Source organism: Medicago sativa, chromosome 7 (genome assembly GCF_051527215.1).
Source record: "Medicago sativa cultivar Bolivia chromosome 7, Bolivia_mono, whole genome shotgun sequence".
NCBI classification, from domain to species: domain Eukaryota; kingdom Viridiplantae; phylum Streptophyta; class Magnoliopsida; order Fabales; family Fabaceae; genus Medicago; species Medicago sativa.
The window spans coordinates 23879661-23951749 of record NC_140755.1 but is presented as its reverse complement, the minus strand read 5'-3'; the positions used below and the strand labels follow the sequence as shown (position 1 = coordinate 23951749).

Sequence of the window (72089 nt, the reverse complement as noted above, 5' to 3'; positions counted from 1 at the left end):
ATTTCATATTCACCTTAGTGTGGTCATATTGAACTTAGAGAGAAAAAGAGAAAAGGTAATTAAGAGATGAGATAGATCATTCTTCTATAACTTCACACAAATTTCATAAATAAAACTCATCAATCATCTATCCATAACTTTATATCATTACATTTGAATATTTTATTTTTTAAATGAATGGGACCCACAACGAGTCCTTATTTGAGACACTCTTCTCATTTGAAACCCATCTTTTCTCCACAATGGGAGTACATATCGGGTACTAATGCTTATGGAGTTAGGACACTCCCATTGTGGATGATCTTGAACACATTTGAATTATATGATAAAGATATCCCTGTTAACGTTATCAGGTGTATGTTCAAATCGAGTCCTCAAAATGCAGCAATGTTCAAGGGGTGACTTTTGTCATCCAAATTATTAGTCTATATATTTGGCCAAAGATGATATTCCCTCTATCTCAGTATGTAAATATCTTTGACTTTTTTTTTTCCAGTTTTATTAAGAAAAATTGGTGTAAAGTTAATGTGTCCATTTTTTTTTTGTCAAGTAGCCTAGCGGCTAGAGAAATTCACCTTAAAGGTGAATAAGTGGGGTGTTCGGGGTTCGAACCTCAGCCCCTGCATGCAAATGTATTATCCCTTACCAGATGAGCTAAGCTCATAGGTCCATTTCTTTTTCTTCTCCCGTTATTGTGTCCATTTTAGGTATAAATGTATGGAGTAAATTTTTCTTTTTTATAGTCCAAGACAGTCAGTGCTATTAATTAATTGAGGTTTTATTTGAAAAGGAAGCTATAACCATATGGAATAATTTGAAAACTGGTTTATATTTAGGGATAAACTTTTAATAAAATGAGTGCTTATATTCAAGGCCAGAAGAAGTATCAAATTAAAAAAAAAGTGTAGGACACAATAAAAATGAATGTTTATATTTATTTTATATCTGTTGTTGTTAACTTAATGGAATAATGAATTCTGATTAAGTAAAGTCAAACCAATAATCATTCTATCCATAAATTATTCTCCAAAACAATTTATCTTGATGAACTTATTAATCAATTGAGCTCAATTGTTATTAAAAAAAAAAAGAGCTCAATTGTTCAGTTATTTTATTTTATATTTTTATCTATTTAAAATAATAAATAAAAGAATATTAATCGAGACACATGCATTGTAAAATCAGTTGATACAGATAATGCATAATACATGTTAGGGTTAGTGTTCGAACCCCGAACGCTCAACTTTTCTTATTTTAAAATGCATGAGTTTTAGCCACTAAATTACTTGATTAAGAAAATGTCAGGTTTCCAAACTATGAACATCCTATTTATTTATATTTTGACCAAAATAAAAAATAAAATAAAATAAAAAAGTAAATGTAAGAAAAAAACACGTTTCTAGGTTACTCAAGTGAAAAGAGAATAATATAGGAATAGTGTGAATAAAAATTGAAAAAATCAAATCAAAGCGTTGAATTTTCCATTTTCGACAATCATAAATCTCTCTCTTTTTTCTCTCACTCATTTTCTCACACAAACCGCTTCGCTTCCACGCGATTAGGGTTCGTTCCTTCTTTCTCCCATTTTCTTCCTCTCTGGTTCGTTCTTCAAATCCATCGATTAAATCCCTTAATTTTCATTATTTAATCATTTCCATAATCGATTTCAATTTTTTCAATTTTTTTTAATTTTTTTTCTTCGTATTTTTGCATTTTCATGTTAATAATTGTTTTTACGGTAACTGATTAAATTCTGTTTTGATTATTATAGATGCATTAACAACGTTGAAGCTATAAGATCGTTGAAATTTTGTTAAGATTTTAGTTATGGCATGGTTTAGAGCTGGTGCTAGTATAGCAAAAAATGCTATTAAACGAACCATTTCACAAAACAGATCTTCATCATATCTTGTATCTAGGTCAAGAATTTTACCATCAACACATGGTAGAAAGTTTCATACAACTGTTTTTAAGCAGCAAGCTGCACCGGTTCCGCGGGCGGTTCCGTTATCGCGGTTGACAGACAGTTTTTTAGATGGGACTAGTAGTGTGTATTTGGAGGAGTTGCAGAGGGCATGGGAGGCTGACCCGAATAGTGTTGACGAGTCGTGGGATAATTTCTTTAGGAATTTTGTTGGGCAAGCGAGTACGTCGCCTGGGATATCGGGGCAAACGATTCAAGAGAGTATGAGGTTGTTGTTGATGGTTAGGGCTTATCAGGTTAATGGACATATGAAGGCGAAGTTGGATCCGTTGAATTTGGAAGCGAGGCAGATACCGGATGATTTGGATCCGGCGCTTTATGGGTTTAGTGAGGCAGATCTTGATAGGGAGTTTTTTTTGGGTGTTTGGAGGATGGCGGGTTTTTTGTCTGAGAATAGGCCTGTTCAGACGCTTAGGTCGATTTTGACGAGGCTTGAGCAGGCTTATTGTGGGAGTATTGGGTTTGAGTATATGCATATTTCGGATCGTGAGAAGTGTAATTGGCTTAGGGATAAAATTGAGACACCTACGCCGGTGCAGTTTAACAGGGAGCGTCGTGAGGCTATATTTGATAGGCTTGCTTGGAGTTCGTTGTTTGAGAATTTTTTGGCTACCAAGTGGACATCGGCAAAGAGGTTTGGGCTTGAAGGAGGGGAGACTCTTATTCCTGGTATGAAAGAAATGTTTGATCGAGCATCTGATCTTGGGGTTGAGAGCATAGTTATTGGAATGGCACACAGGGGAAGATTGAATGTTTTGGGTAATGTAGTCCGGAAGCCGTTGCGTCAGATCTTTTGTGAGTTCAGTGGTGGTCTCTCGCCTGAGGATGAAGTTGGGCTTTACACGGGAACTGGTGATGTTAAGTATCACTTGGGAACGTCTTATGATCGCCCTACTAGAGGTGGCAAGAGGATACATTTGTCTTTGGTGGCAAATCCTAGTCACTTGGAAGCTGTCGACCCCGTTGTTGTTGGGAAAACTCGAGCTAAGCAGTATTACTCGAATGACGTGGACAGGACAAAAAACATGGGTATTTTGCTTCATGGAGATGGTAGTTTTGCTGGACAGGGTGTGGTCTATGAAACCCTGCATTTAAGTGCTCTTCCAAATTACACTACGGGTGGAACCATTCACATTGTGTTAAACAATCAAGTTGCTTTTACAACTGATCCAATGTCTGGCAGGTCTTCACAGTATTGCACAGACGTTGCTAAAGCTTTAGATGCTCCCATCTTTCATGTTAACGGTGATGATGTGGAAGCAGTTGTACATGCCTGTGAACTTGCTGCTGAGTGGCGCCAAACGTTCCATTCAGACGTGGTTGTGGACTTGGTGTGTTATCGTCGATTTGGCCACAATGAGATTGACGAACCATCTTTCACACAGCCTAAAATGTACAAGGTTAGCCGTTTTGTTTATTATGCTTATTTTTGTATTCATATTGCTTTTTTGATAAGTCAATTAATTAGATTTGCAACTTTGTTGGATTAATATAGGTCATCAGAAGCCATCCTTCAACTCTTGAAATCTATCAGAAGAAGCTTTTGGAAACAGGGGAGCTGACACAAGCTGACATTGACAAGATCCACAAGAAGGTCACCTCAATTCTAAATGAAGAATTTCAAGCTAGCAAAGATTACATTCCAAAAAGAAGAGATTGGCTATCAGCATACTGGCTTGGGTTCAAGTCACCTGAACAGCTTTCCCGTATCCGAAACACTGGGTATGGTAAATTTAAATATTATTTTTTGCTTGATTCTTCATTATTATTATTATTATTTGTATCGTATGTCTGAAATACTTGGAACTCCCCATTCAGCGTGAAACCAGAGATTTTGAAAACTGTTGGGAAAGCAATCACAACTATCCCTGAAAATTTCACACCCCATAAAGCAGTGAAGAGGATTTATGAACAGCGTGCACAAATGATCGAGACTGGGGAAGATATTGACTGGGGATTTGGAGAGGCACTTGCTTTTGCTACCTTGCTTGTTGAAGGTAACCATGTTCGATTGAGTGGTCAGGATGTTGAAAGAGGAACTTTTAGTCACCGTCACTCAATAGTTCATGATCAGACAACTGGGGAGAAATATTGCCCCCTTGACAATGTTATATTGAATCAAGATGAAGAGATGTTTACTGTTAGCAACAGGTATGCATACATATCTATCTTGTCTATGTCAGGTTTCTAACTATTCTATGATCGGTATCCTGATTTCCTTGGATATAAGCTCTGTATCCTGTCTTTGCTTGTCTTTGGGTTTGACTTGTTCAAGCTACAAACATATAACCAATTTACAGCTATATTGTTTCCCTAAACAGTTATCATGCATTCCTTTATTTTTAATTACTATTTTTCAAAAGAAATTTGTTTTGTAAATATCATTGTTTTGTATTTGCCAATTAAATTTTTATAGTGAAATTTTAATAGTGTAGAAAAATATTGGGTTACATTTCATAATATTAGTTAGGAAATTGGAATAATATCGTAACAGATCTTGGACTGTGTTTGCCGCAAAAGGTTAGGAATTAGATCTTGATCACTTAATAATAATTGGCTAACAACACTGTTTCTCCTCCAAAACTTAATGAATTGCATCGTTAATATGATCTGCATTTGGAACGGGTCATCTTGTTCATCGCACTTAATTGAAAAAGCCATGTCATTTTTCTAAAGAAATCAGTAATGGTACAAATTAATAGCAACTTACTTTTTTTTTGGCATTTTCGTGCTTTCTCTGGTTTTGTTGAACCTTTTTGTATACCATCAACTATTGTTGTTGGGTATATGCATTTCTTTATTAAGATAAGATAATTCCTGTTCTATGCTTCCAGCGTGCACTTTGCCATACATGTTAATGACTGTTCTTTAAGTGTTACAAGGTCTTGGATTATTATGTGCCTTCTTCTGCATGACAAGATTAATCTTAAATATTATAAAAATTGAAGTGTAATACATTTAATACTTGTATTGAACAAATGATGGATTATTTTCAATTTGTATCATCTTCTCTAATAAGTCTTTGAAACTATATGCAGCTCACTTTCAGAGTTTGCTGTTCTTGGATTTGAATTGGGTTACTCAATGGAAAACCCCAATTCATTGATAATTTGGGAAGCACAATTTGGAGATTTTGCCAATGGGGCTCATGTGATATTTGACAATTTCTTGGCTTCTGGTGAGGCCAAGTGGCTCCGTCAGACTGGGCTAGTTGTGTTGCTTCCTCATGGTTATGATGGCCAGGGCCCTGAGCATTCAAGTGCAAGATTGGAACGCTTTCTTCAGGTTCTCTTTTGAATTGATGTCATAATTTCTTGAAATTACTTAAAAGCTTTCCCCCCCCCTCTGGCTGAATCAGTTTGCCGAATTTGGCTATTGTTAGTCGACCTCATTTTTATCTATGTTGAATTTGTTGATTGATGATATTGAGGACAAACAAATTGGTAATCTCTGAATTCTATTTATATCTGGCTACTTTGAAATTGATGTACCAATTTGAACTAAATGGCTCAATCATAGAAGAAAAACCTTAGTGATCAAATATTGTCTGTTTTGTCCTGACTCCTGAGATGTATATATGTTTCATTGTATTACAAGTAAACACTGAATACTGATTTATGCGTAATTGCAATAGCTTGGGATACTATGAGTAATAATGTCAATGGAACAACACTGAACCTGAAACCAGACTTCTCTGAAATTTAGATTGGTAGTTTAGAATTTTTACTTGTGCATGCAAGAAAATAATTAACTTAAGCGATGCCATCCTGATACTTACTCTGGAACTGCTTTTTAAGCTTGTTCCACTGCTTTGTCTGTCTTTGAAAATTATTTGTATGGTATTTAAGTAACAGATGTTCAATATTTTTATTATTTTACAATTAGTTTGTGGTCAAATGACTCATTCTCTCTAATTTTATTGCAGATGGCTGATGACAATCCGTATATTATCCCTGAGATGGATCCAACTCTTCGGAAACAGATTCAGGAGTGTAATTTGCAGATTGTGAATGTCACAACTCCTGCCAACTTTTTCCATGTTCTTAGGAGGCAGGTGGGTTCAATTAATGGGTTTGATGTCGGTTTTTTAATTAACGTTCCTTTTTTTTTTTTTTTTTTTTATTTTTAAAAAATCTTATCCTCTTGTTTTTGTTCTTGCAGATACATAGAGAATTCCGAAAACCTCTTATTGTAATGTCCCCTAAGAACCTGCTTCGTAGCAAGGCTTGCAGATCAAACCTATCAGAGTTTGATGATGTCCAAGGGCACCCGGGTTTTGACAAACAGGGAACCAGATTTAAGCGCCTCATAAAAGACCGAAATGACCACAACACTGTTGAGGAGGGTATTAGACGTTTAGTACTCTGCTCTGGAAAGGTGTGTGATGGCCATAAAACCAGCTGTCTTCATATTAAGTATTAACTAGTTTTTATACTAGGGTTTCAATATTTTCTAAGCATGCTGTTTCTGACCATAAAAACCAACTATCTCCTGCAGGTTTACTATGAACTTGATGATCATCGATCTAAGGTTGATGCATCAGATGTTGCAATATGTAGGGTGGAACAGCTTTGTCCTTTCCCGTATGACCTTGTCCAACGAGAGCTTAAACGATATCCAAGTATGTATTTTTAGTTTTAGAAGATATCCATGTATTTTTAGAGCTTTGTCCTTTCTGTTGGGCAGTAAGATTTAAATTTTCTCCCTTTCATGTTGCATCTCTTAACTAAGCATAATAATAGAAGATGGTTCTGCCAATATTTTTTCAATAAATTATTTTAACTTGTAACGATTAAAGATGGTAAGATCTTATTTTAATCTTCAACTTCATGGCTATCTCTTACATTTTTTTTTCCTTTTCCTGTTTTGTTTCTTATAGATGCAGAGGTTGTTTGGTGTCAAGAAGAGCCAATGAACATGGGTGGATACACTTACATTTTACCCCGACTTGTGTCTTCCATGAAAGCTGTAGGTAGGGGTGGTTTTGATGATGTCAAATATGTCGGTCGTGCTCCATCTGCTGCCACAGCCACCGGTTTCCTCAAGGTTCACCAGAAGGAGCAAGCTGAGATTGCCGAGAAAGCCCTTCAACGCGAGCCAGTCAACTTCCCATTCTGAAAAGCTTTACAAATTCATCCCTTTTGAGGATTATAGTTCACTTGATTTGTTTAAATTTACATAAGGAAATAATATAGCTTGAGTTGAGTTTTGACCTTTCTCATGCAAATTTGAAGTGAATACATACACTTGCAGATATAGTTTTGTTTTCGTTGCTAAGAGGTAACACGTAAAGGCGTGTGAACTGAGTCGCTTGATGTTTTCACTTTTGTTTAACTTATACTTTGTAATCTTGAAATGCATTGGTGTTTATCCAATGAATCATTTTTCTCTTAAGATTGAATTATTCTGTTACCACGTTCAATTCTGTACAGATTTTATCACAGGGCAATAGAATTAAGGCTGAATTGCCGTTCCAAAAAATAAAAGAATTAAGGCTTAATTGAGCTTTTGACGTCTCAAGTTTTACAATTGTGCGATTACGGCTCTCCAAGTTCAAAACCCCTCAAGTTAACCCCTTAATTATTTACAACCTCCACTCATATTTTGACCAAGTTGAGGTAATTTATATGTGGCAGCTCTAATTGCACCAAGCTTAGGTGATTTGGAAATTAATTTATGAATATTAATTTAAAAAATCATGTCATGTGATGTCTTCCAACCGATGGAAAACTTATCCCCTACTTCTCAAAGACATGAATTTCTCCATTTTCTTCTTAATTATTCATCAATCATTATTTCATCTTCTCTTTTAATTTTTCACATTTATCTTATTTTCAGCGTTTTAGTTTAGGGCATTGAAAAATAAAGAATTTTATTTGAAAACTGGATTTTTTTTTTCACTCAGAGAAACTGGAATAGAAATAGCGTTGTGGTTTATGACAATGCGAGGATCGAATTAAAAGAGGACCTTAGAATCTCGCTCCATGCCACTAACGAAATGTTGAATAACCGTAGACAACACGGAAAAACAACTATTAATCCGGAGCCAAACGTACAAGGATTTTGAGATACAAACACGATCCGCTAACACACCTAAACACTTCAACACGCCTAAACACTTCAGCCAATTAAAATTAAATTGACAAACATCGAACACCCCAAACAGATCCGCACCAGAAGGACTAAAACACCAATCTGCATCATAATATCGCAAGATTTCTTCGACCAACAAATTTGAGGAGTTATGTACCATTAAAAAATCCAATGATACAACTCTAGCTAACTTCCAAGAAATGCAACGTTAAACACCAAAAACTTACAGCAAGATACCTCCATTTCAGTGAGTCTTGATACCTATATCTCCATTCTTGATGCTGAAGCTATTTCCCCATGCTTTGCCGTTTGCCGAGATTGCAATAGTTAAATATGCGACCGCAGTTTAAAAGAATAATAGTACAATCTCAGCAAACGGATATTTAAAAGGATACTCCCTTCGTCCCATATTGTAGACGTTTTGGGCATCTCACACTTACTAAGAAATATAATTACTGTTGTGTGGAAAAAAGATATATTATAAGTTGTTTAACAAAATTGCCCTTAATAAATGATGTATGAAAGAATTAAAAGAAGAGAGAGTAATAAATATAATTAAGGATATTTGGTATTGTAAAACGATGTATAATTTGAGACAATTTTCTTTTCTAAAGCGACATACAATTTGGGACGGAGGGAGTATTATGGAAAAAAGTCAAATTGGTCCCGAGATTATCTAGTGATCAATCAAATGTGACCTCTTTTTATGTGCCTTGAAAGCCAGTTGTTTTTTTAATTATATTTTGTTGTTGATGTTGCATTATTCTGGATTTAACATTATGCTCACTCCGTATCATTTTGACAGTCGTTTTAAAGTTGTGTCTGGTTCTTAAGAACATGATTAATTTAGTTGATTTTAATAGTAAACTTGGTATAATTTATTAAAACATTTTTATTAATTGTAGTTATAGGAGTAATTAGATGAAATGAAATTCAATAAATAAAAGCATATTAATAAGAAAAACAATAAAGATAATTATTTCAAAATATAAAAAAATATCATATGACATTTATGATGAGTCGGATGGAGTATAAGTTTGCCAATATTAGTTGGGACTAAACTTGACTTGAACTTAGCTCAATATTTGTTTAAGTTCTATGACTGAATTGCATTGATGAGACATACTTGTTTGGGCACAAGCCCAAATAAATATATTTAAGGACACACAAAATCAAAAGAAAAATAAAAGAGAATAAAATTAAATAATGTCAATTGATTTGACTAAATACTTTTTCTTAAATTTTTTCATTTCATGTGACGGTGCCTAAACAATATTTATTTGTGATTGTGTCTATAAAAGATTTTCTCTACATTGACATTTACATTGACAATTACATTGACATTTCTTCAACTCATTTTACTATGCTTTCCATTCAAATCCCTCAGCTACTTCTACTTAAGGCTTAATGATGTGTTTCGCCCTTGCAAATAGGCGGCGTTTAAAAATTGGTCCATGTAATCGCTAATCCTGGCATTTTACCCCTGCAATTGTTAATCATTTAAAATTTGGTCCTTTGACCAACTTAATCACTGCCACGTCACCAGATTGGCAAAAATGGCATGGGAATTGACCAAAATACCCCTGGGCTAATTTTTTTTTTCCTTCAAAATTTTTTTTTTTTCAAAATTTTGAAAATTCTTTTTTAAAATAAAAAAATCTGAAAAAATAATTAAAAGTCAAAAAAAATTTCGGAAAAAAAATTGTTAAAATTAAAACTGAAAAATTTTCGGGAAAAAATCGTAAAAAAAATTCGGGAAAAAACTGAATTTTTTTTTTAAGGAAAAAAAAACAAAAAAAAAATAAGCCAGGGGTAATTTCGTCATTTCCCATGGCATTTTTGCTAATCTGGTGACGTGGCAGTGATTAAGTTGGTCAAAGGACCAAATTTTAAATGATTAACAATTGCAGGGGTAAAATGCCGGGATTAGCGATTACAGAGACCAATTTTTAAACGCCGCCTATTTGCAGGGGCGAAACACACCATTAAGCCTCTACTTAATTATTCATCTTCGATCTTGGACCCTTTCATTGCCTTTTGTTCTTATTTTTTTCTTCCTGTTTTTAAACCCCTACTTTTGTAATTTCAAATTTGAATCTGTAGTGATATTGATATGCAATTGTAACCTTAAGTCTAACGATTGAATCTACAACTTCCCTTATGATTTCATACGTTAAAGCAATGTGGTTTGTGTTTAGCCATTTTTAACAAATCTATTGCAATACAATTGAAAAAAAATATGAAATAATTTGATAAATTATTGTGGGATCATAGAAAACGAGCTTTATGAATGAGACATCATGTGATGTACACAGTAAAAATGAGAAGAGGGTTTAATAAACACTTTTATTCGTTGGAACAAGAAGATGGCAGCAATTTGTTGGAAAAAAAGACAACAAAAATTTATTTTTGGAGGTTTTTTTAACGGAGTTAGAAGAGTGTTAAGTTTAGGGGAGGTCAATGCTTTTAGGAAAATAAGAGGGAGGTAAATGATATTTAAATTTTTCAACGGAGTTGCAAGAGTGTTAAATTCATGGAGGTCAATGCTTCTACAAAAATAGAAGGGAGGTGAATGATATTTTAATTTTTAAATGGAATTACAAGAGTGTTAAATTTAAGGGAGGTTAATGATTTTACGAAAATAGAAGGGAGGTGAATGATATTTTAATATATCTCTAGGGAGGTTAATATGATTTACTCTTAAAATAATCCACGATAGATTATATCTTAAGTCATATTTTTTGGTAGATAGACCAAACAAAATTAATACACATAAAATATACAACAAGTCATATCACTAAATTGATCCCACTATAATTAATTATTTTATATATATATATATATATATATATATATATATTAAATTTCTTTGCGTTCTTATCTCTAAAAAAAAGTCCATATATGATCAATAATAAAGATAAATGTGAGTAATATTATAACTTGCAATTTGGTATATGGACTTTTCATAAATATTAAGCATAACACAAACAACAATTTTGCATGAATTTATTTGGTATATACTATTGGTGTAGAATTATTTTACACATGTATCTAATGATGTATTGTCATATCAATTAATGAATAGAAAAACACACGAGTTATCATATCATTAATGGATATGACAACATATCATTGAATGCCTCTGTAAAATAATTTTACATTGTATTTGTTGGTGTATCATAATTAAACTCATTATAGAAACATCTAATCCAAGCAATGCGGCGAAAATACGCTAGTTTATTTGTAAGACCAGGTTTAAATTCGATAACAAGAAGGATAACATGTTATGTAATCTTATTTTGTGTCTTAAATATTTTTTAGACCTGTCACCGCAATGTTAAATGTTAACATTAACATTTTTTTATATCGTAAACGTAAATAACAATTTGTTAAAAACAAAAATTTAAAAGTTTAATTTATTGCACAAGAAAATTAAAGGACTAACTAAAGTTTTCTTCTTCATGATCTACAAAAGAGGGGTGATTTCAGGTCAATTTTGACCTGAAATCACTCCTCCGGTTTTTTTTCCGTCCTCTTTAGTTAAATATGTGATTTCACATATTTTCAGTTTTCTTTCGTTTGTTTTCGTGATTTGATCATCTAGCTAGCATGACTTTGTTTATTTTGATTTTACGTCTTTGTGCTGTGTTTTTGTTTTCCTGTCTTAGTGCGGTGTTTATTTGATTCAGGTTGAAAGATTAGTTTTGATAGTGCATATTCAATCAATGACTTTTGCGCCTTCAACGTTACCGATCCAAAAACATGAGTATTTCGATGGCTTGAATATAATCATATTTGTTATGCAGTTAACATGTATGTTGTGAGTTTGTTCGCAAATTCATCCGTTTTGTTTTTAACGATTTTGAAATTGTATTGTATCGATGTACTCTATCAATTTGAATTAATAAATATCATTTATTTTTGTAAAAAAAAATTAAAGGATTAATTAATCAAGCAATTGAGTTCAAGTGGTTAATGAGCTTCACCAAGGACGAATCGTTCGGGAGAACCCGAGTCCGATTATTCTGGGATGAAACAATTTTTAACCAAACTATCTTAACTCATGGCCAAACTCCGAATTATCAAGCCCATTTCTCCCAAAAAAACAGAGGGTTAACACAAAATTAAAATAAAATTAAAAGGATTAATTTGTTACATACAACTAAAACGATGATTATGTAAAAGATTACAAAACGAGTCAGTGAGGAAAACCCCGACTCTTACCTTACCAAATACCAATTGAGCTAAGCTTACAAAACGATCACTCTTTTTTTTTTGACGTTAAAACAATCACTCTCTGACTTGACCTAATTATTTCCTAAATTTCTGCTATTTACCAAATTCAAACTCTTTAAAACGATCACTCTTCCACCCTCTCTCTTTCTTTCTCTGATTTTCGTCACACACAGTACAAAAGTTTCATTTGATTACGGATTTTGCTTCTTCATGGACCCTGATGTTGTTGAAATTACTCCTCCAATTCACCAATACCCTCCCAGAGTAAAAAAACACAGGAAACAGGTTTCAAACTTTTTTTTTATTTCTTTCTCAAATTCTTATGAGGCTTTGTTTTCTTTAGGTTTTTTTGTTCCTTTTCCCTTATGGGGTGTCTCGAATCTATTCAAAGTTTTGATTTTTATTAAAATCTTAAACATGGTTTTCACTTTTCAACCATGATCAGTATTTGTCCCAGATTTTTCCATTCTGCTATAAAGCAATACCTTTGCTAATTCATATTGTTACTGCTCTTATGATTGTGATTAACTTCGGTATCCTTTGTTGTTATGAAGCTATTGGTACTTTTCGAAATAAGGGGAAATAAAAGGCAAATATTTGACTACAAGTTCCATTTTTATTTTATCTATGTTTCTAAAAGTGAATCTTTTTCTTTACCCAACAAATAATCATTTTGTTACTTTTGTAGTCCGTTGTCTGTGATGTTATTGACATTGACGACAGCGACGACAACGATGATGATTTAATGGTACTTGGTCAAATATCTCGTAAGCGTAACAAGGGGAACGCACTTTTAGCCATTCATGACGGTCATGGTGATAAACAAGTCATGGTTTGTATAAGATGTTACTTGTTATTCGATATTATATTTTCCAACTTTTAAATGGCTATATCATTTTGTTCGCAATCCTTTTAAGAAATGGTCTGGTTTTACTCTTTGGCAGCCTCACATGGAAAAAGTTGGAAGAGTTAGTGGGATTCAGTCTTTTAATCGTCAAACTTCGGTATCACATAACTTGATCAATGTTGATGGCCAAGGTTCTGATCCATCATTGGACGACGGTGACTACCTTCACATGTTTTCAGCTGCCCCTAGTAAGAAGAAATCAGGTGCATCACAGTTTAGGCGTGGCCAATCACCGATGAACCTGAAAATGACAGTTACTGATAAACACAAAAGTGAAACTCTGAGGAAACTTCGAAGTTTTAAGCAATTTGACACTGTCACTGACATTTCAGACCATTACTATATTCAAAAAGAATCTTCCATGAAGCATGTTAGTTTTTTATTTTTATTTTTTAATTCTTTTAAAGACATACTTTGGTTCAGTTCTGATCTTAATTGTATGGATTTACCTATTACCTATTTCCTGAGCAGAATCCGAAGAGTTGGGCTAAAAAAATCCAGGATGAGTGGAGGATTTTGGAGAAGCATTTGCCGGGTGAGTTTAGTATTCTTGATGCTAAATATCTTATACTATTTTCCATGTCATATCACGCATCACATGTAGTATCCAATTTACTCTTTCAAGCTGATGGACTTTACCATATGGGTTGCATCTAATCCTTATGGATAGATTGCCAAAATTTTCCCGGCCCACTCCATATATTTGTTCTGAAATTGGAATCAAGATCATAGAAATACCATAATGTGAAACCTGCTTCTGGCTTTTTTTCTCAATCTGACCATTTATTTGACTTTTTTCTTAAACGCTCATCAGATACAATATTTGTGAGAGTCTACGAATCAAGGATGGATCTCATGAGGGCTGTGATTATTGGAGCACAAGGAACTCCTTACCATGACGGTCTTTTCTTTTTTGATGTATACTTTCCCCCTGAATATCCCGATGGACCCCCGGTACGTGGTTGAGACTACGTTATCTGAATGACTTTATTTTCTTGTTCACTCTTTCTAATTCAATTATGATAAATGGGGCAATTTTTTTTTTTTTGGGTGGTAGGAAGTCCACTACCACTCTGGTGGTCTTCATATCAATCCAAATTTGTATGAAAATGGCTATGTATGCCTCAGTCTACTTAACACCTGGGGTGGTGACCCCGATGAGATGTGGACTCCAGGTGTTTCGACAATGCTTCAGGTTCTAGTCTCCATACAAGGTCTAATCTTGAATGCAAAACCTTACTTTAATGAACCTGGATTTGAAGACGATATTGGCTTACTAGATGGTGAAAAGGAGGCCCTGCAGTATAATGAGAACACATTCATTCTATCGTTGAGGACAATGACGTATATGATAAGAAGTCCTCCTAAGGTTTGGTTCTACTCCTGGTTCATTTCTTTTGTTGATTTCATTGGTTTTTAGGCTATAATACAAAAAGTTGTACGAACACTTAATTATGTTATAATATTATTTTTTACACTCCGATCGCTAAGTAGTTAAAATATTTTTCCTTTCTTGGGGTTCAAGCAACTGATTTAAGTCATTTTTTGTATTCAGAATTTTAAAGACCTTGTTATGGGGCATTTCTCCAGCAGAGCACATCATATTCTAGGGTCATGTAAAGCATACATGGAAGGTGTTCAAGTTGGTTGTTTTGACGAAGGCGGGGTTCAAAATGTTAACAAGGGTAAAGGAAGGCACTCATCTAAATTGAAGGCTGATTTAGTTGGATATGTGAAAACTCTTGTCCAAGAGTTTGAAAAAATTGGAGTCAAGGACTGTGAGAAATTCATGTCTCCGCCGGCACCAACCTGTTGGAAGTGATTGGCTGACCAAGGAACATTCTTTTTCAAAACCCAATTTCTAGACTATGATATTAAAAGCTTATTACATTAACTGCATGCAAGTTTTTGTCTTTAACATTCAGTTAAAATCTTAACATAGCTGTATATACTAGTTTGGCTGGATTGCGTTAGCGGCGGCCTTAAGCAGCTGGAAAGACCTCAACACTCATTTCCCCCCTGCTCTATGTTTAATATTTTGATTTTAAATGCTTATTATAAGGTCAAAACTTACACATTGTTAATTATGTGCTTGTGGTGCTGTTATCCACTCATGTAACACGTCGACAATTTAATATAGGTCACACTTAACATCGTGTATAGCTCCGTATTTCTGTTACTTGGGAAGACAAAAAACACGATCACCTCCCTCTTGTTACCTCCCTCTTGGTATAAACGAAAAGGATAGCGGAGTGGGACACCAAATCCCAGGGCACGAACACACTTCCACCTTTCGCAATGGTGGTAGCATCTTTTGTGGCTTTTTGATGAAAATCATTGAAATAAGCAGGCACAATAACGACCACAATCTTGACAGATTACAAAATTTATCTGCAATCTTGCGCATCTTTGTAAGGGACTATGAATGAGATTTTCTGCACAAAGACGCTTTTCCAATGATTTTCAACGAAAAGCCACAAAGATGCTACGGCCATTTTTTGTTCTTTAATATTCTTATCTTTTCATCTCTTTGTTTTACTTTTACCCTTTTGTTTTTTGTGTGATGTGTTTGATAAGTGTCAAAATGACCTATTTTCACCTATATAATTTAAGACATTTATTGACTTGTTTGATAAGAAATCACAATTCGCCCAACAAACGTAAAATTCCACTAGCGCATTGTTATTTTCTGAAATCTATAAAAGGGAAACTCAATCTCATTTTGAACCATTCTATCATCATTCAAAGGAGAGAAGACACAGAGGCTTGAGGAACAATGGTTTACACCAGGGTGGGTCATTGGAACTTGAAGATTCATGTGGTTCATGCAACATCCCTTCATTCTCTCTCTTAATTTGATGTAAGTTACAATGAATATGTGTAGTTACATCTCCCATTATGTTGGGATTAGACATATTTAATAATGATTTTATCGTAAATAATTGATCTAGAGATGGTTATATATAAATTTTGTTTCATTATATCGATGTTTCTATATCTGCATTTAACGCTTTTCTGACGTTATACTCCGAATATGATCATTAAAATGCTAGATATAGTCTTTTTATTTAAAGGACAAGGAATATAAGCATTTGTAGATGCTAGTTGCGAGAAATTGAGTTAAGTTTACTATCACACACACTATTGAAATGTAATATTATTTGATTAGTTAACTAAGCGAGACATCAAAAGCTACGGGATAAAATAGATCACTCGCTATGTGCTAGACATCTATATGTATGTTGAACTATGGATGAAAGTATAACTGAAACACTACAAGTATATAATCGATCAAAGGAAAGACATTAATTATAGGATTAACTAATGAAACTTGATTCCAATACAACTTTTTAAATCGTGATATTTCATCATCTGCTACTTCGTTACCTAAACAAACATCTTTTTATAAACCCTAACTTAAACATTGATAATGATCTATAAATACTTTGGTCCTGCAATAAGGATTTGTGTTGCACCCCACACAAAATATCATAGTAGCCTTTGTTGATCTTGTCCAAAGCAGATCCAAAGATGCGCTCAAGCTCTCTTTGAAAGTCAACAAACTCAAATGTTTCCTTGTGCTGGTGGTCATCAATCATATCTTTTCCCTTTGTGATAGCAGAATTGATACTCATATGGTCTAATGGGGAAAGCTTGGAAGTAACACTATCATCCTTCATTACTTTCCTCATGTTGTAAAGGTAATCATCCAAAGCATTCATCGCTTTAACTTTCTTCGTATACTTCATATCTTCCGCCTTGAAAATCTCAGCTTCTTGAATCATTCTTTGAATTTCATCAGTTGATAGCCTTCCCTTTTCATTTGTTATTGTAATATCTTTCCTATTCCCACTGGTATCATCCGTAGCAGACACGTTTAAAATACCATCAACATCTATAGAAAAGCATACTTCGACAGAAATATCGCCTATAGGAGCAGGAGGAATTGAGAGCCTAAACTTACCCAACAAGTTGTTCTCACTGGCTTTTAATCTCTCACCCTCATAAACCCTAATCGACATACCGGAAACGCCATCTTCACTTGTAATATAAACTTTTGTCCTCTTGATAGGAATGGGGGTGTTTCTTGGAATCACCACATCCATTAAATCTCCTCTTACAGACATACCTAGAGACAAAGGTGTAACATCTTGCAGCACTAAGTTTGCAATATTCTTAATGCCTTTGCAAAGCAAAGCAGCCTGAACAGCTGCACAGGGGTGAAAATGGGCTAGGTCGGGCCGGGCTTTGTAAGGCCTAAGCCTGGCCTACTTCAAAAATTATAGGCCTGAGCCTGGCCTATTACCTGTCATAGGCTCATTTTCGAGGCCTAGCCTGACCTTTTTAAAGGCCTGATGAAGCCTGAAAGCCTATTTAAAATCCTATTTTATGCTAAGGCCTGACAACACATGTAAGCCTAATCCTAAATAGGCCAAAACTTATTAAGGCCTAAAGCACACAAATATGTTTGCTACTAAATAATGAATTCTTACGAAGGTATAATCACACCAATATATCAACTACTAAATAACCAATCATATAAAGACTTGTGTTTATGAAGAAAAAAAACTTTAAAAATATCAACAATGGAAGATATATTATATATGAAAAGCTTAATAGGCCGGCCTGATGGGCTTAATAGGCTTTTTCGCAAGCCTTAGCCTGGTCTGTTTAATTAAATAGGCCTTATAAAAAGCTTGAGCCTGACCTTGTTAATAAACGAGCTAGGCCGAGCTAGGCTTTAAATAGGCTAGGCCGTAGGCCCCTGTCGGACGGCCTGGCCTGTTCCCACCCCTATGCACCATAAGCAACAGCTTCATCAGGATTGATGCTCACACAAAGGTCCTTACCCTTGAAAAAGTTTTGCAATTGTTGTTGCACTTTGGGAATCCTAGAAGATCAACCAACAAGTACAACATCATCTACACTACTTTTGTCCATCTTAGCGTCAGTAAGACAACTCTCGACAATCTCTAAACACTTTTCAAAGAGATCCATGTTGAGTTGCTCAAACTTGACTCTAGTGACTAACGACTGGAAGTCAATTCCCTCGTATATAGCATCTATGTCAATTGTAGCCTCAATATCAAACGACAATGTCCTTTTAGCCCTCTCACATGCAGTTCTCAACCTCCTAAGGGCCCTCGGGTTTCCACCAATGTCCACTTTGTTCTTCCTCTTAAACTCCATCGCTAAATGGTTCAACATTCTGTTATCAAAGTCCTCTCCTCCTAGGTGAGTATCTCCGGCAGTGGCCATTACATCAAAGCTATCATTTGTGAGTGTAAGAAGAGACACATCAAAAGTGCCACCGCCAAGATCAAAGATGAACACATTACGCTTTCCAACATTATTTGCTCTCTTTTGTAGGCCATATGCAAGGGCAGCAACAGTTGGTTCATTGATTATCCGTATTACATTCAGTCCAGCAATGGCACCATCATCTTTGGTGGCTTTTCGTTGAGAATCATTGAAATAAGCAGGAACAGTAACTACTGCATTCATGACAGGTGACTCCAAAAACTTCTCTGCAATCTCGCGCATCTTCACGAGTACCATAGATGATATTTCCTCGGCACAAAAACGCTTTTCCTCACCCTTATACTTAACAACGACCTCAGGTTTGTCACCAGTACCAGCAATAACCTTAAATGGCCACAACAGAATATCATTTTGAATAACAGAATCGCTATATTTTCTTCCAATCAATCTCTTTGCATCTGCAACAATATATGTTTGTTTATCATCATGAAAGCTGAGAAGAAAATTAATATATAAATTATTGAGCAAGTTGAAAGATAAATTACCAAAGACAGTGTTGGTTGGGTTAGAAGCAGCTTGATTTTTGGCAGCATCACCAATCAATCTTTGAGAATTAGTAAAAGCAACACAAGAAGGAGTGGTTTTGTTTCCTTGATCATTGTGAATTATTTCAACACGATTAGTTTGTTCGTGCCATACTCCAACACATGAGTAAGTCATGCCAAGGTCAATTCTTATAGCAACTCCTTCGTATTTTGCTTCCATTGTACTTCGTTTGAATGAAACCGTGAATTCAAACTTTGGAAAAGATACCAAACTAGTGAGACTACTAGTGAGACTAGGTTACCTAGGTCAATATAGAGAAATACTAGGGTTTTTTAATAACTACTTTCTATTTGGGTGGATATCTTTTCGTCTTTAAATTTGTATGCACCGGTCAATTATTTCCCAATTTTTTGAAATAGTCTATACGACACTAAATTTTTGAAGAAACGTCAATCAATTTAGTCCATCCGTCAAGTCTCACCGTTATCAATGCTGACATGTCACATTATACGCTGACGTGGAGTTCCAAGTCAGCTTTCACGTGTACATGGACGAATTTGATGGAATTTTTTTCTTGGATTTATTTTTAAACGAAAGTCAGTACACTGTCAAATCGATCGCTGAATTATTATTTATTAAAAATCAAGTTGATCCTTGAATTATGACACTCACTATCAAATCGATCATGAATTATTTAGGAGTGTCTGTCTGTTTATTTACATTTATGATTTGGAGAGATTTTATTCACTCAATATGTTGAGTTGAGATTTCATATTTGGTGATGTAGTATGATTATGTGACATGACTACTTGGAGATGTTTTATTTAGCTGTCAATGTGATGATATTATTATTCCACTGCGATGTTTGAAAAAAATTATTATGCATGTTGAACTTATAGAAGTAGCATCTAAATTCTTGCATGATTTGTGTTGTTTGCGTAATTTATCGCTTTAAGGATTTAGGATGTTACATGTACTATATCGTTTTATGCTATTAACATGGATGTTGCGAGTTTGTTCATATATTAATCCTTTTTGTTTTTAGCTACTTTGAATTTCTATTTTATCAATGTGTTGTATCAATTTAAATTAATGAATATCGTTTATTTTTGTAAAAAAAAGTAAAAATTAAAGGACTAATTAACCAAACAATTAAACTCAAGTGGTTAATGAGTTTCACCAAAGACGAATCGTTTAGGAGAATCCGAGTTAGATTCCTAGGTGGAACAATTATTGATCAAACTATCTTACCTCGTGACCAAACTCCAAATTATCAAGCCCCTTTCCCATAGAAAACTGAGGGTTAACGCAAAAATAAAATAAAAGTAAAGGGACTAATTACTAAATCGATGGTTATGTAAACGATTATTCCTCTCGAAATGGGTCAGTGAGAAAAACTTGACCCTTACCAACCGAGCTAAGCTCACAAAACGATTGCTCTCTACTTTGACCTAATTATTTCCTAAATTCAGCTATTTACCAAACTAGACTGTCGACCCGTGCTAACGCACGGGTCATTTTAAGAAACTAATATTCACTATAAAAATAAAACAATGTAGTTCGCTTGAATGTAAAAATTGTCGTAAATCAAACCATAAGGTCAATTACCATAGACTTTGTTATTGTTCCATAATTCTAGTACGTAGTTCCTGTTACTTTAACATAACATATAATTTTAAAAGGGAAACTGAAGTTCGTTGACATGCAATTAGTTTCAATAAGTAAGAAAATGAATAGTACACAAAAAAGTCCTAGACATTACGGAAAACTTCCCTGTAGACCACATTTGATGCAACATCGGTATCATCGCCGTCCTCATCATTAATCAATATCTTTAAACCACCCCTCGAAGTAACCCGTGATCTTGCGACATTGGCATGTAGGGGCACTTTGTTTGACTTAAGAATTGGCATGTAAATAGGGAGGGGGAGCAGAACAAAAGGATACAGTTGAAGTGGAATAAAATTATAGCCAACATTTTAGGATAAAGATTAATATGAATAAAATGAAATTAATATTTTTGATCTAGGGCATTTTGTTTGACTTAAGAATTGGCTTGTAAATAGGGTGTAGGGGCGCAAGATAAAGGTTAATATGAATAAAATGAAATTAATATTTTTGATAGGGCATTTTGTTTGACTTAAGAATTGGCTTGTAAATAAGGTTTAGGGGCGCAGAACAAATGACTACCATAGTTGACTCTGGTGAAATCTCTTACTTATTTGAATGAGAGAAATTAGGATTTTAGTTTGTTTCCACCCAAAAGTTACTTTAGAGATGTGGATGAAAATTTCTTAGTTACTTGAATGAGAGAAATTAGGATTTTAGTTTGTTTCCACATAAAACATATTTTAGAGATGTGAATGAAATCTCTTACTTATTTGAATGAGAGAAATTAGGATTTTAGTTTGTTTCCACCCAAAAGATACTTTAGATGTCGATGAAAATCTCTTAGTTACTTGAATGAGAGAAATTAGGATTTTAGGATTTTAGTTTGTTTCCACCCAAAACATATTTTAGAGACGTGGATGAATGTCTCTTACTTATTTGAATGACAGAAATTAGGATTTTAGTTTGTTTCCACCCAAAAGATATTTTAGAGATGTGGATGTAATCTCTTTACTACTTGAATGAGAGAAATCAGGCTTCAGTTTATTATTTGCACAAAAAGAAAGGAAGGGCGCATACCCCTAAAAGGAACTAAAAAAAATCTTGCATTGGTGGAAAAGGTTTGCAATACATTTTTAAAGGATTCTAATGTTGACTTAAAATTCCCGTTTTAAGTTTAACATATTCCAAATAAGACAATTTATTATTTGAAAATCTGCTCTTTCATGAATGTTACTAAAAGGCAATAATTGTCACCAAAAGGTAGTAATTGTTACTAATAATGTTACTAAAAGTATCACCAAAAGGTAGTAATTGTTACTAATAATGTTACTAAAAGCCATGTTACTAAAATGCTTCAGTAACACAGCCATGCTACTAAATTGATTCAGCAACCCAAAAACATATACACACTTTTAAGTTTCCCTTGTTAGCAAAATTCATGTTATGTTACTAAATTGTTTGAGCAACACAAACACAAATATATAAATCAAACAGCAAAGTAAGCGAGGCTAAATTATTTGTGAAATTCAAGGGACATTTGCTAAATTCAAAAACAAAAAAATTAGATGCTTCCAAAACTCTAAGAAATTAAAACTTAAAATTCAAACTGGAAAGGTCTTGCACAATTTATCTAAACATGGACTAATTGTAAATAACATCAAGGTAAATGGTATCATGTGTCCCAACCATCGGAGCACCCCCTCTGATCTTCACACCTTCACGGAGCCTGCGAGCTTCAACAAACCTTTTCCAACACCCTCCTATCTTGAAGTGTTCATAAGGAATAGTTGCAAAAGTTAGCTCACACACCCATATGTTAGCGCAATCGTCGATAATATTCACAGTTATTTTGAGTGTACCAAGCATTTGCGGAACATTGCCGGTGTAAAGTAGAATCTGCAAAATTAGAAATCCATGTAACTTATATCAACTAAACGGAAAAGGAACAAAAAAAAGTTAAGGAACAAAAATCGGGTAGGGGATACTCTTGTGAAACCTATCAGTCAAGCGTATATCAAACTATCCGTCACCCACAAAAACCAAGGTAATCCAGGCACCAAGACCGATTCCGTAAAAGTCACGAATTGCTTTCCATCCCTTTGTGAGAAAAAAATGCTCTGTTTACTCTGTCGACCAATACTTCAAACTTGTTGGACTTAGGATCAGTCAAGATTGCATAGCGCCCAATTTGATCTCCGAAATCACCGCCAAACATGTTTGGCAAGCACACTGCACCCTAAAAAAAATAACAAACAAAAACATCACAAACATTGATAAAATAGAAACAGTACAAACATTGATAAAATAGGTTTGTTTTGCTTTTCATAAAAAAATAGGGTAATTAGTTTAGTTTAGGTTTCATAAAAAAATAGGGGATATGGTATAATTAGGAAACGATTTTTGTTTTGTTTTTCAACAAAAATAGGTTAATTAGGTTGGAAAGGATTTTGATTTGTTTTTATTAAAAACAAAAATAGGTTTGTTTTACTTTTCATAAAAAAATAGGGATTAGGAAACGATTTTTGTTTTGTTTTTCAACAAAAATAGGTTAATTAGGTTGGAAAGGATTTTGATTTGTTTTTATTAAAAACAAAAATAGGTTTGTTTTACTTTTCATAAAAAAATAGGGTAATTAGTTTAGTTTAGTTTAGGTTTCATAAAAAAATAGGGGATGATTTTCTTTTGTTTTTAATAAAAAATAGGAGCGAAAGTAGGATTGGATTGGATTTAGGAGTGGTCTGTTGTTTTGTTCAAAGGAATAGGAGTGATTTGTGCTTTTAGAGGTAGTACAGTAATATTAAGCATTAGGTTAGGTTAAAATTAGGGCAAAATTTAGCTTCGGTTAACTTTCATGTAGATAAAATGATTCAAACTCTTTAAAAGGATCACTCTTCTCACCCACTCTTCCACCTTCTCTCTTTCTTTCACTGATTTTCGTCACACACCGTACAAATGTTTCATTTGATTAAGGATTTTGCTTCTTCATGGACGCTGATGTTGTTGAAATTCCTCCTCCAAATCACAAATACCCTCCCAGAGCAAAAAAAAACACAAGAAACAGGTTTCAAACATTTTTTTTTTTATTTCTTTCTCAAATTCTTATGAGGCTTTGTTTTTTTTTTTTGTTCCTTTTATCTCATCTGGTGTCTTGATTTCAAAGTTTTGTTTTTTCATTAAAATCTTAAACATGGCTTTCACTTTTCGACCATGATCATTTTTCGTACCCTGATTTTTCCATTCTATTTTAAAGCAATACCTTTGCTAATTCATACTACTACTGCTCTTATGATTTTGATTAACTTTTTTTTGTTTGTTGCTTCATGTGAGTGTTGTTAGTAGTAAAATGTTTTGATAGCAACCTAGAAAAATCATTTAGGCTCTTACACGAGTGAGTTTGTGAGAAATAAAGGAAATAAAGTAAGGTTTTTGTTGGTTTATCAAGATATAGTTTTAAAGTTTGAGGAGGTTCCTTCCTTTGGTACCCTTTGTTGTTATGAAGCTATTGGTACCTTTAAAATAAAGGGAAATAAAGGGCTATATTTGACTACAAGTTCCATTTTATTTTATCCATGTTTTATAAATGTTTCTAAAAGTCTATCTTTTTCTTTACCAACAAATAATCATTTTTTGTTACTTTTGTAGTCCATTGTCCGTGATGTGATTGACATTGACGACAGTGACGACAACGATGATGATTTAATGGTACTTGGTCAAATATCTCGTAAACGTAACAAGGGGAAGGCACTTCTAGCCATTCATAAGGGTCATGGTGATCAACAAGTCGTGGTTTGTATAAGATGTTATTTGCTATTCTTGCACTATAATATTGATATTATATTTTTCAACTTTTAAATGACTATATCATTTTGTTTGCAATCCTTTTAAGAGATCGTCTGGTTTTACTTTTTCGCAGCCTCACATGGAAAAAGTTGGAAGAGTTAGTGGAATTTAGTCTTTTAATCGTCAAACTTCGGTATCACAAAATTTAATCAATCTTGACGGCGAAGGTTCTGATCCATCATTGGATGATGATGACTACCTTCATATGTTTTCAGCTGCCCCTAATAAGAAGAAATCAAGTGCATCACAGAGGCTTAGGCGTGGCCAATCACCGATGAACCTGAAAATGACAGTTACTGATAAACCCGAAAGTGAAACTCTGAGGAAACTTCGAAGTTTTAAGCAATTTGACACTGTCACTGATATTTCAGACCATTACTATATTAAAAAAAAAATCCTCCATGAAGCATGTTAGTTTTTTATTTTTATATTTTTTTTAAATTCATTTAAAGAACTTTGGTTCAGTTCTGATCTTGATTAAATGGATTTACCTATTACCATGAGCAGAATCCGAAGAGTTGGGCTAAAAAAATCTAGGATGAGTGATTTTGGAGAAGCATTTGCCGGGTGAGTTTAGTATTCTTGATGCTAAATATCTTGTACTATTTTCAATGTCATATCACACATCACATGTAGTATCCAATTTACTTTTTCAAGCTGATGGACTTTACCATATGGTTTGTATCCAATCCTTATGGATAGATTGCCAAAATTTTCCTGGCGGTGTTTTGAAATTGGAATCAAAAACTTAGACATATCATAGAGTGAAACCTGCTTCTGGCATATCATGAGGGCTGTGATTATTGGAGCACAAGGGACTCCTTACCATGACGGTCTTTTCTTTTTTGATGTATACTTTCCCCCTGAATATCCCAATGAACCCCCGGTACGTGGTTGAAAATACGTTATGTGACTCACTTTATTTTCTTGTTCACTCTTTCTAATTCAATTCTGATAAACGGGGTGATTTTTTTTTTTGGGTGGCAGGAAGTCCACTACCACTCTGGTGGTCTTCATATCAATCCAAATTTGTATGAAAATGGCTATGTATGCCTCAGTCTACTTAACACCTGGGATGGCGACCACGATGAGATGTGGACTCCAGGTGTTTCGACAATGCTTCAGGTTCTAGTCTCCATACAAGGTCTAATCTTGAATGCAAAGCCTTACTTTAATGAGCCTGGATTTGAAGACAGTAGTGGCTCACGAGATGGTGAAAAGGAGGCCCTGCGGTATAATGAGGATACATTCATTCTATCGGTGAGGACAATGACATATATGATAAGAAGTCCTCCTAAGGTTTGGTTCTACTCTTGGTTCATTTCTTTTATATCTCTAAAACTAGAAAATTTTGTTGGTTTCATTGGTTTTTATATTTTCTAATATAAAAAGGTTATAATATAAACAGTCATCGCTAAGTAGTTAAAATATTTTTCCTTTCTTGGGGTTCAAGCAACTGATTTAAGTCATTTTCTGTTTTCAGAATTTTAAAGACCTTGTTATGGGGCATTTCTATAGCAGAGCACATCATATTCTAGGGTCATGTAAAGCATACATGGAAGGTGTTCAAGTTGGTTGTTTCGACAAAGGCGGGGTTCAAAATGTTAACAAGGGTAAAGGAAGGCACTCATCTAAATTGAAGGCTGGTTTAGTTGGATATGTGAAAACTCTTGTCCAAGAGTTTGAAAAAATTGGAGTCAAGGACTGTGAGAAATTCAAGTCTCCGCCGGCACCAACCTGCTGGAAGTGATTGGCTGATCAAGGAACATTCTTTTTCAAAACCCAATTTCTAGACTAAGATATTAAAAGCTTATTACATTAACTGCATGCAAGTTTTTGTTTTTAACATTTAGTTAAAATCTTAACATAGTTGTATATACTAGTTTGGTTGGATTGCGTTAGCGGCGACCTTAAGCAGCTCGAAAGACCTCAACGCTTATTTCCGCCTTGCTCTATGTTTAATTTTTTTTTATTTTAAATGCTTATTATATGGTCAAAACTTACAAATTGTTAATTATGTGCTTAACACGTCGACAATTTAATAAACGTCACACTTAACATCGTTTATAGCTCCGTATTTCTGTTACTTGCGAAGACAAAAAACACGATCACTTCCCTCTTGTTACCCCCCTCTTGGTATAAACAAAAAGGATATAGCGGAGTGGGACACCAAATCCCAGGGCACAAACACACTTCCACCTTTCGCAATGACGGTAGCATCTTTTGTGCCTTTTTGATGAAAATCATTGAAATAAGCAGGCACAATAACGACTACAATCTTGACAGATTACAAAATTTCTCTGCAATCTCGTGCTTGGTAGTATCTTTTGTGGCTTTTCGTTGAAAATCATTGGAAAAGTGTCTTTGTGCAGAAAATCTCATTCTGTCCCGTACAAAGAAGCACGAGATTGCAGAGAAAGAGACGAAAAAATAAGAATATTATAGAACGAAAAATGGCTGTTTTACACCCTTTGTTTTTTTGTGTGTGATGTGTTTGATAAGTGTCAAAATTACCTATTTTCACCTATATAATTTAAGACATTTATTGACTTGTTTGATAAAAAAACACAATTCTCCCTACAAGCGTAAAGTTACTCTAGCGCATTGTCATTTACCGAAATCTATAAAAGGGCAACTCAATCTCATTTTGAACCATTCTATCATCATTCAAAAGAGAGAAACATAGAGGCTTGAGGAACAATGGTTTACACCAGGGTGGAACCATTTTATCTCTTAATCTGTTGTATGTTACAATGAATATGTGTAACTAACTCTCTCATTATGTTGGGAATAGACATATTTAATTATGATTTTAATGTGAATACTTGATCTAGATGGTTATATATAAATTTTGTTTCATTATATCGATGTTTCTATATCTGCATTTAACGCTTTTCCAACGTTATACTCCAAATCTGATCATTAAAGTGCTAGATATAGTCTTTTTATTTAAGGGACATGGAATATAAGCATTTGTAGATGCTAGTCACGGGAAATTGAGTTAAGTTTACAATCACACACTATTGAAATGTAATAACATTTGATTAGTTAACTAAGCGAGACATCAAAAGCTACGGGATAAAACAGATCTCTGGCTATGTGCGAGACATCTAGATGTATGTTGAACGATAGATGAAAGTATAACTGAAACACTACAAGTATATAATCGATCAAAGGAAAGACTTTAATTATAGGATTAACTAATGAAACTTGATTCCAATACAACTTTTTAAATCGTGATATTTCATCATCTGCTACTTTGTTACCTAAACAAACATCTTATAAACCCTAACATAAATATCGATAATCTATAAATACTTTGGTACTGCAGTAAGAATTTATCATTGTTGTGTGTTGCACCAAAGAAGCAAAACGAAGAACTCCAATATTATACATTAAGTAGCTGAAATTCATAAAAGAAATGAAATAACTAAAAGATTATTAATATGAATAAGAATCCAAATCACTTTACTCATCAGAGTAACCTTTGTTGATCTTGTCCAAAGCAGAACCAAAGATGCTCTCAAGCTCTTTCTGAAAGTCAACAAACTCAGATGTTTCCTTGTGCTCGTGGTCATCAAGCAAACCTTTTCCTTTTGTGATTGCAGAATTGATATTTATATGGTCTAATGGAGAAAGATTGGAAGTAACACTATCATCCTTCATTACTTTCCTCATATTGTAAAGGTAATCATCCAAAGCATTCATCGCTTTAACTTTCTTCGTATATTTCATATCTTCCGCCTTGAAATTCTCAGCTTCTTGAATCATTCTCTGAATTTCATCAGTTGATAGCCTTCCCTTTTCATTTGTTATTGTAATATCTTTCCTATTCCCACAGGTTTTATCCTTAGCAGACACGTTTAAAATACCATCAACATCTATAGAAAAGCATACTTCGACAGAAATATCGCCTATAGGAGCAGGAGGAATTGAGAGCCTAAACTTTCCCAACAAGTTGTTCTCACTGGCTTTTAATCTCTCACCCTCATAAACCCTAATCGACATACCGGAAACGCCATCTTCACTTGTAATATAAACTTTTGTCCTCTTGACAGGAATGGAGGTGTTTCTTGGAATCACCACATCCATTAAATCTCCTCTTACAGACATACCTAGAGACAAAGGTGTAACATCTTGCAGCACTAAGTTTGGAATATTCTTAATGCTTTTGCAAAGCAAAGCAGCCTGAACAGCTGCACCATAAGCAACAGCTTCATCAGGATTTATGCTCACACAAAGGTCCTTACCCTTGAAAAAGTTTTGCAATTGTTGTTGCACTTTGGGAATCCTAGAAGATCCACCAACAAGTACAACATCATCTACACTACTTTTGTCCATCTTAGCATCAGTAAGACAACTCTCGACAATCTCTAAACACTTTTCAAAGAGATCCATGTTGAGTTGCTCAAACTTGGCTCTAGTGACTAACGAATGGAAGTCAATTCCCTCGTATATAGCGTCTATGTCAATTGTAGCCTCAATATCAAACGACAATGTCCTTTTAGCCCTCTCACATGCAGTTCTCAACCTCCTAAGGGCCCTCGGGTTTCCACCAATGTCCACTTTGTTCTTCCTCTTAAACTCCATCACTAAATGGTTCAGCATTCTGTTATCAAAGTCCTCTCCTCCTAGGTGAGTATCTCCGGCAGTAGCTATTACATCAAAGCTATCATTTGTGAGTGTAAGAAGAGACACATCAAAAGTGCCACCGCCAAGATCAAAGATGAACACATTACGTTTTCCAACATTATTTGCTCTCTTTTGTAGGCCATATGCAAGGGCAGCAGCAGTTGGTTCATTGATTATCCGCATTACATTCAGTGCAGCAATAGCACCAGCATCTTTGGTGGCTTTTCGCTGATAATCATTGAAATAAGCAGGAACAGTAACTACTGCATTCTTGACAGGTGACTCCAAAAACTTCTCTGCAATCTCGCGCATCTTCACGAGTATCATAGATGATATTTGCTCGGCACAAAAACGCTTTTCCTCACCCTTATACTTAACAATGATCTCAGGCTTGTCATCAGAACCAGCAACAACCTTAAATGGCCACAACAGAATATCATTCTGAATAACAGAATCGCTATATTTTCTTCCAATCAATCTCTTTGCATCTGCAACAATATATGTTTATTTTATCATCATGAAAGCTGAGAAGAAAATTAATATATAAATTATTGAGAAAGATAAAAGAAAAAGTACCAAAGACAGTGTTGGTTGGGTTTGAGGCAGCCTGATTTTTGGCAGCATCACCAATCAATCTTTGAGAATTAGTAAAAGCAACACAAGAAGGTGTTGTTTTGTTTCCTTGATCATTGTGAATTATTTCGACACGATTAGTTTGTTCTTGCCATACTCCAACACATGAGTAAGTCGTGCCAAGGTCAATTCCTATAGCAACTCCTTTGTATTTTGTTGCCATTGTGCTTCGACTGAATGAAACCGTGAGTTCTAACTTTGGAAAAGATACCAAACTAGTGAGATTAGGTTAGTCTGACCTAGGTCAAACTCTATTTAATATAGAGAAATACTAGGTTTTTTTACAACGACTTTCTTTTTGAGTGAACTAGTTTAGAGCCCCACGTTGGCCGGATTAGATATTAAATAAGTTTTTGTGCACGAATACACTTGTAAGTATGCTAAATTGAATTTATTTAAATTTACAATTATAATAATATCTTAAAAATAATTATAAATGGTGAGATGAATGTCCAATGCAAGAATAAAAAGTGTAACATATAATCAACAATGAATTAGTCCAAGTAGTAAGAGTTTTGGGTCTCTTTAAACATGTGGTCATGGGTTTGTTTCGTGGCTCATGCGTATGAAAAAATTGATTGAAAGGGAAGAACCCACCATTTGCGCCCCACCGATTCCTGACGGAGATTGGTCATCACTAATGATGGTGGAATTTGTGTACATATATCATGGTTAACCAAAAAAAAAGTATTACGAATAAATAGACAAAAGACATATAAATTAACTCCTTGAAAAAAATTATACGGCTTCACAATGCTTATAGTCTTATAAAATATTATATATTCATAGGAAAGTGGTTTAAATTTATGGTTGTTATTAGAAATTAAGATACTTTTTTATCTCATAACATATTACATCAATCAACGTAGAATGATATTGTTTTTTTTTTTATAATAACAAATATTGATATTTTGTAACATTATCGCTTCACACAGTGCATTGAATTATAATCCCTTAGAATACCACCAACAACAAAATTAAATAAATATTAGTATAGGAAAATAATTAAGTTAATGTGAAATCATGTCAGTAAAAGTTTAACGAAGAAACAAATTTAATGCATGTTCTATCATCCATAAAAATCACATCGATTAAATATATGTGATCTCCTTGGAATTCGGCATTCTCCACATTCTAATGATCCTAATCTTGGGTCTCAATATTTTATATTTAGAGTCATAATAATGTTAATAAAGTTTCTCCAAAAAAAAATCAATAGTATATGAATTTTTTTTTTATAGAAGTGATATTTGTCAAACCTGAAGAATGAGAAAGGTTGATTTCAAATGTGTAATTCTACTTGTGCTAAAATTATGTGAATAGTTGTTTAGCGAAAATCCCTTAATTTATAGTCCTAAAAATATGTGAGTAGTTAAAATTTGAATTGGCATATGATGCTAAAAGATAAAGAAATAACAAATAATTTAAGCAATTTAAAATATAACAAAAACCTTTAAAAGAAAGAAAAAGATACAATATATGTAGTTTGTTGAGACATTTATGTTACATAAAAAATATTAAATAAAATATACTAAAAATTTGAAAAATATTTAAAAAATAATAAATTTATTGAAATAAACTATGATAAAGTAAAATAAAACAACTTTGTAGAAAGTATTATATGAAAAAAATCTTCCAGATACCTTATGCTTCAAATTCACAACTCTTACCAACAGGGCACTGATGCTATTGGTGACATGTGATTGCTTCAATGTTATGTATTCAACGCAAATATTGGGTCCTATTTCTTTCAAACTCACAATCTCTAAATCATATCTCACCATCATGCAATTGCACCTAACAACCATAACATCACCCTTTTTGGCGGGCATAATTAATTTTTATGAAAAAAAAGGTCTGCAAGGAATTGAATCAGGTAGCACATGGAAAATTCATTTTTTTAAGTCACTAACATCATTGTAATTTTTTTTTATAGCAGTTCCTTTTCATAATAATTTTTTCTTTCGATAGATAGATATGGATATGTAGAGATTATTTATATGCTAAGTCGTGTCCCTTGTGGTTCCATGTTAGCTGGATGAGATATGATAGACGTTTGGCAAGTGCACCAAATACTATCGAAGTAGTAAAAATATTGATCCCACGAGGACTGTTTTTAACTTCAATAATTCAATCGCGTTATAAAAATAGGATGTATAAAAGTTTATTTTAGTTTGCCACTAGGCAGTAGATTTGGTTTGATTTTATGAAATAAAATAAAATAATTAGATTTGATTAAGAAAATATGGAGAGAGATGAGATCAGGTCTGTCGAATCCTCTATGTTTCCCCTAATTGGTTACTGCACCTATTGTTACTAATGATTTTCTAGTTTCACGATAGTTAACAAATTAGCCCTAATCAATCCCTTGAGTTAGGACCCTCTTCTTAAACTACAGCCCCTAATTCCTTAGGTGGTCTAATAATCCTTGAAGGTTTTATGAACGTTAACCTGATATCACTAACAAACGATTATCCATTCCTAGACTAACCATGTTTATTAGAACAATTCAATTAGGTCTAAGTCGAAAGCTATGGTCAGTAGTCATTCGATCTCACAAAATCATGTTTATATTTGATCAGGATATAAAAAGCATTAAGAACAATTGAATTGAATAAAGACTAGAAATTCATTAATAAACAATAGAGTTTCACAGCAACATATGATCAATTAGGGTTACATAGATTCATCTCTGACCTAATCTCTAAGAGATTTAGCTACTCATAATTGAGTTTACAAATAGCATAATCAATGAAAGAATTAAAACATACATAAACTGGGTTAGAGATGATGAAATCCTCTCCGCTGCAGCCTTCTGGGTGTTAAAATCGCACTTTAGCTCTCCAAAATCGTCCTCTCTATGTTTGAGAGTAAGTTGGGCTTAAATAGGCAACTTCTGGATCGGCCACAATCGCATTGTGATTTTCAAATCGTACCACGATGGCTTCTTTGAACCCTAATTTCCTTAAAAGCCCTTCTTGAAATCGTATTGCGATTGGCTGGATCGTATTACGATCCAGCACCTTCAAAAACATGCTCTCTGACTTCAAGAAATCGCAATACGATTCCAAAATCGCAGTACGATGGCTTCATTCCAGTTCTTCCAAATTTGATGCTTTTAACTGCTCCTGGACACTTAATGTTGCTTAGAACTCTATCAAAATGTCAAAATAAGTCCTAAAAATTACGTAATGACAGCATGTCATCACAACCCCAAACTTAAACCATTCCTTGTCCTCAAGGAATTTGCTTGCAACAGTGACAAACGACAGTAAAATAACAGTTACCTGACAAAACGATAGTACCCAAAAGTTCATTCTCCTTCTAGCTAAAGATGAGCTAGTTTGACTTGTTCGCATCCACCAATTCACAACTCCTCACATCAAATTAAAATAGGGTTCTACCAGTCGACATGCAGGTCTACATCTTACCATACGCTTGAAAAGTTTCTAAACATCAATCAAAGTCAATATCATTACACACTTTTGAGGTCTTTAGGGTTATAACGGGGCTTAGGTGAAAAGTGGGATATATTTGGATAAGTAGGCTATACAAAATTTGAGTTAGGCATTCCTACGGAAGTTTAAAGCACAAAATTCAATCCTTCATTCATTCACCTTGTGGAATAACAATCAATGCAAAGGAACTAGAGAATATTTTTAACATTTAGGGACAATCGAGTTTGAAGTTACTCGGATTTTCAATGTTTTGTCCCTTTCTTTTCATCATTCATCATCATTTTTTTTTCATACACCATTTTTGTGTATATTTCTCATAACAATTCTTTTTCTTTCATTTTTGCTCTCTTATTCTCTAGTACCCCCACCCCAAACTTAATTGGTTGCAAATTCCAATAGCAACCCCAAACTTAGTCTTTAGCAACATTCTACAATGCCTTAACCCAGAAAATACATTAAGGGACAAATCCTAAAAGTCTCTAGGCTTGTAATGTAGTTTGTCACCGAACAAAAAGTTCTAATCCTACCGGCTCACAATTGGTTAAGAAAGGATAATTATATAACAATTAAAACAGGGTAGGCTTTAAAAAGGCTCACAGGACCAAGCACTTGTGCCTCAGTGTGTAATTAACAAAGACCAATCAATAATAGAGAAACAATGCAAGTTCTAGAAATGTAGTTGCATGGAAAACTAATCTAAATATAAGTAAATTGAAAAACAAGATTTGGCAATGAACCTTATGGCTGAGATTTCTGGGAGTATGTGACTACCTAGCAACGCCGTACACTTCGCCTTTGAATCAAGTCACCCCTCCTTTAGAACTTTTGGAATACCGTTTCATCAAACAACTGTTACTAAACTGTAAAGAGTCAACTAACAAACAAATTCGTCAATAATAAACAAGTGCAGGAGCAATTACAATAGGGAAATGAGTTCAACGGACTTTGACATAAAAAGAAAATGAAGAAAATACTTCAAAAGAAAAATAAGCGGAAATAAAGCAAATTTAGTGGGTTGCCTCCCACCCAGCGCTTCTTTATCGTCACTAGCTTGACTGCTAAGGATCCTTAGAGGTCCTTCAGAATGAGTCCCACCCTTCCTTTTGGTAGGTTGCCACCTAGGTATGGCTTAAATCTTTGTCCATTCACTTTGAAACTTCGATCTCCTTCAGGTGTTACTAGTTCAACAGCTCCATACGGTGACACACTTTTGACCAAGAATGGTCCAGACCATTTTGACTTGAGCTTCCCAGGAAACAACTTCAACCTGGAGTTATACAACAAAACTAGTTGTCCACAGTTAATATCCCTAGACACTAAGTTTTTGTCATGATACCTTTTTGTCCTGGCTTTATAGATGAGCGCATTTTCATACGCTCTAAGCCTCATCTCCTCAAGTTCATTAAGTTTCAAAATTCTTTTCTTACCAGCTGCTACTTGATCAAAATTTAAGGCCTTAATGGCCCAATAAGCTTTATGTTCTAGCTCTACTGGAAGATGACATGCCTTTCCATAGACTAACTGATAGGGTGAGAACCCAAGATGAGTCTTAAAAGCTGTCCTATATGCCCAAAGTGCGTCATCTAATTTCCTAGACCAATCTTTCCTATTTGACGCAACTGTTTTCTCTAGGATTTGTTTCAGCTGTCGGTTTGAAACCTCTACTTGACCACTTGTTTGTGGGTGGTAGGGAGTTGCAATTTTGTGCTTAATGTTATACTTTTTGAGCACATTTTCAAGAAAATTATTGCAAAAAAGCTTCCCCCCATCACTGATCAATACTCTAGGGGTTCCAAACCTAGTGAAAATATTCTTTTGAAGGAAGTTGATAACAGTTTTGGCATCATTAGCGACACATGGTATCGCTTCAACTCACTTTGTGACATAATCAACACAGACTAGAATATGGAGATAAGAGTAAGAGGAAGGAAATGGACCCATGAAATCAATACCCCAACAATCAAACGGTTCAACTTCAATGATCCCTTTTAGAGGCATTTCATTCCTCTTTGATATGTTACCTGTCCTTTGGCATCTGTCACATCTTGTGACAAAGTCGTGGCAATCCTTGAAAAGGGTGGGCCACCAGAATCCACTTTGCAAGACTTTTGCAGCTGTTCTTTGTCCACTATGGTGGCCTCCATAAGCTGAGCTATGGCAATGCCACATAATACTATGTGCTTCCTCACCTGCAACACAACGTCTAATCAAACCGTCAGTACCTATTTTAAACAGATATGGATCATCCCACAAGTAGTGGTTTGCATCTTTGAAGAACTTTTTCCTCTGAGGATAGGTCATATCATCAGGAACTATGTTACCGGCCTTAAAGTTTGCCATGTCAGCAAACCAGGGTCTTTCTCCAATAGCAAACAGCTATTCATCTGGGAACTCGCCCTTGATGGCCTTCTCCTTCTTTGTTACCTCATCATTCTCCAGTCTTGAGAGGTGATCAGCTACCACATTCTCGACTCCCTTCTTGTCACGGATCTCAAGATCAAATTCTTGCAATAATAGGATCCACATTAACAGCCGAGGTTTTGAATCCCCTTTGGTCAAGAGATATTTAAGAGCTGCATGATCTATAAAAACAATAACTTTGGAGCCTATTAGATAAGAACGAAATTTTTCCAATGCAAAGATTACCGCAAGCAATTCCTTTTCAGTTGTGGAATAGTTAACTTGATTTTCATTTAAAACCTTGCTTGCATAGTATATTGCATGGAAAAATTTGTTCTTGCGTTGGCCTAGGACTGCACCAACAGCATAATCACTTGCATCACACATAAGTTCAAAAGGTAAATCCCAATCGGGTGCAATGATTATTGGTGCAGTTACCAACTTTATTTTAATCAAAGAAAAAGCATTTAGACATTCAGAATCAAAATTAAACTCGTTTTCTTTGACCAAGAGGTTACAGAGGGGTTTGGAAATTTTAGAAAAGTCTTTTATGAAACGCCGATAGAAACCGGCATGCCCCAAGAAACTCCTTACTCCTTTAACATTAACAGGTGGAGGAAGTTTCTCTATAACCTCTATTTTGGCTTGGTCCACTTTAATGCCTTTAGCACTTATTTTGTGCCCCAAAACTATACCTTCAGTTACCATAAAATGACATTTTTCCCAATTCAAAACAAGGTTAGTTTCGGTGCATCTTTTAAGTACAACATTTAAATGGAACAAGCATTGATCAAAAGACTTACCAAAAACAGAAAAGTCGTCCATAAATACCTCAATGTTCTTCTCTATCATATCAGAGAAGATGGAGAGCATACACCTTTGAAAGGTTGCCGGCGCATTACATAGCCCAAAGGGCATCCTTCGATACGCAAACACACCAAATGGACAAGTGAAGGCAGTCTTTTCTTGATCTTCCGGAGCCACCGCAATTTGATTATACCCCGAATACCCATCCAAGAAGCAATAAAAGGCTTGGCCAGCCAATCTCTCAATCATTTGATCCATAAATGGTAATGGGAAGTGGTCCTTTCTTGTTGCTGTATTCAACCTCCGGTAGTCTATACACATTCTCCAACCAGTGACGGTACGGGTGGGTATCAATTCATTTTTTTCATTAGCCACCACCGTCATTCCTCCTTTCTTGGGCACTACGTGAACTGGACTTACCCATGAGCTATCTGAGATGGGGTAGATCATACCTGCATCTAGTAACTTCAGCACCTCTTTCTTCACTACTTCCTTCATTGTGGGGTTAAGTCTTCTTTGAGGTTGAACCACTGGTTTGTATTCAGCCTCCATGTGTATCTTGTGCATGCAATAAGCTGGACTAATACCCTTCAAATCAGAAATGTTTCACCCCAAAGCTCCTTGATTATCCCTTAACACTCTCATCAATTTTTCTTCCTCCAAAGGTGTCAAGGTATTGCTGATGATTACTGGTTTAGAAGCGTCTTTGGTGAGGAAAACATACTTCAAGTGAGAAGGAAGTTCTTTTAATTCTGGATTTTTCTCTCCTTCTCCACTTAAAATAGGAGCATCCATTGAGTACTTACCCATTAACTCTTCTATTTTTACCGGTCCCAACTCTTGTTTGCTTGCTTCAAGTTGCTTGACACAATCACTTACTTCAAGATCTTCATCTGCATCACAACTTGCTATAGAATTCACAATTGCACGTTCAAGAGGTTGTGTTGGTTGGTATTCACAAGAGTCATCTCTAACTATTTCTTCAACAACATCAATCCGGTAACACTTGGGGTTTTCATCTTTGTGCTTCATTGCCTCAAAGATATTGAACACTACCTGCTCCTTATGGAACCTCAACATTAACTCTCCTTTCTCAATATCAATCAAAGCACGACCAGTTGCAAGGAAAGGTCTTCCTAGAATGAGTGGCATTTCTTCATCTTCAGCCATATCTAAGATCACAAAATCTGCCGGAAATACCAAGTCATTAACCTTGACTAGCACATCTTCAAGTATACCGAAAGGATAAGAGATTGACCGATCAGCTAAAGTAATGGTCATTCTTGTTGGTTTTGGCTCCCCACACTTAAGTTTCTTCATCATTGAAAGAGGCATCAAGTTGATACTTGCTCCCAAGTCACATAAAGCTCTACTAATGTCTACCGGTCCAATTGAACAAGGGATAGTAAATGCACCAGGATCCTTCAGTTTAGGTGGCAGCTTCTTTTGAAGAATGGCACTACAATTCTCAGAAAGTGCTATGTTCTCATCATCCTTAGGCTTCCTTCGTTTAGTCAACAAGTCTTTCATGAACTTAGCATACAACGGCATTTGATCAAGAGCTTCGCCGAAAGGGATAGTCACTTGAAGTTGTGAGAAAAGTTGCATGAACTTCTTGAATTGACCTTCATCCTTTTCTTTCTTTGAAAGGTGAGGGTATGGAAGCTTCACATATGATGGAATAACTTGTGGTTTGTCTCCATCTTTCAATATTTGACTCTTCGACTTCCTCAAGATTGAATTTTCATCAATTAACTTCTCACTTTTTTCTCCCTCTATTTTTTTCTTCCTTTCATTTTCAACTACTCCATGATCATTTTCTTTTTCAACTACACCCTCATCATTTTTTTCAACTTCATCATTTTCCTCTACCTCAACTACTACATCATCAACCTTCTTTGGAGCTTTTAAGACTAAAGGTGTCAAAACCTTTTTGCTCCTCAATTCTATAGCATTACAAGACTCATTCTTAGGGTTGTCTTTAGTGTTACCTGAGAATCCGCCTTTGATTTGTTCAGCCAATTGCTTAGCTAATTGCCCCAACCGAGTTTCAAGCATCTTCCTAGAAGCTTCATTGTTCTTTCTTTCAGCTTCTTGACTTTTCTTCATCTCTTCAAAGTTGTCTTGAGTCATCTTCATAAAGTTCATCATAGTTTCCTCAAGAGCTGATGGCTTTCTTTGTTGTTGTTGAGGAGGAGTAAGCATCTGAGAATTCAAAGCGTTGTTATTAGAATAGCTTAGATTGGGATGCTTGTTGATTCCTGGAGTGTAGTACTGATTTTGCCTTTGATATCCCCCCATGTAGTTAGCTTCCTCACTTGATCCTTCTGGTACACATTCACCATTAGGATGTTCTTCACCACATAGATCACACTTGATTGCAGCCACTTGTTGTTGCTTATGAGCCAAAGTGAAACCTTGAAACTCCTTAGTTAGAGCTTCGATTTGTTTGTTCATAGCTGCTTGGTTAGCAAGGATAGCAGTTTGTTCACTCACCCCAAACACTCCTCTTTCCTTCTTCTTAGCTTCAGCACGATACTCATTTCCAGCCATGTTTTCTATTAGAGCTTGGACTTCATGATCAGTTTTGCTCTTGAGACTACCTCCACCGGAAGCATCTAAGAACATTCTAGTGTTTGGTGTTACCCCCTCAGTGAAGATTTGGAGGTATTGTTTCTCGGTGAACTCATGATTAGGGCATCTCTTAAGAAGCAAATTGAATCGCTCCCAAGCATCATATAAGGACTCACCTTCTCCTTGCTTGAAGTTAGAGATCTCCATCTTCTTTTCCCAATATTTAGACATAGGGAAATATTTCTCAAGGAACTTCAGCTCTAACTCTTCCCATGTTTGAACAGTCCCGTTTGGTATTGTTAGCAACCAATCTTTTGCTCTTCCTGTCAAGGTGAAAGGAAATAGCCTTAGTTTCTTTTGTGCTTCAGTCACGGTGGCTGGTTGCACACAAAACTCGCAAGTTTCAGCAAAGCGGCTCAAGTTTTCATGAGGACTCATAGCTTCAGTCCCATCGAATTGCTTGTCCCTCAAACCGTTGAGGACAGTTGTCTTGATGTCGAAAGCTACGGGGTTAGCTGGTTGAAAAGTATGGGTCAGTTGACCGCGATGAGTGGCTAACCCGTAGTCTCCAAGCTTAGGTCTCGGTGGTACAACTCCTTCACCTTCCATAGTTGCAGATTTAGGAGAAGAGATCGTTTCAGATTCAGTTGAGAGTGGCTCCGGTATTTGTTCTCGAACACCCGGTGGAACGGACTGAGCTAACCTTTGCGACCGGACAGCTTTCCGAAGTGCTCTAGCAGTTCTTTCAATTTCCGGATCGTACTCTAAGTCGTCTGAGCTCTGTTTACCTCGCATAAACAGCAAAATACCTTAGTAGCACTGCACAACGCAAGGTAATCAAGTGAATATGAAAACAGAAAAATAAAAATTAAAAACAGAAAATTAAATTGCAGAAATCCTAAATTATAACGTAATTGCCTTGTTGAAATAAATCAACAGTCCCCGGCAACGGCGCCAAAAACTTGATAGACGTTTGGCAAGTGCACCAAATACTATCGAAGTAGTAAAAATATCGATCCCACGAGGACTGTTTTTAACTTCAATAATTCAATCACATTATAAAAATAGGATGTATAAAAGTTTATTTTAGTTTGCCACTAGGGAGTAGATTTGGTTTGATTTTATGAAATCAAATAAAATAATTAGATTTGATTAAGAAAATATGGAGAGAGATGAGATCAGGTCTGTCGAATCCTCTATGTTTCCCCTAATTGGTTACTGCACCTATTGTTAGTAATGATTTTCTAGTTTCACGATAGTTAACAAATTAGCCCTAATCAATCCCTTGAGTTAGGACCCTCTTCTTAAACTACAGCCCCTAATTCCTTAGGTGGTCTAATAATCCTTGAAGGTTTTATGAACGTTAACCTGATATCACTAACAAACGATTATCCATTCCTAGACTAACCATGTTTATTAGAACAATTCAATTAGGTCTAAGTCGAAAGCTATGGTCAGTAGTCATTCGATCTCACAAAATCATGTTGATATTTGACCAGGATATAAAAAGCATTAAGAACAATTGAATTGAATAAAGACTAGAAATTCATTAATAAACAATAGAGTTTCACAGCAACATATGATCAATTAGGGTTACATAGATTCATCTCTGACCTAATCTCTAAGAGATTTAGCTACTCATAATTGAGTTTACAAATAGCATAATCAATGAAAAAATTAAAACATACATAAACTGGGTTAGAGATGATGAAATCCTCTCCGCTGCAGCCTTCTGGGTGTTAAAATCGCACTTTAGCTCTCCAAAATCGTCCTCTCTATGTTTGAGAGTAAGTTGGGCTTAAATAGGCAACTTCTGGATCGCCCACAATCGCATTGCGATTTTCAAATCGTACCACGATGGCTTCTTTGAACCCTAATTTCCTTAAAAGCCCTTCTTGAAATCGTATTGCGATTGGCTGGATCGTATTACGATCCAGCACCTTCAAAAACATGCTCTCTGACTTCAAGAAATCGCAATACGATTCCAAAATCGCAGTACGATGGCTTCATTCCAGTTCTTCCAAATTTGATGCTTTTAACTGCTCCTGGACACTTAATGTTGCTTAGAACTCTATCTAAATGTTAAAATAAGTCCTAAAAATTACGTAATGACAGCATGTCATCAAGATACTTTCCGAAAGGATGACCCAGACGACGACAAGAGGATAGTGGCGGAACCAGACAAAAAAGTTGGGGTGACCGCCATCAAAATAAACTAAAATATATAAATCATATTGCATACAACACATTTAAGTTGTTATAAACCAAAATCGATCATTCAAAATTTAAACTACATAATATATAAAGTCGATCATTAAATATTCAACGTGATACTTTACGCTTTCCGAATGACTTGAAATCATCAATAATTGGCGAGCCTCGAAAAGGAAATGTTGAAGATGAAATAACAAATTAATCTTCTCTTGATCACTAATATCTATGGGAGACAAAGCACAACTTAGAGTCAACAATTTCATTGCTTGCTTACTAAATTTGCTATTTAACTCTTGTAATTGTTTTTCTATGGTAGTAAAAAAAAATCAGCTCTAAAATAATGTTCTATTGTTACCCGATTCTCTTCAAAGCGAGAACGCCCAAATCTTATTGTTCAATGACAATCATTGAGATCAGGAATCTCAATACCATGATTTTCACACAAGGTTGCTTCTATCTTAATCGATCCAATAAAACAATGGAAAGATTTTTAAATTGCATGCTAACTTTTCTTAGATGGGGTATAAAAAAATTTCCAAGGTATAATTTTTTTTTTATTTTTAAGATGGGGTGGCCATGGCTCCCCCATGCCACCTCCCGTTTCCGCCATTGCAAGAGGAGTTCTGAGTCTAGTATGATTGATAGGTATTTTAGTCAGATAGTTAGTGAGATGTTTTGGGACTACTCCACTCGACCATTCCATAAAGTCAACTCATATGATAGTGTATGCCACACGATAACTTTATTAATAATTGAACATGCTAATATGATTTAATCCATGATAATATACAAACTGTTGTGATCGTAATATTCCCCCGATCACTATCACCTTAAGATAGGTGGAGCTCACTAAGACATTATACCTCATCCAATCCTTTTATTTCGTTTTAGATACGTAGGTTGTTCGTGATAAAGGTAAGCAGAAGGGAGTTGAGTGATATATGTGCTACATAGTCTCATGTTTACCACTTGGTTTGTATAATGTACATCATCTGGTCACTATTATAATAAAAAATCAACATTTTAGATTCATTCAATTAATGATGTATACAATATTTATTATATACCATAAACATGTAAAAGAATTATAACATGTTTATTGACGCAACCGGTGTAATACTTTGGTATTTTCAAGATTGCCGTAGTATAATCATCAAATGCATTAAGTACACACGTTTTTATAAAAAATTATCATTTAAGACTTTTAAAGAGTTCCCCGGAAGCACTCGTTAACATTTCCTTTAACATTTCTCTTTGCTAAACACGAGTAACATATTTATAATTTGGGTCTTACTAACGCATGTCTTAAAGAAATTATTTAAAGAACACACAAAAGAAACTTTGTCTTGAAAATACAAGTCTAAACATATGTAAAAGTCATAACCACACAATTTTCAATATGAAAAATTACTAATTTTACATGTTTAAACATTGCTCCAAGGGCATTTGTAGCACTTCCCTAATTTTTATCATAGGGATGCACTAAACGTTTCTTCAGCCAGGAAGTCAAACCGTTGTGAGCATTGTTCTCAAAATCCCGACTTAAATCCTAAAATCCAGGATTTTGCGACTTTCTTCACCTTCAACGACTCAAATCCATAGTAGAATCCTAAAATAAGCAAAATCCATGGATTTTGATTGCGATTTTACGATTTCTTATAAACTAAGTCATTTATGACTATATACCATTTAGAACATATATTTAGTATTATTTTTTTTTTGGTAAAATTCATCGATTTTGATTGCGATTTTACAATTTTCTATATCGATTCTACAAAATCCTTGAGTAAAATCCTTTGATTTTGATTGTGATTTTACGAGTCCCCATTTTGCTATTCCCTTTCGACCTAAAGTAAAGTCCCGTTTTGACAACCTTGGTTGTGAGTACATTTATCGGGGATGAATTTTCGTTATGTGTGCCAATTATTACGGTAGCATGAGAATAATATAGAGAAGAATAACGAAAAGTCAAGAAGTAAACACCGTTGATAAACTTGTAAACTTAACTGATCATGAAAAGTCATTGGTTCTGATATAGGAAGATAGTAATTAAATTCATTTTATTCAATCAAGATACATGCATGCTGCCACATTATTTAGCCAATTTTCATACTCCCCATGATGAAAACCATTAAACCCGACAGTAGTATTCTCCAAAAATATACTTCAATCACTTGAGTGAGAATGGCAAAAAATTACAAGGGTCCAGCGATTGGAATTGACCTTGGAACAACTTATTCATGTGTAGCAGTTTGGCAGAGCCAAAACAATTGAGCAGAGATTATTCACAATGATCAAGGCAACAAAACCACTCCTTCTTGTGTCGCTTTCACTAACTCGCAACGATTGATTGGTGAAGCTGCCAAAAATATGGCTGCAACTAATCCAACCAACACTGTTTTCAGTAACTGATCTTGATCTTTTATCTTCCACAATAGTTTATGGATTATAGTCAATTATAGTAATTATTATTACTATTTTTCACTACAAAATGAAAAACAAAAATTAGCAAGCGAAATTTAGAGAGGGAAAACATGAAATCCCTCTCTAATTCCGTCACTAAAATTTGAGATTAGGGAATTGCTGCGGGATTTCATTTTTTGTCTAATTTTGATTTTTCATGCAGTGTTTGATTTGCTGTCGTGAGAACAAAACAATTTATAACAATAATACTTTCATTATGCAGATGCTAAGAGGTTGATTGGTTGGAAATATAGTGATTCTGTTATTCAGAATGACATACAATTATGGCCATTTAAGGTTGTTGCTGGTTCTGATGACAAGCCTGAAATCATTGTTAAGTATAAGGGTGAGGAAAAGCGTCTTTGTGCGGAGGAAATATCATCCATGATCCTTACAAAAATGCGCGAGATTGCAGAGAAGTTTTTGGAGTCATCTGTGAAGAATGCAGTTGTTACTGTGCCTGCTTATTTCAATGATTCTCAGCGAAAAGCAACCAAAGATGTTGGTGTCATTGCTGGACTGAATGTAATAAGAATAATCAATGAACCAACTGCTGCTGCTCTTGCATATGGTCTTCAGAAGAGAGCTAATTGTGTTGATCAGAGAAATATTTTCGTCTTTGATCTTGGCGGTGGAACTTTTGACGTGTCTCTCCTCACAATTAAGAATAATGTCTTTGATGTAAAGGCCACTGCCGGAGACACTCACCTTGGAGGTGAGGACTTCGATAACAGAATTGTGAACTATTTTGTTAAAGAGTTCAAGAGGAAGCATAATAACGACATTAGTGGAAATCCAAAGGCTCTTAGGAGGTTAAGAACCCCTTGTGAGAGGGCAAAGAGGACACTTTCATTTGATACTGAAGCCACAATTGACATAGATGCCTTATACGAGGGTAATGACTTCCATTCATCGCTCACTCGGGCCAAGTTTGAGCAACTTAACGAGGATCTCTTTGAAAAATGTATGAAGACTGTTGAGAGGGTTCTTAGTGATGCTAAGATGAAGAAGAGTGGTGTGGATGATGTTGTTCTTGTTGGCGGTTCTTCTAGGATTCCCAAAGTGCAACAACTGTTGCAAGACTTTTTCAAGTGGAAGGAACTTTGCATGAGCATCAATCCTGATGAAGCTGTTGCTTATGGTGCAGCCGTTCAAGCTGCTTTGCTTTGCGAAGGCACTACGAGTTCTCTAAACTTGATTTTCCGAGATGTCACTGATGTAAGATTTTTCCTACATGTCATATAACTATGTACACGTGAGTATATATAGGATCGTTTCCACAGGGAGTTACGTTAATCATAAGCATTTTCACAATAGTTCACATTAAGGGTTTGGATATAATTTGTTTGTTTGTAACACTATATCCATAGATGACACTAAAGTAAAAACGAGAGGGGATCGAACTATTTCGCTTGCGGTATAAGATAACGAGCAAGCATAACAGCAGCAATCTCTCGATCGATTAACAGACTCTAGCTTTATAACCAATATTATTACAATCATTTCTACAATATCCTTCGTGTCCAAAGCGACATCGTTATTTCCAAGTTAGCGTTTAAACATTCGTGTCCAAATTCCTTAAACGATAACAAAGTCGATCGGATAACTTAATCGACCGTGTCCAGCCTGATTAAGTATCCGAAAGCATAAAAATCTTGATTAAAAGTAATTATCAAAGGTTTACAAGCTTGTCAAGAGTGATATAACATAAGATAGATTGTTATTCTAGTTCTAGATTCAAGAGTTTGTGTCCAAATCATCTTGAATCTCTTTGAAAGCATTAAAAGCAAGAATAACAACAATATTGACTCATTAAGCTAGAACCTTATATATTAAAAGATCAAAAGATTACATAATAGCTTGGTTGTTACCTCAATACTACATAGAAGGTGATAGTTACACATAGACATGTAAACTAATGCAAGGAATGAAGGAAAGATGAAGATTCCATGCCAAGATCCTTGATGTCTCAATGAATCTAGGGTTGAATCTACTCCTTAATCACTTGCTTTGTGTTTCTCTCTATGAAATAGCTCTAACCTCTCTCTAGAAATGTATAAAATGTTTCAATGGAATAGTGAATACCTAAAAGAGAGGTAAGAATGCTATTTATATGTGCCTGTGTTTTTGTACCTACGCTAATAGCGCAGATTACGCTAATAGCGTGGTATGTCGGCCTATAATCTGGCCAATGGGCTTGTGCCACGTTGGCCTTGCCCTGCTTCTACGCTTCAGCTACGCTAATAGCGTGGTCCTCTGGAGCTTCTACGCTTATAGCGTAACCCACGCTAATAGCGTGTTTCTTCATGACAGCCACGCTCCAGGTGCGCCTATGGCGTATCTCTCGGGAGCTTGTACGCTAATAGCTCAGAATACGCTATTAGCGTACTCTTCAAGAGTGCTCCAAAACCTACGCCCCAGGTACGCTAATGGCGTATCTCTCTGACCTTGGGCATTTCTTCATCACGCTAATAGTGTAGGACACGCTAATAGCGTAGGACATTGAACTTTGACGTTTCTTGCTCCTTGCTTGTATTTTCCTGCACAAAAAGGGTAGAATAAGGCTCAAAAGCATAAATGACATATTTACACAATAATTGGAGTTTTCCATAAAGAATCTTGCAAAACAAGTCACTAAAATGCCTAAACTCCTATATGAAATATATCACTTTTAAACACTTATCAGTCACCCCGTTGTCTCTTGGCAACTCGATAAAAGGTGATATCATGGATGTTTTGATTCCCAGGAACTCGACCATTCCTGTCAAGAAAACAAATACTTATTCCACGGTGGAAGATGACCAATCAAGCGTCATAATTAATGTTTATGAGGGTGAGAGATTAAAAGCCAGTGAGAACAACTTGTTGGGTTTGTTTTATTTTTCAATTCCTCCTGCTCCTCGAGGCCAGATTCCTATCGAAGTATGCTTTTCGATAGATGTTGATGGTATTTTAAACGTCTCTGCTAAGGAAGAAACCTTTGGGAATAAGAAATATATTACAATAACCAACGAACATGGAAGACTCTCAACGGAAGAAATTCAAAGAATGATCAAGGAGGCTGAGAATTTCAAGGTTGAAGACTTGAAGTTCATGAAGAAAGTTAAAGCAATGAATGCTTTGGATGATTACCTTTACAATATGAGGAAAGTAATGAAGGATGATAGTGTTACTTCAATGCTTACCCCATTCGACCAAATGAAAATCAATTCGGCGATATTAAAGGGTAAAGGTTTGATCGATGGCCATCATTACAAAGAAACATCTGAGTTTGTGCACTTTCTGAGGGAACTTGAGAGCATCTTTGAGTCTGCTTTGAACAAGATCAACAAAGCTTACTCTGATGAGGAAAGTGATTCTGATTCTTATTGATAATCTTTTAGTTATTTCATTTGCTTTTATGAATTTCATTTTCTACATTTATAATGTTGGATATGTTTGTTTTGCTTCTTGATTACATATTTTGAGGAAATATGATATTTTGGGCTTGTTTCTTATAAACTTATTTGTTTCATAGTGTCAACAGATTTGACATTGAGCATGAAATACACTGAAATCTTTATAAAATAGTAGTAATACTACAATTTTAATAAAAACTGCAATATAATCATAGCAATTCAGCTCTCTGAATCTTATATTGACCAGAAAGGTTTTATTATATCTGCAAGGAAATGAGATGTTACATACCATGTAATAATAGGAATTGGATTAAAATAATTTACAAGCAATTTATACATTAAGCATGGACTAAACCAATTTCTAGGACTAAACAATAAAATAACAGAAATGGACGTATCAAATAAGTAAGATCCTTGACCACTCCATGTTTGATATTGGAGTTCATCTTTAGAGCTATGGAAAGTCTCCGTAAATTTACTGAAATTATTTATCATTGCCTGCAATCTAAATTTACTTATGGAAAGTCTTATGGGATGATTATTTATTGCTCAAAAGCCTAAGTAGTTGGCAACATGTTGGTTTTTACTGAATTTCAAAAGTATTTTTCACTAAAACACAAAACTAAAGAAATATGCTTTATAATTTCTGTTTTTGTTTTAGCACTATCACATCACCGCCAATGATCGTCAACCACCACACAGACTACCACCGACCACCACTCTGACAACCATCAATCACCATTTCAACCACCGATCAATTTTGTTTTACGTCCTTAGCTTGACGCATTTTGAAGAAATCATGGCTCGATTAGTGAAATCGTCGTCAAACACCGATCAATTTCACCACCGAAGTTGGGCTTAAGCCTTTGCCCATTAACAGTCCAGTTGGCTTTGGTGACTGGGTCCTCAAGTTCAACAGCTCCGTACGGTTTGACCTCTTTAACCATGAAAGTTCCGGACCACTTAGACTTCAATTTGCCCGGAAACAATCTCAGTCTTGAATTGAAAAGTAATACCATTTGTCCCGGCATGAATTGTCTATTAGTGATCTTCTTATCATGATATTTCTTGGTCCTTTCTTTGTAGAGCTTTGAAGATTCATAAGCTTGATTTCTCAATTCCTCAAGCTCATGCATTTGAACTTTTCTTCTTTCACCGGCCTTTTCTTGATCAAAGTTTAGGAACTTCGATGCCCAAAATGCTTTATGTTCGAGCTCGACCGGTAAATGACAAGATTTGCCATAGACCATTTGGAAAGGAGTGAGGCCTATAGGAGACTTGTATGCAGTCCTATATGCCCACAAAGCTTCATCAAGTTTAGCCGACCAATCCTTCCGAGATGTTGAGACCGTCTTCTCAAGAATGCGTTTGACCTCCCGGTTAGAAACTTCGGCTTGTCCATTCGTTTGTGGATGATATGGTGATGCTACTTTGTGCTTGACTCCATAATGATCTAGGGCCTTGGCAAGTTGTGCGTTGCAAAAGTGTGATCCTCCATCACTAATAAGAACTCTTGGTGTACCAAACCGAGTGAAAATATTCTTCTTTAGGAACTTCACTACCGTCTTGCTATCGGCTTTAGGCGATGCTACGGCTTCCACCCACTTTGAAACATAATCAACAGCTACCAAGATGTACTCATTTGAATATGAAGAAGGGAAGGGGCCAACAAAATCTATACCCCAACAATCGAACACTTCCACTTCAAGGATGAGTTGTAGAGGCATCTCATTTCTCTTTGACATTGATCCGGTTCTTTGGCATTCATCACAATGCTTGCAATGTAAATTGGCATCATTGAATAGAGTTGGCCAATAGAACCCGGATTGAAGTACCTTTGTGGCGGTTCTCTCCCCGTTGAAGTGACCTCCATAGGGGGAATTGTGACATTGCCATAGGATCTTATTTGCCTCTTCATCATCCACACACCTACGCAAGAGATTGTCCGCTCCAATTTTGAACAAGTAAGGCTCATCCCACACATAGTGGTTAGCATCATGGAGGAACTTCTTGCGTTGTTGCCATTCAAAATCTTCCGGAATGAACCCGGTTGCTTTGTAGTTTACCAAGTCGGCAAACCACGGTCTCACATTGATAGCTAGCAACCGTTCATCTGGAAATTCTTCACGAACCTCCGGTTCATTCTTGGTTACCTCATTGTTTGTCAACCTTGAAAGGTGATCAGCTACAAGATTCTCCGTGCCTTTCTTATCCTTGATCTCTAAGTCAAACTCTTGAAGCAACAACATCCATCGGATGAGTCTAGGCTTTGAGTCGGACTTAGTGAGGAGATACTTGATAGCTGCATGGTCAGTATAGACAACAATTTTGGAACCAACAAGGTAAGAACGAAATTTCTCCATTGCATAAACTATTGCAAGTAACTCTTTTTCAGTTGTGGCATAATTGATTTGTGCCTCATTTAAAACCTTACTTGCATAGTGAATAGCATGAAAAATTTTGTCCTTACGTTGACCCAAGACCGCACCAACAGCATAATCACTTGCATCACACATTAATTCAAAATTTAAATCCCAATTAGGAGCAATGATTATTGGTGCAGTGGTCAACTTTTCTTTTAAAGATTCAAATGCATCAAGACATTCATTATCAAAAACAAAAGACTTATCTTTGTTGAGCAAGTTGCTCATAGGCTTTGCAATCTTTGAGAAGTCTTTGATGAACCTCCGGTAGAACCCGGCATGACCAAGAAAACTCCGCACACCTTTGACATTTACCGGTGGAGGAAGCTTTCCTATGACATTGACCTTTGCTTGGTCTACCTCGATAACCTTTGAAGAAATCTTATGACCAAGGACAATACCCTCGGTAACCATGAAGTGACATTTCTCCCAATTGAGCACCAAACTAGTTTCAATACACCGCTTCAGCACGATATCCAAGCTCTTCAAACACGTATCAAATGATGAACCAAAAACTGAGAAATCATCCATGAACACCTCCATACATTTACCAATTAAGTTGGAGAAGATTGCTTGCACACACCGTTGGAAAGTTGCGGGTGCATTACACAAGCCGAATGGCATTCTTCGATAAGCAAAAATTCCAAAGGGACAAGTGAAGGCCGTCTTCTCATGATCATCTGGGTTCATGGCGATTTGATTGTAACCGGAGTAACCATCTAGGAAGCAATAAAAGGATTGACCGGAGAGTCTTTCAAGCATTTGGTCCATGAAGGGCAAGGGGAAGTGATCCTTCCTTGTTGCTTGATTGAGTCTTCTATAATCTAAACACATCCTCCATCCGGTGACGGTTCTAGTTGGGATCAACTCATCTTTATCATTAGTGATCACCGTCATTCCTCCTTTCTTGGGAACTACTTGAACCGGGCTTACCCAAGCACTATCCGAGATAGGATAGATCATGCCGGCTTCAAGCAACTTCACTACTTCCTTTCGCACCACCTCTTTCATGTTTGGATTCAAGCGGCGTTGCGGTTGTGCTACCGGTTTGAAGTTTTCTTCCATCATAATCTTGTGCATACAATAAGATGGACTTATCCCTTTCAAGTCGGATAACTTCCACCCTATTGCTTCCTTGTTGGCCTTGAGAACCTCTACCTGCTTTGTTTCATCATTGATGGACAAGGAGCTACTAATGATCACCGGTTTTGTACCATCTTTCTCAAGAAAAACATACTTCAAATTAGATGGTAAAACATTTAATTCTACCTTGGTGTCATCAACTTTGGCTTCTTCCTTGGATTCTTCTTTCAAATCTTCAAGTATGGCTTGATTAGGAAGAACCTCCTTCAAGGAATCTAGCTCCTTCAAACACTCTTCAATGGCACTTGCTTCGTCTTCATCAATAGCATTGAGTGCGTCCACCAAAGCACTCTCAAGGGGTGTTCTATTGTGCACTTGCTTCCGAGTAGTCAAGATGACTTCTTCGGTTGCATCCATTTTGAAACATGCACCCTTGTCTTTCGAGTACTTCAAGGCTTCCCGGATGTTGAAGGTAACCTCTTCATCATTTACCTTGACCTTCATGATATTATCATCAAGATCAATCATCATCCGAGCCGTTTGCATGAAATTCCTTCCCATTAAGATAGGCACATCCTCATCTTCTTCGACATCCATAACCACAAAATCAGCCGGAAAAATAAATTTGTCCACTTTTACAAGAACATCTTCGGCCATACCTAGTGGTTTTGCAAAGGATTTGTCGGCCAATTGCAACATCATCCTAGTCCGCTTTATACAAAGGTCACCAACTCTTTTGGCAACGGACAAAGGCATGAGATTTATGCTTGATCCAAGATCAAGTAGTGCTTTACCTACATGTGTTGTGCCAATAGCTACCGGTAGAGTGACTCTTCCCGGATCTTGCTCTTTCTTAGGCAACGTTCTTTGAATGATAGCACTACAATTGGCATCAATTTGGATCGTCTCTTCATCGTTGATTCTTCTTTTCTTAGAAAGGATATCTTTCATGAACTTCGCATAGACCGGCATTTGCTCCAAGGCTTCTGAGAATGGTATATCAATTTGCAACTTCTTGAAGAGTTCAAGAAACCTTGCGTATTGCCGCTCTTTGTCTTTCTTCGATGGAGCATGTGGGTATGGTAAGCGTTGAGACACCACTTGCTTCTCAACTTCTTGTTTCTTCCCTTTATCTTTCCCCACATCTTTCATCTTCCTCTCCATCTCCTCTTGTTCTACTAGATCTCTTTTTTGATTTTTTTCTTTTTCAACTAATTCTTCTTTATTCTTTATATACACTTCCTCCTCTATCTCTACACTATCCTCCTCAAACTTCTCTTTGTCCTCCTCATTAACAACGTCATCATCCTTCTCTTCAACAACAATATCATCACCTACCCCTTTACCTACTACTCTCCCACTCCTTGTAGCTATAGCTTTTGACTGCTATGCTTTGTGATGCTCCTTAGGATTTGGTTGAGTGTTGGCGGTGAAAGTTCCCACTTGCGGAGGACCTTGAGCCATTTGTTGTGCTAACTGACCAACTTGCGTTTCAAGGCCTTTGATGGACGCGTCGGTGTTTTTCTGGTTAGCCATGGACACTTGCATGAATTGTTTCAAGACTTCCTCGGTGCTTTGGGAATTATTCGGTTGTTGGGGGTTATTTGGTGGTGGAAATTGGTATTGATTATTGAATGGTTGTTGGAATTGAGGGTAAGGTTGTTGGTAGAAGTTTGATGGTGGATATTGATAGTTATTGTTGTACGGTGTTCTCCAAGGTCTTTGTTGGTTTTGTTTGGCCGGATACCTTCCTTGGAAGTTGGAAGTACCCGGATTTTGAGCTTGTTGTGAAGTTCCGGCTTGTTGTGGTTGGTTAGGTCTTTGTTGGTTTCCCACATAATTTACCTCTTCTTCGAAAGAACCGGGTGTGGGACAAAAGCCGGTGGGATGATCTCCCGTGCAAAGCTCACAAGCATTAACCTGAGATGTTCCTCCTTCTTGCTTGAGAGATTCAAGAATTTGTTTTGGCATAGCTCTCATCTCCTTTTGCATGGTTTCTATTTGTTGAGTGAGAAGCTTATTTTGAGCCAAAACTGCATCGTTTGCTCCTAGCTCAAGGATACCGGCTTTCCTTTGATTAGGATTCCGATTGTGAGAAGATTTTCTTGTGTTGAGAGCCATTTGGTTAATGATTTTGACAGCATCAGCTGGACTTTTCAAAGCAATAGATCATCCAGCACTTGCATCTAGCATCGTCTTGGACATGTCTTGAAGCCCTTGACGAAATAGGTAAATTTTTATCTGGCTATCATAACCATGCTTAGGGCAGCTCCTAAGCAAAGACTTGTATCGCTCCCAAGCATCACAAAGAGACTCACTTTGACCTTGAGAAAAAGTTGTGAGTGAAGTTTTAGCTTCAAGATGCCTATCCTCCGGAAAGAACCTCTCTTGAAACATTTTCTCCAATTCAGGCCAATCTTTCATTAAAGAAGTAGGTTGATCTAAGTACCACTCCTTAGCCTTACCAATCAAAGAGTGAGGAAATAATTTGCAAAACATTGGTTCTTCCTCATCTTCCTTCATACCAAGAGTACCGGCGGTAACATAGAAATTTGTGAGATGCTTGTAAGGGTCTTCATGATCCATTCCAGTGAATTGATTCTGAGTTATCAAATTTATCAACCCCGATTTCAACTCGACTTGCTTGGCATTTTGATTACCAAGGTTAGCAAGCCTTCTTGGACTAACCCAACTTGGAAGAGCATTCTCATCTTCATTAGCCATGTCTACTTCTGGTTCACTCCTCGGAGATGTATGTGCAGAAGATTGTGAAGAATCACCAAGTGATATAGTATGAACCGAACCTGAAGGAGAAGGAATAAAAAGTAAAGATTCCGGCTGAGCCAGCCTGGCTAATCTCCTAGCTTCCTTTGCTTGAGCTCTAAGTAACCTAGCAGTTTTCTCAATCTCAGGATCAAATTGTAGGTCTTCGTTAGCAACGGTACCTCGCATAAACAAAGTTCACCAAGACTATACCAAGTGGTTAGCATAAAAAATAATGAATGATATATGTGTATATATATATGCATGAAAGAATTTTGTGCAAAATTGACTTAACATGACAAAATTGTTTCAATACTTATGATAAAAATTTCCGTTACTCCCCGGCAACGGCGCCATTTTGATGTAAGATTTTTCCTACATGTCATATAACTATGTACACGTGAGTATATATAGGATCGTTTCCACAGGGAGTTACGTTAATCATAAGCATTTTCACAATAGTTCACATTAAGGGTTTGGATATAATTTGTTTGTTTGTAACACTATATCCATAGATGACACTAAAGTAAAACCGAGAGGGGATCGAACTATTTCGCTTGCGGTATAAGATAACGAGCAAGCATAACAGCAGCAATCTCTCGATCGATTAACAGACTCTAGCTTTATAACCAATATTATTACAATCATTTCTACAATATCCTTCGTGTCCAAAGCGACATCGTTATTTCCAAGTTAGCGTTTAAACATTCGTGTCCAAATTCCTTAAACGATAACAAAGTCGATCGGATAACTTAATCGACCGTGTCAGCCTGATTAAGTATCCGAAAGCATTAAAATCTTGATTAAAAGTAATTATCAAAGGTTTACAAGCTTGTCAAGAGTGATATAACATAAGATAGATTGTTATTCTAGTTCTAGATTCAAGAGTTTGTGTCCAAATCATCTTGAATCTCTTTGAAAGCATTAAAAGCAAGAATAACAACAATATTGACTCATTAAGCTAGAACCTTATATATTAAAAGATCAAAAGATTACATAATAGCTTGGTTGTTACCTCAATACTACATAGAAGGTGATAGTTACACATAGACATGTAAACTAATGCAAGGAATGAAGGAAAGATGAAGATTCCATGCCAAGATCCTTGATGTCTCAATGAATCTAGGGTTGAATCTACTCCTTAATCACTTGCTTTGTGTTTCTCTCTATGAAATAGCTCTAACCTCTCTCTAGAAATGTATAAAATGTTTCAATGGAATAGTGAATACCTAAAAGAGAGGTAAGAATGCTATTTATATGTGCCTGTGTTTTTGTACCTACGCAAATAGCGCAGATTACGCTAATAGCGTGGTATGTCGGCCTATAATCTGGCCAATGGGCTTGTGCCACGTTGGCCTTGCCCTGCTTCTACGCTTCAGCTACGCTAATAGCGTGGTCCTCTGGAGCTTCTACGCTTATAGCGTAACCCACGCTAATAGCGTGTTTCTTCATGACAGCCACGCTCCAGGTGCGCCTATGGCGTATCTCTCGGGAGCTTGTACGCTAATAGCTCAGAATACGCTATTAGCGTACTCTTCAAGAGTGCTCCAAAACCTACGCCCCAGGTACGCTAATGGCGTATCTCTCTGACCTTGGGCATTTCTTCATCACGCTAATAGCGTAGGACACGCTAATAGCGTAGGACATTGAACTTTGACGTTTCTTGCTCCTTGCTTGTATTTTCCTGCACAAAAAGGGTAGAATAAGGCTCAAAAGCATAAATGACATATTTACACAATAATTGGAGTTTTCCATAAAGAATCTTGCAAAACAAGTCACTAAAATGCCTAAACTCCTATATGAAATATATCACTTTTAAACACTTATCAGTCACCCCGTTGTCTCTTGGCAACTCGATAAAAGGTGATATCATGGATGTTTTGATTCCCAGGAACTCGACCATTCCTGTCAAGAAAACAAATACTTATTCCACGGTGGAAGATGACCAATCAAGCGTCATAATTAATGTTTATGAGGGTGAGAGATTAAAAGCCAGTGAGAACAACTTGTTGGGTTTGTTTTATTTTTCAATTCCTCCTGCTCCTCGAGGCCAGATTCCTATCGAAGTATGCTTTTCGATAGATGTTGATGGTATTTTAAACGTCTCTGCTAAGGAAGAAACCTTTGGGAATAAGAAATATATTACAATAACCAACGAACATGGAAGACTCTCAACGGAAGAAATTCAAAGAATGATCAAGGAGGCTGAGAATTTCAAGGTTGAAGACTTGAAGTTCATGAAGAAAGTTAAAGCAATGAATGCTTTGGATGATTACCTTTACAATATGAGGAAAGTAATGAAGGATGATAGTGTTACTTCAATGCTTACCCCATTCGACCAAATGAAAATCAATTCGGCGATATTAAAGGGTAAAGGTTTGATCGATGGCCATCATTACAAAGAAACATCTGAGTTTGTGCACTTTCTGAGGGAACTTGAGAGCATCTTTGAGTCTGCTTTGAACAAGATCAACAAAGCTTACTCTGATGAGGAAAGTGATTCTGATTCTTATTGATAATCTTTTAGTTATTTCATTTGCTTTTATGAATTTCATTTTCTACATTTATAATGTTGGATATGTTTGTTTTGCTTCTTGATTACATATTTTGAGGAAATATGATATTTTGGGCTTGTTTCTTATAAACTTATTTGTTTCATAGTGTCAACAGATTTGACATTGAGCATGAAATACACTGAAATCTTTATAAAATAGTAGTAATACTACAATTTTAATAAAAACTGCAATATAATCATAGCAATTCAGCTCTCTGAATCTTATATTGACCAGAAAGGTTTTATTATATCTGCAAGGAAATGAGATGTTACATACCATGTAATAATAGGAATTGGATTAAAATAATTTACAAGCAATTTATACATTAAGCATGGACTAAACCAATTTCTAGGACTAAACAATAAAATAACAGAAATGGACGTATCAAATAAGTAAGATCCTTGACCACTCCATGTTTGATATTGGAGTTCATCTTTAGAGCTATGGAAAGTCTCCGTAAATTTACTGAAATTATTTATCATTGCCTGCAATCTAAATTTACTTATGGAAAGTCTTATGGGATGATTATTTATTGCTCAAAAGCCTAAGTAGTTGGCAACATGTTGGTTTTTACTGAATTTCAAAAGTATTTTTCACTAAAACACAAAACTAAAGAAATATGCTTTATAATTTCTGTTTTTGTTTTAGCACTATCACATCACCGCCAATGATCGTCAACCACCACACAGACTACCACCGACCACCACTCTGACAACCATCAATCACCATTTCAACCACCACTTTGACCAACTTCGATCACACTCTATCTACCTCTGATATCTTTTATAACCACCAATGGCTTCCATTACGTTCACCAATCTAACCACCACCGATGACAAATCAAACCACCTCTAATCATCAATTTGACCACCACCGACCACCATTGTGAGCACCATCCTCGCCATTCCAACCACTGTCGACCACCACTTGACCACCGTGATCACCACTCCGACCATTGCCAACCACCATTTCGACCACCTCCATCACCACTTCAACCACTGACAATTACCAATCCAATCAACGTTTATACCTCTGTCTATCACTACTCAGTCAACCTTTGATCACCACTCTCAACACTACCGATCACTGCACACTACCATTCTACTACCTCCGTTCCTTTTTAATTGTCACATTTTGACATTTTACACATACCAAGACAATAAATAAATGTTACTACTTTTGATACAATTTTGATACTCCCTCCGTCTCTAAATAATAGTCGTTTAAGGTTGATGCACGATTATTAAGGAAATGATTAATTGTGTTGATTTTGATGGTAAAATTAGTATCATTTACTAAAACACCCTTATTAATTGTAGTTAATGGAGTAGTTAAATTGGATGAAGTTCAATAAATAAGGGTATTATAATGGAAAAAAATAATAAATGTTGCATTGATATTCTAAAGTGACAATTATTTTGAGAAAAATAAAAATGGGTAAAGAGACAATTATTGCGAGACGGAGGGAGTACAATAATTTATACTTTTACCATAATGACCTTATTCATTTAATATCTTCTTTCATATACTTCTCTCTCCACAATAAATAACTAAGGGTAATAATGGTAAAACAACATTTAATGTTGCATTGAACTTTGAAAGTGACAGTTAAATTGAAACAAAAATTTTCTCCAAAAGTGACACTTAAAAAGGAACGGAGGGAGTAATCACTATCGGATCACCGAAAACCACCACTCTCACCACCACCAATCACCACCTCCCACTATCAGTCTGACCACCACTGCTATAATCATCATTGATCACTACTTCATCACCCGTCTACCAAGAATTACCATTTAAGAACTATTATTAAAATGCTTGCGAATTATTATTTTACTTCCACTTGTACCTTCTAAATTAATTGAGTGTACACTTCTTCCAAAACATTACACCAATAGTGAATAAGGTTAGTAAAATTTTCATGTCTTTTGACATCATTGTTACATTTCTTAAATTGTGTGTAAAAACCTTAAACGACACTCATTTTGAAATGGAGGGAGTAATAAATAATTTATATATTTATAATATTAATTATTTTGGAAACATAATTATTTGAATCGTTTGGATTAAGATATATTAATACTATTTTTTAGTAAACATTTTAAGAAACTATTACTCCATCCGTTCCTTTTTAAGTGTCATTTTAGAAAATTAACACGAAAATAACAAAGTGTATTTTTGCACATTTTCTTTCTATTATACACTCAAGTTAATCTACCAATACATTCCTATTTTTTGGCACACATTTTATCTTTCTAATAAATTTAATATGTTATATTTTTCTCGTAACAAACATTTGTTTTTTCAAAGATCGTAACAAACATTGGTTAGTTACTATCTTTTTCTTCAACAAATTCTTCTTTTTTTTTTGCACACTCTCTTTCTCATAACAAACAACTGTCAATTTTCCTCCAACTCCTTTAATCAAAATTCTTAACAATTATTCATCTTATTTATAGTATTTTAACTCTTCATAAAATTATTATTATATGTAACAAAATTTTATTTAAATCTGAAGATAACAAAAAACAAATTTTGTTTTAAAAAAACAAACTTTAGTTTTTCAAATTTATAGCATTAATTAGTTTTATTGAAAAAGATAAGAGTAACCAAACAAAGAAAAAAATACGAGTAATTGACAAAGGGTATAATTGAAAATTGTACCCTTAAAATACCAAAACGACAGTTAAATAGGAACGAAAAATTCACCCTAAAACGACACTTAAAAAGGAGCGGAGGGAGTAATAATTTTTGACAAGCAACTATTAATAATATTTTTTTATTACAACTAGCGAAAAGATGGACACGCACTTTCTTTATTGCATCAACGTTTGAAAATTATAAACGGTGTTTTTTTTTATAAAATTTTGATTTTAATTAAAACTAAAAATATAAATGTTTGTTGCTTTTAAGTTATAACAAACCAAACTAATTATGATTATCTATTTCAATGACATCAACAATATAACAAAAAAAAAATCTAAATTCTTTTTTTTAATGACACCAACCTCAATCTTTATTGTATAAAAAGTTGTTTAAAGGTATAATTGAGATAATTAAAAAGTAAGTATAAATATATTCATCTAGTTTGTTACACTTTTTAATTGATAAAAGAAAAAATATCAGGCATGTATATATTCATATCGTGTTTGTTACATTTTTTAAATATTTAAATTTAATCTTATCTATTTGTTGCATGTGTTGTTTGAATTGAAAATAAAAATTGAGGGCATTTTTGGAAAGAGAAAAAACCCGCCCAAAAAGGTTGAAAGGGTTGTTTTGTTTATATATAGTATAGATTAATATTATTAACATCCTCGTGAGGTTAACTCAGTTGGTATGGACAATGCATAAAATATGTAAGGTCCGGGGTTCAAACCCTAGCCACCAACAAAAAGATTAATATTATTGATCAAAAGACTCAGATTTTCTTCTCCAAGAATGTTGATCAACAACTTACGGAGGATATCTTATAGCACACATGATACACTCGTGTTATTAGCTTGGGAAAATATTTGGGGGCGAATATTGATCCTGGGAGGACCACAAGAGAAAAATTCAATCATATTATTGAGAAACTCCAAAGCAGACTTAGCGGCTGGAAACATCAGTGTCTTAGCTTGGTCGGAAGACTTACTCTCTCGAAGTCGGTTCTTAGCTCTATCCCTTACTATCACATGCAGTATGCCAAACTCCCAAAGACTTTGTGTGATGAGATAGAGAAGATCCAAAGAGGCTTCTTGTGGGGGGATACAGATCAAATTCGCAAACCTCATTTGATTAATTGGGAAGTTTGTTGTTTGCCTAAAGGTTTGCCTAAAGGTGATGGGGGTCTTGGTATTAAGAATAAAAAAAAAATGAATGAAGCTTTCCTTATGAAAATGTTGTGGAACATGATTAATAAACCCGATGATCTTTGGTGCAAGGTCCTTTACAATAAGTATGGTAGAAACAATGATCTTTGAGTTGCTATTACTTCTCAGCCATACGACTCCCCCTTATGGAAAGCCTTAGTAGGTACTGGGAACAATTCAAAGGTCATACGGTTTGGCAAGTGGGAGATGGTCAAGAAATAAACTTTTGGCTTGATAATTGGATGCCCGATGGTCGCTCTCTTATGAATCTATCTACTCAACAGACCATTTATACGACTCTTACTTTGAAGGACACTCTAACAGAGACAGGAGAGTGAGACATCAATTTTCTCACCACTAATCTTCCCCAAGAAATTGTCAATCAGTTGGTTGCTATCCCAACTCCTAAAGAAACAGATGGGTCAGACGCCATTTGATGGACTGGAACAAATACTCATCATTTTACTGGTCAAAGTGCTTAGAACCTGCAACGAGAGAGAAATTGTTCCATTGACGGGAACTGGAAGATTTTGTGGAGTTCGAAAGGGCCTCACAGAATTCAAACTTTCATGTGAATTGACGCTCATGAAAGGCTTTTAACGAACTATCACATAATTAGATGGAGAAGTGGAATATCCCCTCTTTGTCCAACTTGTGGAAATGAAGATGAAACAATCATCCATGTTCTGAGAGATTGTGTGCAATCAACCCGAGTTTGGCTTAGGTTAGTAGCTTCTAATCAAATTACTAATTTCTTTTCTTTGAGTTGCAGGGATTGGATCTTTGATAATTTCAACAAGAAGAAGATGGGAGCACACAAGATTGAGTGGCAAACTATATTTATGGTAACATGTTGGCACTTGTGGACGTGGAGGAATAAGAGCATTTTTGAAGAGAAGTTCCATCGACCTTTTAATCCAATTGATGTGATTCTTAAGATGGCTATAGAGATTGATAACTGCGAACAAACACACGTAACTGGATGACCTCACTCTACTGACACTATTTTCATTGGATGGAAGAGACCTCGAGAGGGTTGGGTTAAACTCAACTGTGACAGCACGCAGGGGCGGAGCTACATATGCCCTTGTGTGGGCATGTGCCTCCACAAATATTCTAATTCTAAAACTAGTAATAGTGTTAAGCCTACTTCATGCCCCCATTAGTTAGTAAAAAAAAACTTATATTATCAAAGTAAAATTAGTCAAATTATTTAATATCTCAATTATTGATAAATTGATCCATTAATCATGATATATTTTCCCGTGAGTTTAGCTCAATTATTAGGGACATTGCATAATATATAATATATGTAGGAACCAGAAATTATATTAGGGACAATTGCATAATATACGTAGGAGGCAGAAATTTTTGGTATCTGAATATTGCCCTCACAATCTAAAATTTCTGGCTCCGCCACTGACAGCGCGCATAAAACAACCCTTATCCGTGATAGCAGTGGCAATTGTTTGAATAGCTATGCTCGTAAGATAGGTTCATGCGTTGCATGCAGAGATGTGGAGCATGTATATTGGAATGGATATGACTTGGAGACAGAGGATCACACACACCTGCAAGTGGAAAGTGACTCGTCACTTTTAGTTGACATGGTAACATGGAAATGTAACATCAATGGAAATGTTCATTACCTTGATTTGGCACATTCGTGACCTAAAAAACACAAGTTGACATGTCCAGATTAACCATACATGGCGTGAAGGAAACAAATCAGCAAATTGACTAGCTAACTTTAATCTATCTTTGGACACCTTTGATCTACACATATGATTGAGATTCCTCTTAGAGAGCTTCAACGTCACCTTTTTTTATGATATTTTTGACGCTTGCATGCATCGGAATGTTCAATTAATCTCTTAGTTTTTCTTTTTCTTTTTCTTGAGCTTTGCCCTCTTTTTGTACCAAAAAAAGATTAATACTGTTTTTTCAAATTAGTAATTCAATATGTCCTTAAAAAAAGTTATTCAATACTCCATCCGTTTCAAAATGAGTGTCGTTTTAACTAAAAATGAGTGTTTCAAAATGAATGTCACTTTCAGTTTCAATGCAATAATAACTTTTTCTTTTCAATTATACCCTTCAATTAATACTATGTTACACTACTTCCAAAGTATTATTTTTTCTTTAATGAAAAACAAACCAATAGTTGATTAGGATAATTTGGTAAAATTGCTATGACGTTTGACTACTTTATTCCATTCCTTAATCTGTGTACAATTGGCTAAAACGACACTCATTTTGAAACGGAGGGAGTATAATCGAATGCTGTATTTTTTTTAGGGAATCAAATACTATATTTGTTGTAAGAAAACATATAAATTCAACATCAATCTTACTGAATATATACTCCATCATTCTCTAAATAATAGTCGTTTAAAGTTTATGCACGATTATTAAGAAAATGATTAATTGTGTTGATTTTGATGGTGAAATTTGTGTCATTTACTAAAACATCCTTATTAATTGTAGTTAGTGGAGTAGTTAAGTTGAATGAAATTCAATAAATAAGGGTATAATAAAGGAAAAAATAATAAATGTTGCATCAATTTGCTAAAGTGACAATTATTTAAAAAAAAAGAAAAAAATGATAAAAAATAATTATTGTGAAACTAAGGGAATAAAACAAGGGTGGCACTTTGGTGCAATTAATTGCACCATGCCATTAGATCTCCACCACACACACACATCACACACACACATCCATAATGTCTGGGTGCCATCAATGGACAGGGCACGGTGCCATTAATGACACCCAAGTATTTCCCGTAAAACAACTTATCCTCACAAGTCACATGTACTTCAAAAGACAATGTTAATGTTAGAAATTAATCGTACTTAGATCGTACTTAGTACTATCCAAACCCAAACCTCAACTAATTAAACTTGTTAACATCCGTGCGCAAGTGTTTCTCATTCACCAATGACAACACGCCACGTCATCGTAACTAAACAAACAATACACCCCACACGTGTGTTTCCACTATACGCTAAGGATTCAGTTTCATGCAAATGTACAGACACACAATTTCAACGGTCCAGATTAACCACTTGACACAAACTCTCATGCAGATTACATCGCACTATGCCACGTGTACGGTTAGATAAGGCTTAGAATTAATTACTCTAGAAAGCACCGTACTATATCTTTGATCCATACACAAAAACCCATTTGCAAAAATCACAAAAACACTTCGTTTCTTCAGTGTCACTATCAACGGCGGAGCGCCACCGTCGGGAAATTCTCCGGCGTTAGTTCCGGTTTGGGGCCTCCAACTTGTTCAATTAAATAAATCAATCTTAGATTCAATTTATTGATTCCATTTTCTCATTTCTAGGTTTCATTTTTTTACCCTTCTATTTGTTAATACTTTTTTTTTTTTTTTTGCTTTTGTGTTTATGTTAATATTGTTTTGATCATTAATGCAGATTTTGATTTGATGGTGTAGTTGATCGATTTTGAAGGTTTATGCATTATACTAGTGAGTTTGTGAAATCGTTACCTTCAAAGAGAGAGAGAGAGAGAGAGATGGTATGTTTCTACGTTTAGAGAAAGGTTTTTGTTTCATGCAAATGTTGTTTGTCTTTGTTTTTTCATGGATTTGCTTGATGAACTGCATAGTAAGTATACTTACTTTGGTCCTATGAATCACGGACACTACTCGGGTTAGGCGTGTTCTGTGTCAGACATGTGTCGTGCGTGTCTGACACCGACACACATACTTCACTGAATTATGTGATTTTCTCAACTATTAGCTGTGTCAATGTATCGGTGTCCGTGTCCAATGTCCGTGTCCGTAGCTGTGCTTCATAGGTGGTTATTATTGTAAGGAAAAAAAATCACTTTTTAAATTTTTTGAATAACGAAGTATCTGGTCTATATTTTAAACCGGATACATTAGGTATGCAATGAACCTTAAAATGATTTTTTTTACTTATAATAGTGATAGGAGCGAGTTTCCTCCATTCTTTATTTAATTTTTTTAATCCCCTTTTTTTAAGCATGCTTTGAATTTGACACATTCATTTTTAGTTGATCTTAATGATTTGTTGGTTTATTTACTGAATTGTGAGTGGACATTGTTGATTTATAAATAGCGCTCTATGGAACTGAATTTTGTTGAAGTTATGCAATGATCAGAGTAAAGTATTATGAAGTTTATAAATGCATAACTCTGGTATTGTTTTGCGAGGTTAAACTTGGGCTAATTTTTATAGTGACTAATAAATTTTTATTGTGAATGTGTGATGTTAACACAGAGGTAATAATAATATGACTTGTGTGCATGCTTGAAATGGATTCTGGATTTCATTTTGACGAAGATTCTTCACTTTGTTATTTCTATGTAGTTATTTAAATCGGAAGGTAGAGTTAGATTTGTTTTTAATTTACAAAATTTGGCTGAAGATTCACAAAACAGATGCTTCATTAAATGTATTTCATTCTTGTTCTGAATTCATATCCGATCGAAGGGCTCTCGTCTTAAGAAAGGAGTTCCATCTGTCTTCCGAGCCTTCCCTTTTCTTTTAATTTCTTACTTGATGGGGGCTTTGTGAATTGTGTTGATTCGGTATGTTATTTTTTAACTAGTTTATGGCTTGTAATCAATAATATGTCGTCATACACGGAATATTATGTCTTCTTTAAAAATGCATTGGTTGAATCTATGCTCTTTTTGTGATAAATCATGAAGATAAGCATTCTAAGCTATGGTTTTTTTTAGTCATTTCAGAATAAAGGCTTCTGGAGTCCCCGAGAAGTTGGTTGCATAGCTGAAGAAAATGTTGGATATGATAATTCTTCAAGAGTCGAACCAAAGAGAAGTCATCAGTGGTTTGTGGATACAAATGAACCTCAAATGTTCAGCAACAAGAAACAAGCAGTTGAAGGTGTTAGTGACAGGTCAGTTTCAACAATGAATGTTTCTCAATGGGAAACCAGTTCGGGATTTCACCCAGTCACTGGCCAATTGTCTGACCGTCTTTTTGGATCTGGTCTTGTACGGTCTAACAATTCAGTTGATAAAAACATTCCGTCAATTGGAAGTGGAAATATAAACATGGGAAGGAATGATTTTGGGAATCAGTATGGTAATGACTCGTCTATCGGACTGTCAATGTCTCATTCCACAGGAGGCCCTTCAACATCTCTAAATTTTGGTGGTATAAGGAAAGTTAAAGTTAATCAAGTCAGAGATTCTGACCATGGCACGCCAGCAGCTGATAACAATATATTTTCGATAGGTTCTGTTTACAATAAGAATGCTGACAATATAACATCAGACCCAACGTATAACAATGGAAGTGACAACACCATTGCTATGGGTCACATCTTCAATAAAGGGGAAGGGAGTTTTTTGTTGATGGGTCACAATCATGGCAAGGAAGATCAACATATTTTATCAATGGGTCGGTCCTTTGACAGGGGCGATGGAAATTTCATAACAATGGGTCAGTCATATGGAAAGGAAGATGACAATTTGATATCTCTAGGAACCTCATATTCCATGGGGCATGAGAGCATTACATCAATGGGTCCAACCTATGGTAAATCAGGAGAAACTTTCACAACTATGGCTCCTTCCTATGATAAGGTGGATTCAAACATTGCTTCAACAATTCCATCTTTTGACAGCGGCAACTCTAGTTCTTTACCTGTGAGTCAAAACCTGAGTAATTGTCACAGCAGTTCCATTTCTTTTGGAGGTTTTCATGTTAACCCTCAACTGAATGACTCCACTGGAATGATTAATAGTTCTGATCCGTTAATGGGCAACCAGAACTCAGCTCAAGGTGTTGACAGCCAGAAGGATCTGAGTGAATCAAGCCCTAATCCACCTGTAAATAGCACTCCAAAATCTAATGCTAAAAATGAAACTGTTGTTAAAAACAAGGAACCAAAGACGGCGAAGAAGCCTTCTACTAACAGCTTCCCTTCAAATGTCAAAAGTTTGTTGTCAACTGGTATTTTTGATGGCATTCCGGTAAAATATTGTACATGGTCAAGGGAGGTAAACTGTGTTTCAATTTTACTTGTCTTACTTTCGAAGCTACTGTAGTTTTTCCTACTAACATTTTAAAACTTTTGATGTTCTCATTGGCAGAAAAATCTTCAAGGAGTCATAAAAGGAACTGGGTACCTGTGTTCATGTGATATCTGCAAGGGGCAAAAGGTTAGCATATTATATCACTTACATTCTAATAATCTGCATAACTCCTAGCAATAGTGCTCATGCATATGAATTTGCATAAATCCTAGCAATGATCTGCAAAAATTCTGTCATGAAGGCTCTTAATGCATATGAATTTGAGCGTCACGCTGGGGCCAAGTCAAAACATCCTAACAGTCACATATTCTTTGAGAATGGAAAGTCCGTCTATGCTGTTGTTCAAGAGCTGAAAAACAGTCCTCAGGAGATGCTTTTTGATGCTATTCAAACTGTGACAGGAGCCACTATCAACCAAAGGAACTTTCGTTCTTGGAAATGTAAGGAATTTTCAGTTTGCATGCCCAAGCACACCCTTGCATCAGATATTAAAGTCAACATCGATTATTTAACCTTTTCAACTTCTAATTTTAATGTTTTCCTCCTTTTCAGCATCATACCAAGCTGCTACTCTTGAGCTTCAGCGCATCTATGGAAAGGATAAGCTACTACCATGATAAGTTCGGTTATGTTCTTGAAAATTCAGAACAGTTGTAGATATGTAACTTCTTCGGTGTATGAGTGGCAGCTTAAAAGATTGACTTTGTAATTGAAAATTTTATTGTTTTTCTTGTAACAACTTGAATGTTTTATTTATGGAAATAAAGATGTCTATTATGTGGTTCAGTGTCATTCTTTCTCATAATTTGCTGGTATATCGTCTTCTTTGTTGAATTCCTCACAGACCACCACCTTCCTTTGTGAATATTCGAGAAGATCTATTCAATATTATGCCAGAAATGTCAATTTTTCCAGTGGTAACTAACTCATCCCATTCATTACGTTGAAGAAAACTTGGTATCAAACGATACTAAGTGTGCGTTTGAATGAGCGGCGGACAACTCCTACCATGAGGTTAGATCTAGCTTTGCTCAAAATTCCGGAATAGCAAAAGTATATTCACAAAACATGTTGTGATGTGCTTCCATGATGTGAAAACCCATGGACACTGATGTTTTTTCAAGTACTTTAATTTGTCATTGGCGGTTAGGCACTGTATCTTCAAGTGGTTGGAATGGAATGGCATTCTGAAGGGGAGAGGATCCTCTCCAGTGAAATTCTCTGCAGTTTTCTGCAGTCTTTGACCTCAGCCATTAATTATACTCTCTCTCCATTTTTAATATTAAAACAGATTCTCTCACTTCTTTAATAAAGGGTTAGGATCCCACATGAGAAAAAAGCACTGGAGAGGATCCCCTCCCATTCTGAAGAGTGGAATTGGGATGTAGTTGAGAACTTTTTGGCTTTAAATTTACTTGTGAATTGGTAGGATCCTAAAGTTGTCTTACTTAGTATGGTTATCAATTATTTAGTGCATTTGCTTGGAGAGAAATGATATACTCTTCAATGAGAAGGTGACAAATCTTGTGGAGGTGATTGATAAAAAACATCTAAAGATTGTTATGATTTATGTAATTGTTGTATCAAAGGTTTGAAAATGATTCAAGTTATATCTAAACCAAAGTTCTATTTTTTTTTTTATTTTATAAATTGCCCTGTTCTATAGTATCATATATCTTCTAGATGTTTCAATCCCATAGACCACAATCCTTCTATCTAGATGTTTCAATCCCATAGACCACAATCCTTCCATATTGAAAGCGAGTGTGGGCATGTCATAAACAATCAGGTTCCAAATAAGACTTCATTTTTTTTCTTTTTTAAGAAGTTAAATTAACCTACTAAAATTGACCTGGTGGAGGAAGACCTCACTTGACTGTCATAGAGAAGGCAATTTAGTGGACATTGCACTCTTTTACGACGAAATAGAACAATTCTGCGGCATGCGTTTTTTAAAGTTCATTTTAGACATAATAACTAGGAAATAGTGTCTTTAAAGTTCATTTTAGACATAACTAGGAGAGAACAACTAATTTGATCAAACACGTTTCTAACGATTAATTATTACCAACCAATAAAAACAACCAACACAAACAACTAGTTTTATCAACTGGTCAAACAAGCCAAATAGGCATGATAACAAAACCCATACCCGCGGTTACCCGCCCGAACCAAACCCAATTTGACGGGTTTTCCCCGTTTTGACTGGGTTTGGGTATGAGTATGGGTTTTCCCCGATTTCAAAACACGGGTATGAGACAGGTAACGGGTATATAGGTACCCACCCCAAACCCATACACAAACCCTTCCCAAATGTAAAAAATTACTTTATGTTGATATGTCATGTTATTTTGTTTGATAATTGTCATGTTAATAAAAACTACCATTGATATTTAAAGGATCAACTAAATAATTCCATCTAACAAATGTTAAAGTGAGCGTATTGTTGGATAATGTATTACAACGTTGCTCTTGGGGATGCAAAAAACTTCTATTTTTTATGAAAAAAAATTATTCAATGTGGGGATGGGGATGAGGTGGGGATACCCAAACCCGTCAGGGATGGGGATGGTATTCAATTTCTCATCCCCGTTGGGTATGGGTAGGGTAACGGGTAAGTATATGAGAATCGGGTATGGGGACGGGGAAGGTAAAACCAGTCCCCACCCCACCCCATTGCCATGCCTAAAGCCAAATAAACTATCTAACAGCTAAACCCAACAACCAATTGCGAAACTAAACCTCTTAGAAATTATGGTTGAGCCTAACACAAGTTCATAAAATCTGCTTGTGAGGTGGGTGCTGCGATAGCTTAAACCTGTCGGCGGTTCAACTTTGAAGGAGACTCTGATACCATTTTAGAAACCGTGGTTGGTGATAAATGCCAAGAAGTGTTAATTTCATGTTGTATTTTATGCACTTTTTGTTACTTGTTTTGCAAGTTATTGACGGAAAAGCCGAGAAATAAGTGTTAAATGCCTTATTACGCTTTATATATCTTACTCTATCCTTTTATGCAGGAATTTACCCCAAGACACTGAGCAAAGACCAAAAATCATGAAAAAGTGCAAATGGCAGAAGCTGATCCAGGAGGAAGTGTGTGCTCGCAACTGCGAGCTCATTTACTCGCAACTGCGAGTAAGGGCGGTTTGACCAGATACGCCAATAGCGTATCTCTCTGGAGACCTTTGTATTTTCTCAACTCGCAATTGCGAGTGGAGTAGCTCGCAGCTGCGAGCTCAGGCAATGCAGACCTCTATAAATAGCCCACTTACTATTCTTGGAGATATCATCATAGGATCTTAGGAAATATCTTAGATATTCCTTTTCTCTTAGTTTTTCTTAGCTTTTCATTGTAATTCATAGAGAGAAATAGGGTAGATCATATAGAGTGAGAGTGATTTTTGAAGTTGGATTCTTATTCCTTTGTTGAGACATCACAAGGTGTAATGGATCTTTCCTTTTCAATCCATCCTTGCAAGGCTTCCATGATGATGTGTAGCTAAATACCCTTTGTTGGGATGAGAGGTACTTGATCCTTGCTAACATGTAATCTTTTGATCTTGCAATATATGGTTCTAGCAATTTATATTCAATATTGTTGTTATTCTTGTGTTAATGCTTTCAATGAGATTCAAGATGCTTTGGACACGAACTCTTGAATCTAGAGCTAGAGTAGCAATCTATCTTAGGTTATATCATTCTTGACAAGTTTGTTAATCTTTGATAATCACCATAATCAAGAGTTTAATGCTTTCGGATACTTAATCAGGCTGGACACGGTCGATTAAGTTATCCGATCGTCTTTGTGATCGTTTAAGGGATTTGGACACGAATGTTTAAACGATACCTTAGAGTTAATTATATCTCTTTGGACACGAAGGATAATGTAGAATTGATTGTAATAATTTTGGTTATAAAGCTAGAATTCGTATGGATCATTAGGTTATGTGTGACGCTTGGTTAAGGAACTCTACTCCTAACAAGTTTCAATCCTTATTTATCTCAACTTTTACTTTTGCAATTTAGTTTAGCTAGTTACATTTCAAACAAACAAGTACTCTTAATACTTGGAATGATAATTGATGTCAAACTGTCTTTGATAGCGCACTATTCCCTGTGGAGATGATACACAAATACTTATCTTGTTTGATGCAAAACTACAATCATCAAAATGGCGCCGTTGCCGGGGAATGGTGTGAAGTTATCATAGATAGAACGATTGATTTATCATTTTAAGCATTCGTACATAATCCGTAAATATTTTTCTTTTCTTGATAGTTGTTTGTACTAACCCCTTGTTGATAAACAAAGAAAAGTTTCTTGTTAGTTGTTTCCATTTTAGGATCATCACCTAGCCACAATCATGGCTGATCATGGTTATAGCAACTTCTACACTCCATTCGAGTATGAATCATATCAACAGTATCAACAACATTCTTATGAAGATGAAAGATATTCGGTGATAGAAAATACTTTGAATGTCTTCATGCAACAATCCATGATAAAAGTGCAACATACCAACCAAAGATTGAAGAATTTATCACTTCAAATTGGGTTGATTCAAGCACAAATCATGGATAACCAAGCCAACAATCAATCCACTCTTGGAGAACAAGAAAATAATCCAAATATGTTTGAGAGAGTCGGAGAGATTGTTGAAGAAGTTGTTGTTCAAAATGAGGAAGTTACAACATTAGAATGTGGTGCATCACATGAAATAGAACTTCCTTAAGAAATGTCACTTAGTGAAGATGACAAAATTGTTGATATTGAAGAAGTAATGTGGTAGAGAAAAAGGAACAGTTACTAATCAAGGAAGATTTAATGGAAGCAAGAGGGAAGAAAGTGAACAAGGTAGAAATTGATCGGGTAATTGATCAAATTTGCACCTTGTTCAATAAACCAAAGCTAGGGAGGTCATGGACTCCAAGTCTTTTGTTCCTAAAGTTCATGGAATTCCTACCAAAACGTAGGGTTTCGAAAGATGATGTGCTATCCGTCTCATTTTGGCCACCCTAACGGAAAAGGCGTCGAGCTAACGACGTTAAACAAGCGCTAGTTGGGAGGCAACCCAACTTTGTAAGTCTATTTATTATGTTTTTAAAGCATATTAGGTATTAGAGTCATGTGCATGCATCACAACAGCCCAAAACAAAAGCCAAACAGAGAGCAGAATTGTGAACTATCTTAACTCGCAATGGCGAGTAAAACAGCTCGCAACTGCGAGCACTTTGGTCATTGACCAAGTTGACTGCCATAACACTCGTAACTGCGAGTAAAGCTGCTCGCAACTACGAGTAGCAGCAGTTTTAGGCAGTTACGAAACCCAAAGCCACCAACCGAGCAAATATGTACTTCCAGCAGTCTCAGTATCTGATGCAGCAGCAGTCCGGTTACCCTCCAGAGATCATGGACCAGTTTATGACCCCTCCCGCTTTTCAGAGTTACGTGAATTGGCCTGAGGACATGCCAGGTCCCTATGGAGGGGGTAGTTTCTTTAGAGGTCAGGAGGATGCAAACATGGAGGAGGAGGTTGGTGGTGATGAAAATGAGCAGGATGATCCAGAGTTGGTCCACAGTGCTACTTCAACCCCCCATGGGTCAGATGATGATGATATGCAGTCTTGAGGAGGAAGAAAAGACTTGAAAGCTTGTCCTTTTTGAGTGATATTATTATCAAGCTTTCAGTCAATTCTTGCTGTCTTCCTTATTTTTATTTTGCTTTCTCTTTTGCTACTTTGAACAATATTTTGTTTTGGTTATTTCATTTTAGCACATTGACTCATGCTTTGTATTATCAGTATTTTGTTTAAGTATTTTGGATATTTATGTATGGTAACTTTTGTTTCGTTTTAATTAGTGATAGGCGTTTGGCAAGTGCACCAAATACTATCGAAGTAGTAAAAATATCGATCCCACGAGGACTGTTTTTAACTTCAATAATTCAATTGCGTTATAAAAATAGGATGTATACAATTTATTTTGTTTTGCCACTAGGCAGTAGATTTGGTTTGATTTTAATTAAATCAAGAAACAGAAAATAAAGATTTGTTAAGAAAATATGAGAGAAAGATGAGATCAGATCCTTCGAATCTTCTAAGTTCCCCTAATTGGTCTACTGCACCTATTTGTTATGAATCCTCTTCTAATTTACGATGATTAACAAAATAGCCCTAATTAATCCCTTGAGTTAGGACCCTCTTCTTAAACTACAGCCCCTAATTCCTTAGGTGGTCTAATAATTCTTGAAGGTTTTACCAAACGTTAACCTATTATCACTAACAAACG

General features: G+C 35.6%; 4 protein-coding genes, 1 non-coding gene and 4 pseudogenes across 11 annotated transcripts; 7 read left to right on the top strand and 2 right to left on the bottom strand.

Moving 5' to 3' along the window:
- Window positions 1–1532: 1532 nt before the first annotated feature.
- Window positions 1533–7406, top strand: LOC146905023 (uncharacterized). Its single transcript, XM_085724012.1, has 9 exons — window positions 1533–1599; window positions 1772–3384; window positions 3480–3706; window positions 3803–4135; window positions 5023–5269; window positions 5910–6038; window positions 6146–6361; window positions 6482–6605; window positions 6864–7406. The coding sequence occupies exons 2-9, from the start codon at window positions 1828–1830 to the stop codon at window positions 7100–7102; spliced, it is 3072 nt and encodes a 1023-aa protein (XP_085580138.1). The 5' UTR covers window positions 1533–1599; window positions 1772–1827; the 3' UTR covers window positions 7103–7406.
- A 4991-nt stretch (window positions 7407–12397) lies between these two features.
- On the top strand, window positions 12398–15374 carry LOC146905022 (putative ubiquitin-conjugating enzyme E2 38). The gene is made up of 7 exons (XM_085726838.1): window positions 12398–12598; window positions 13002–13145; window positions 13258–13590; window positions 13692–13755; window positions 14035–14174; window positions 14278–14589; window positions 14776–15374. Exons 1-7 carry the CDS (start codon window positions 12524–12526, stop codon window positions 15040–15042), a joined length of 1335 nt encoding a protein of 444 aa, XP_085582964.1. The 5' UTR covers window positions 12398–12523; the 3' UTR covers window positions 15043–15374.
- Window positions 15375–16513: 1139 nt separating this feature from the next.
- Window positions 16514–19247, bottom strand: LOC146905021 (heat shock cognate 70 kDa protein 2-like; annotated as a pseudogene).
- A 5984-nt stretch (window positions 19248–25231) lies between these two features.
- Window positions 25232–26462, top strand: LOC146905020 (putative ubiquitin-conjugating enzyme E2 26). The gene is made up of 3 exons (XM_085726839.1): window positions 25232–25365; window positions 25467–25778; window positions 25963–26462. The coding sequence occupies exons 1-3, from the start codon at window positions 25267–25269 to the stop codon at window positions 26227–26229; spliced, it is 678 nt and encodes a 225-aa protein (XP_085582965.1). The 5' UTR covers window positions 25232–25266; the 3' UTR covers window positions 26230–26462.
- A 1458-nt stretch (window positions 26463–27920) lies between these two features.
- On the bottom strand, window positions 27921–29907 carry LOC146905019 (heat shock cognate 70 kDa protein-like; annotated as a pseudogene).
- Window positions 29908–39092: 9185 nt separating this feature from the next.
- Window positions 39093–39198, top strand: LOC146905018 (small nucleolar RNA R71). Its single transcript, XR_015020924.1, has one exon. It is a non-coding gene; the product is annotated as a small nucleolar RNA R71 (small nucleolar RNA).
- Window positions 39199–43381: 4183 nt separating this feature from the next.
- LOC146905017 (heat shock cognate 70 kDa protein-like) lies at window positions 43382–47161 on the top strand (annotated as a pseudogene).
- An 8001-nt stretch (window positions 47162–55162) lies between these two features.
- On the top strand, window positions 55163–55972 carry LOC146905016 (heat shock cognate 70 kDa protein pseudogene; annotated as a pseudogene).
- Window positions 55973–62926: 6954 nt separating this feature from the next.
- On the top strand, window positions 62927–66584 carry LOC146905015 (uncharacterized). Of its 7 annotated transcripts, none has more exons than XR_015018432.1 (6): window positions 62927–63089; window positions 63201–63283; window positions 64476–65762; window positions 65856–65924; window positions 66011–66238; window positions 66351–66584. XR_015018432.1 is itself a non-coding variant. In XM_085725223.1 (6 exons), exons 2-6 carry the CDS (start codon window positions 63221–63223, stop codon window positions 66413–66415), a joined length of 1683 nt encoding a protein of 560 aa, XP_085581349.1. In that variant the 5' UTR covers window positions 62927–63012; window positions 63201–63220; the 3' UTR covers window positions 66416–66584. The 7 variants fall into 7 exon arrangements, 5 of the variants coding, with proteins under 5 accessions (XP_085581349.1, XP_085581348.1, XP_085581347.1 ...); XR_015018431.1 differs by having other exon boundaries at window positions 63181–63283; XM_085725223.1 differs by having other exon boundaries at window positions 62927–63012; window positions 66040–66238.
- Window positions 66585–72089: the final 5505 nt, after the last annotated feature.

Bases quoted from the DNA above. Each gene is read 5' to 3' on its own strand.
- LOC146905015 (XM_085725223.1), top strand. From the start codon at position 63,221: ATGCATTATACTAGTGAGTTTGTGAAATCGTTACCTTCAAAGAGAGAG. The intron at 65,925-66,039 runs GTTAGCATATTA...TCTGTCATGAAG, and splicing joins ATATCTGCAAGGGGCAAAAG to GCTCTTAATGCATATGAATT. The intron at 66,239-66,350 runs GTAAGGAATTTT...CCTCCTTTTCAG, and splicing joins GAACTTTCGTTCTTGGAAAT to CATCATACCAAGCTGCTACT.
- LOC146905020 (XM_085726839.1), top strand. From the start codon at position 25,267: ATGAGGGCTGTGATTATTGGAGCACAAGGGACTCCTTACCATGACGGT. The intron at 25,366-25,466 runs GTACGTGGTTGA...TTTGGGTGGCAG, and splicing joins AATATCCCAATGAACCCCCG to GAAGTCCACTACCACTCTGG. The intron at 25,779-25,962 runs GTTTGGTTCTAC...TTCTGTTTTCAG, and splicing joins TGATAAGAAGTCCTCCTAAG to AATTTTAAAGACCTTGTTAT.
- LOC146905022 (XM_085726838.1), top strand. From the start codon at position 12,524: ATGGACCCTGATGTTGTTGAAATTACTCCTCCAATTCACCAATACCCT. The intron at 12,599-13,001 runs GTTTCAAACTTT...TTACTTTTGTAG, and splicing joins TAAAAAAACACAGGAAACAG to TCCGTTGTCTGTGATGTTAT. The intron at 14,175-14,277 runs GTACGTGGTTGA...TTTGGGTGGTAG, and splicing joins AATATCCCGATGGACCCCCG to GAAGTCCACTACCACTCTGG.
- LOC146905023 (XM_085724012.1), top strand. From the start codon at position 1,828: ATGGCATGGTTTAGAGCTGGTGCTAGTATAGCAAAAAATGCTATTAAA. The intron at 3,707-3,802 runs GTATGGTAAATT...CTCCCCATTCAG, and splicing joins TCCCGTATCCGAAACACTGG to CGTGAAACCAGAGATTTTGA. The intron at 5,270-5,909 runs GTTCTCTTTTGA...ATTTTATTGCAG, and splicing joins GATTGGAACGCTTTCTTCAG to ATGGCTGATGACAATCCGTA.